General features: G+C 36.0%; 2 protein-coding genes, 1 long non-coding RNA gene and 2 pseudogenes across 3 annotated transcripts; 1 reads left to right on the top strand and 4 right to left on the bottom strand.

Annotated features, from left to right (window-relative positions):
- Positions 1-649: 649 nt before the first annotated feature.
- Positions 650-983, bottom strand: LOC144355821 (uncharacterized). Its single transcript, XR_013421313.1, has 2 exons — positions 859-983; positions 650-684 (listed from the first exon to the last, which is right to left on the bottom strand). It is a non-coding gene; the product is annotated as an uncharacterized LOC144355821 (long non-coding RNA).
- A 9,626-nt stretch (positions 984-10,609) lies between these two features.
- On the top strand, positions 10,610-36,957 carry LOC146740196 (uncharacterized; annotated as a pseudogene).
- Positions 36,958-38,330: 1,373 nt separating this feature from the next.
- On the bottom strand, positions 38,331-39,629 carry LOC146740197 (zinc finger protein 862-like). Its single transcript, XM_085501595.1, has one exon. The coding sequence runs from the start codon at positions 39,627-39,629 to the stop codon at positions 38,331-38,333; it is 1,299 nt and encodes a 432-aa protein (XP_085357721.1).
- Positions 39,630-41,106: 1,477 nt separating this feature from the next.
- Positions 41,107-43,582, bottom strand: LOC102801170 (uncharacterized; annotated as a pseudogene).
- Positions 43,583-50,582: 7,000 nt separating this feature from the next.
- LOC100375973 (acetylserotonin O-methyltransferase-like) lies at positions 50,583-51,668 on the bottom strand. Its single transcript, XM_002736565.1, has one exon. It carries the CDS (start codon positions 51,666-51,668, stop codon positions 50,583-50,585), a length of 1,086 nt encoding a protein of 361 aa, XP_002736611.1.
- Between the last annotated feature and the right edge of the window lie 20,421 nt (positions 51,669-72,089).

Consider the following 72,089-nt stretch of genomic DNA (forward strand, 5'->3'; position numbering starts at 1 on the left):
AGTCAACTTCAGAAAGGCACCCAGAATGATTTGGTCCGAATGAAATGCAGCTATTTAAATCAGCAAGCAACCTGTACATACATACTGGAATGACTTGTTAAGATAAGTTTAAATACAATATGTCCCATATCTAGTATGTTATCAATAGACATACTGTTAGCAGTACTGACATATTAGCAGTATCCATAATCATTGAATATACCAAGGTTACAAGACTCCAGAGGTGATACCTGAATATTTAAGTGAACCTTAATGAGCATAACCTGCAATCACTAATTTATCTTGACCTGTTATTTCACAGTTTGAAGTATGTTATCAATGACCAGCACTGCCTTCTATATCATCACTTAGCAACAGAATCATTCTCTTACTGTACAATAAAGTTGCATAAATTCACACAGAAAAAAAGTTGTTAGTGTTTTTATTACAAACTTCATTTGGTGTACAATGAAATTCAAAGTTTAAATACATAGTTCTATATTTATATTTTTTATAATAAAATAAACGTGTCATAAATGAAGATTTTTAATTGAAGTCAGCAAATCTTCTGTAATAGATTTGTGTATATTGCAGAACTGTTCCGGGGTCTAGGTGCTTTTATACCCGTACTTGTGATCAACCACTTCGAAAAACAACCACCCACAAGTGCTTCAGGGGATAATCATTTATTCCAAGCGGTGAATACTACAAACAGAAAATGACAGTTTGTCAACAACAAATGTAGCGTACAATGTACTACGACGGAATCACGTGTGAAACGATATTTCGAAAAATACAACAAAGATTCACAATTATCTCTCAGAATCTCTTAAAACATAGACTCTAAAAGATAAAACAGTTACAATGAAATTAACCTACTTCGTTGGGTCTATAAGGTTCTCTCACAGGCGTACTGAACGTCGAATAGTCTCCAAGATGTCAATAAAAACGAAAGTACCATAGAGGGCGTCAACACGTAGCTCTATCTACGGGGGATACGAGCGGCACAAGAACTATGTGGTATTGTTGCATGATATAAGCCATCAAAATTGTCTTTCAAAATCAGACCCTGTGAAAAAAATACAAAAAAAATTTACAAACAATATACAGTTCACATAAATCCACCAAAACCTTGCAACAATAATTCAGTTCTCTCAAATGCACATTTAAACAAATGGATTCAAACAAGTGACCTTGGACGTAGATGGCGCTGTGACAAGGTGGCCTACTGTATACTGAAAGATGGCGGCCTGCCTTGTTTGATCGCAAATTATGAAAGATCGTCACGATATTAACGTGGCTAGTTCACGTCATTTAAAAATTGCAGCTAGATAAACACTGAGTTACACAAAATTATTATTTTTGTAAACAATAACTGGTAATCAAAGAAAGCTTAGAAAGAACTCCCGTGTGCTGAGAGTATTGAAGACACATTAAAAATTAATTCAAAATTACTTGTACATGAGATATTGATGGAAAAGCTGAAAACTAATTATGTAAATCAGGTAATTAATATGAACAGAACAGAACAAAAAAATTATGAATTATTATGCCAATTAGAGAATTAATATGAACAAATTTTAACCCAAAATTAATCAGACCTGTCTATTGTTCTAAAGCATTTATGTACCAAATTTTATTCAAATGTGATGATCAGTAATTGAGATATCAGTGTTAATTAATTATGTTAATTAGGAGATTAATAAGCATAAATATTTACCAAAATATAATTGGGTTTCTGCATAGTTCTCTTTAAAAGTTTCATTAAAATCCAATTTGTGGTTCTTTATATATCAGTGGAACATTATGCAAATTAGGTAATTAATATCCAATTAAAACTAATCAGGTCTCTGCATAATCCTAGAAGATCTATGTAGCAAGTCTCATTGAAATATGATGATTACTACTTGATATATCAAAAGTTTAAAATTAATTAATTATGCAAATTAGGTAATTAATATGTACTCATATTACCCTAAAAACTATCAGGTCTGTGCAGTGTCCTATGACATCTATGTACCAAGTGTCATTGAAATGTGATGATTACTACTTGAAATATCAAAGGCTGAAAATTAATTAATTATGCAAATTAGCTAATTAATATATACTGATATTACCCTAAAAACTATCAGGTCTGTGCAGTGTCCTATGACATCTATGTACCAAATTTCATTGAAATGTAATGATTACTACTAGAAATATCAAAAGCTGAAAATTAATTAATTATGCACATTAGGTAATTAATATGTACTCATATTACCCTAAAAACTATCAGGTCTGTGCAGTGTCCTATGACATCTATGTACCAAGTGTCATTGAAATGTGATGATTACTACTTGAAATATCAAAAGTTGAAAATTAATTAATTATGCAAATTAATATATACTGATATTACCCTAAAAACTATCAGGTCTGTGCAGTGTCCTATGACATCTATGTACCAAATTTCATTGAAATGTGATGATTACTACTTGAAATATCAAAAGCTGAAAATTAATTAATTATGCTAATTAGGTAATTAATATGTACTCGTATTACTTTAAAAACTATCAGGTCTGTGCAGTGTCCTATAAAATCTATGTACCAAGTGTCATTGAAATGTGATGATTACTACTTGAAATATCAAAAGCTGAAAATTAATTAATTATGCAAATTAGCTAATTAATATATACTGATGTTACCCTAAAAACTATCAGGTCTGTGCAGTGTCCTATGACATCTATGTACCAAGTTTCACTGAAATGTGACAATTACTACAGAAATATCAAAAGCTGAAAATTAATTAATTATGCTAATTAGGTAATTAATAAGTGACAACAGGCATCCATAAACATGGACCCGAACACGAGGTGTGTTACCATTTACCTCACTTAAGGGAATCTTCTCCCAAGATGCAACACTGGAACACATTGCCTGAACAATAATACAATGTAGGGGAAAGGCAGGGTCCAGGTACGTAGTAAAAATATTGATAATCTTTATTGCAATCTTTTTCAAATCAAGATATCAAACAAAAAACAAATAAAGGTAACATTCTGACAAACCAAAATAAAAATAGAACTTTAATGACATTAATTTAACAACATAAAAACAACTTTGTATTAGATGCATGTAATCTTAATCAGAATCTGCACATTTTGGGGTCTAAAATAGCTGCTAAACGGTCAAAAATGATCTAATCACAAAACAAATTCATGTGCATATGTATACCTTCATGACATGTATGTGTACCAAATTTGAAGAAAATCCATCAAAGCATGTCTGAAATATGACCGCACATGCACGCACGCAGGCACACACACATGCACGCATGCACACAACCAAAAACACTACTTCCCGTTTCGAACGGTATAACATAATTGTGGTTTAAACACAGTGTGAAAAGTGTTAATCGCATTCGTGTTTACAAATGTAAATGCCATAAAATTTGACAAAGTATAGTTGTAAGCACATGAACAACATGATGCAATTAAGGTTATGACTTATACCACAACTGAAATGATAAAATTGAAAGATTCAGCAATTAATTACATTGTCAGTGCACATAAATACAAATCAAAGAAAGCTTAGAAAGAACTCCCATGTGCTGAGAGTATTGGAGACACATTAAATATAATTCGAAATTACTTAGCTGAAAACTAATTATGCAAATCAGAAAATTAATATGACCAGATTTGAGTGTAAAACTAATGAGGTCTGCGCAATATAACAGAAAATCTATGTCTCCAAGTTTAATTGAAATGTGATTAGAACCAAAATATTATGAATTATTATGCTTATTAGGGAATTAATATGAACAGATTTTTACCCCAAACTAATTAGGTTTGTACATTGTCCTAGAGCATCTTTGTACTAAGTTTCATTGAAATGGAATAATTAGATATCAGTGTGAAAGCTTAAAATTGGTTAATTATGCAAATTAGGTAATTAATATGTACAGATTTTAACCCACAATTATTCAGGTCTGTCTATTGTCCTACAGCATCCATGTACATTCATTGATATGTGATGTATAGTACCTGAGATATCAGTGTGAAAGTTGGTTAATTATGCAAATTAGGTGATTAATATGCACAAATATTTACCGGAAACTAATTGGGTCTGCATAATTCTAGATTCATTGAAATGTGATGATTAGTACTTTAGATATCAGTAGAAAAGCTGAAAATTAATTATGCAAATTAGGTAATTAATATGCACAATTATTTACCCTAAAACTAATCAGGTCTCTGCATAGTCCTAAAGGATCTATGTACCAAGTTTCATTGAAATGCGATGATTAGTACTTGAGATACCCGTGGAAAAGCTGAAAATTAACTAATTATGCAAATTAGGTGATTAATATGCACAAATATTTATCGAAAACAATCAATCTCTGCATAGTATGTAAGTACCAAGTTTCATTGAAATGTTACCATAAATTGATATTATTGATATTACCATACCATAAAAACTATCAGGTCTGTGCAGTGTCATATGACATCTATGTACCAAGTTTCATTGAAATGTGATAATTAGTACTTGAGATATCAGTGGAAAAAACGAAAATTGACTAATCATTATGCAAATTAGGTAATTAATATCCACGGATTATTACCAAAAACTAATCAAAACCTAGCATTAGTTCAGAGCATGTATGTACAAAGTTTCATCAAAATCCAATGAGTGGTTGTTTAGATATCAGTGGAACAATCATGGAACAGCTAAAAATCAGCTAATTAACATGCAAATTAGGTAATTAATATGCACGGATTTTTACCAAAAACTAATCAAATCTGTGCAGAGCATCTATGTACCAAGTTTCATCAAAATCCAATGAGTGGTTCTTTAGATATCAGTGGAACAGTCATAGAACAGCTAATTATCATGCAAATTAGGTAATTAACGAGCATGGATTTTTACCAAAACCTAATCAAATCTGCGCATTAGCCCAGAGCATCTATGCACAAAGTTTCATCAAAAACCGATGTATGGTTCTTGAGATAGCAGTGGAACAGTCAGACACACATACACACATACACACACACACATACACACACACACACAGACAGACACACTAACTGCAAAGACTCCCATTATGTGCTTCGCACATGGGAGTCAAAAATGTTCTTTTACTTTGTCACTACCTCATTAATATAGGCATGACCTTTCTAATAAGCATTTTTTCAGAAAACACATCCACCTGCTGTGGTTGACATTGTTGGTGTTAATACAACAGTTACTGTAGGAGTAACACTCTGCATAAGTGTTGCTTGTTTACAGTTTGCATAAGGACATAGAGACATATGTGGATTTACTAAAAAAGGCAAGACAATAGGCCACATCACAAAGAATCGTATAAATATTTTAAACAATGAGAATATGGTAATATTTACTCAGTGATCACATCTGACTGTAAAAAGTTAAACAATATTCAACATTTCACAAATTATGCTCATGAAAAGTAAAATTGTCATTAGAACAGAATAGTACCTCACTTGCCTTGAAAAACTATAGTAAATATACATGTATAGGCAATATACATTTTTGACAAGGGAATTTAAAAGTTAATGTCAACCCCTGTCAAAAGCACACAATTAGTCAGTTTCAGATTACTAACATCTAATCCCCTTACCTAGGTTATTTTCTGCTGTCAGAGCTTTGTAGATGTACATTCTAATGTCATCCAATGAGGCATCATCAATGTTATAATCCAAAAATGGCACAAGGCCTGTTTTTAGTACACACGTTGTCTCACCAACAGGTTGACTCACTTCTGGCAAAAAATAGAAATCATTATGATAACAAGCAGTCTCTCAGCTGAGGTAGCTCCGCAGTTATCAATGCACATTTCAATTAAAGAACTGAAATTATCATTAGAAAATCTGACAGCAGTCCACCTGTAGTACCTATAAATATAATATCAAAGCAAATCGAAAATACCACTTTTTACCAAAAATGACAAAACAATTCATCAAAATTGAAGATATCATTACAAAATGATCAAATCTAATAGAGGTCTGCTCAAGGTACATATGCACGAAGTACCAAAGCAATAAGAATTGTAGTTTTCAAGAAGAAGTTGAAAAAGTGAAAAGTTGAAACGGACAACAATGGATGACATCGGACAATCATTCATATGATAAGCTCTGCTCGACAAAGTCGATAGCCAAGCTAAAAATAAAAAAAATTTGAAGAAGAAAACAAATTAGCATACTGTATTTGCTTTATTAGTAGCTGATGCAATTGATGGTTTACAAGCACTACTTGAGATACACTTATACATTACAAGATTAAATAGACAACACATACCAGATCGAATGTTTATAGTCTGATACCTTAGACTATTTATCAACAACTTCTGCACATCTTCATTGTTGGCAAATTTTTCAATAAGATGACTGGAACCTGCAAAAATAGCATGAACAATTGTTAATAATGTAGTCCAGAATTGTCTTTCATGTTAGATGGACAGTTTTTCTTATTTTGTTTACCAACATATAACTTAAATTAGTATCAGACAATTTAAGACACATGAATAATAGAGAAACACAAATACTATACCTGAAGAAAAAATCTTTCCTTTGTCATAAAATAATATAACAACATTTGCATTGGTGTTTTCCACCCATTTTTTTTATCTGTAAAAAAATTAGGGTAGAAAAGTAGAAATAATGCCGTAGATTGTAATAGGTCAAATTGGGAAAGATTAAGGTCCAATAATTTGCAAGTGAAAACTCCAAGCAAGGGTGCCACAGAAAACAAGCTAATGTATTTGCTCTATTAGAAGTACACCTTCAATAGAAGTGCATATAAACATAAATTGCATTTGTTGTATACTATTATACTTTTGCTAATCAACATTTGAGTAAAGTCAATACATCAACAAAATGTTACACACAAGACCGATACTAGAATTAATACTATATTCAAAGGTATGAAAAAAATCTGACCAAAATCATAGCTGGAACTGTGGATCATGTGGATTAAGCTTGGAATCAAGGCACTCCATTATTTATGTTGTTTCAACCTGATTAAAATAAGATCATAGTTTTTTTCTCTCATTTAAAAAAAAAAAATTGTTAATTGTTATATACTTTATGCTGGCATGTGTTTGAATGTATTATTTGCTTGGCAGTTTTTTTAAAGTTTTGGTAATCGTTAAAGCTGTTGTTATAGTTAAAAAGCCTTTGATCTATGAAGTAGTACCTTGAACTACTGATTTTCGTTCATGGCTCAATTTACTACTTTAATACCCCAGACCATTCGTCCCGGTGTTATCGCTATCGCCACACGTGTGGCGATAGCGATAACACCGGGACGAATGGTCTGGGGTACTACTTCAATTAAGTTTAGGAAATAAGCAAAATTGTTTTTTCAATTTTCAATATTATTAGCAATAACCGTTTTAAGGTCTATGATATGAGTCTAATGTTGCAGTGAAAAAATTAGTGTTTCTCATCACCTATCCAGTATATTTTATTACAAATCTTACAATTAGTAGACCATTAGCTAATCATATATTTTATACAATTGAGATCCATGATACATCGTGGCCATTCAAGGATGTAAACTCTTTCTTACAATTAAATTTGTGAAATGGCCATGATGTACCACAGATCAATTGACCATGAATTTTGTTTAGAATAGTCATATTAAACCTTGAAATACATAGAGCTTGCCTAATGGGGACGTGCTCCTGAAATTGGTCTCGTTTTTTGGATCTGTCTTATCTCTGGTCAAGATAATACACAAATTGTTTTGTCACTATCCAGGTATAAAAATGGTTACACTTTGAGCGCTCAGGGGCACCCTCCTACCTAGCCCTGCGTACATGGCTGTGTAGGGGTGATATTTACATTGGGCTTCTTACGCCACCCCAACACAGCCATGTGAACGGTCACTATGATTTTCTAAAACCCCACATCCCCAGCGGACGTGGCATGGAAAATTACATTTTTTTTCAGAAACTTAACCATCCTCCATCAGTAAATGGCACCGATCGTTTCAATAACATTTAATGAACACTCGGTTTGTACCTGTACCTTGTCTTGACAATTATAAAGTGGAAAAATTCACGTTTTGTCGTCAGACTCGCATTTGTCAACAAACTGTGGCAGCCATCTTGAATCACGCGTGACTTAATTGATTGACGGTGATCACGTGATACAACTTTTTCTTGACGTCACAGCCGTTAAAAAGATATGTACTTTCATCAAATCCCGTTCAATGAACTATAAAGAAACATGAATACAACTGTTCAATAAATATTTCATGAATTTATTATTCATTTATTGTGTATTTGTTTTGAAAATTAACATAAATAAATGATGTATTATAACTAAAATTTAATTTATTTTTATTTATTTTTAATTTTAAAAACCCATCATGCTGAGCAGTCTCCACCCATCTTTGATCACAGATGTTGTGTTGTGCTGTATATAATGTCTCTGTGTGTCAATTGCAATGCCACATTTGAAAAAAGGGGAGAAAAGGTGTATAAGAGGCTTTCTTTATCCGCTAAAGTACCAAAATCAGATCAAACAACCTCAGCTATTTTGGAGGATCATTTTCATTGTTTCACATCTCCCCAAAAAAGGGTTTCTTATGCACTACATGCATATCATTTCTAACTAAAATACACCGTACCAAAAGTGTGTTAAAAGAAACTAGTGACAACTTCCAGAAAAACACCCACAGTGAAAGTTATGTCTTTGCTAAATTGCATTGTGGGGAACCTGTCTCGCCTAAAAGAAGGATTCCAAAAAGGATTGCAAATTCTCCATTGATAGCATTCAATAAGAAAAAGAGTAAGAATGACAGAAAAGAAGTAGATAAGAAAAGTAGCAAGGTGAGTCTTTCTTACTTTAATACATTTTTATTCTTCAATTATATTTTTTGCCTTAATTTTATTTTTTATAATTTAATTACATTCATTTTTTTCAGCATGTATCATTCCGTTCAAAAGCCATCTTTGAAATAAACAAAAGTACATACAGAAGAGCATTTAAAATTCTGATTGAAAATTCAGTGGCAGCCCAAAAAAGTCTATGGTTAGTGTGTTTTGCGATATTATAAAGAAAGAAGTGTTTAACTATGTAAAAGGGGATAGACTACTGTCAAAGATTGTGACATTGGATAGCCTGGAGAAGTTCAGACTCTCAGAAGCAATGAAGGAAGTTTGTGATGTGATGCCAACTGTGCATGCAGTTTTTAAATCAGTTATCACAACAAGAAAGACACAAGATGACATCTCTGTGTAAGTTTAATTTTCAACATTAAACCCTTATGGACATGTAACTCTGAGTTAAACACATGATGCATGAACATACAAATTTAATAATTAGCTCTATTTGCATTTACTAATAATATGAATAATACTGTTTACCTTATTAATGCAGTCTACCAAATGGTAATCCAGGTCAATTGGTGCCGAAATACATTTCTGTATTAGGTCAATGCATTCACATTAGAAGACCAGGGAAATTCAATTTCTTAAGTGGCTTCAATGCAGTAGAGATGTGGAAAAATGGATCAAGTGAACATGTATGTCAAAATATTATGTGATATTTGTTAGTATTTCCATATATTTTGGAATGAAAGAAATAAGTCAGTGTGTGTGTTTGATCACGTTTTCTACCATATAACTATCTCGATATTTTTTACAATACACATTGCATACTTTCTATTTCTTTAATTCTTTGCAGTCATCCTGTCTATTTGTCTGTCTGAATGTCTGTCTGTCTGTCTGTAATTGCTTTTCACCTCATGAATCACTATTTGGATATCAATGAAACTTGGCATATAGGTATGATTATTGTGCAAATAATTAGCTAATTTGCATAATAATTAACCAAAGTTTAGCTATTTTGGTGATATCTTGAGAATTGTTCAATGTATTTCAATGAATCTTGGTACATACAATGCAAAGACCTGATTAGCTTACTTGTTACATTTGTGCAAATTACACAATTACCAAAATCTTTTTTCCTGATATCTCAAGAACTTCTCTGCAGATTTCATTGACACTTGGTATAATATTAGAGTGATGTGGGACAATATGTAGACCTGATTAGTTTTTGGTTGATGTCTGTTTTTATTTATTATCTAATTTGCATGATAATATGTCATTTTTATCTGCTCCTCTGATATGTCAAGAAATTTCAAAGCGACAGACCTAACGTGTTTGTTAAATTGCTGTGAAATAGCCATTTTTCAGCTGTTAGCTGGTATACTTGGGGTATTCTAGGATTGTGCACATGTAGGATTGTATTGTCAACATAAATACTGTGCATCAAATTGCTTTAAATTCACAATTGCAATTTTCAGACCTTGGAGCTATTCATAAATTTGTACTTAATTCCCAATATTTACATTAATACAGGATTTTTCTTTTATTTGTAGCTTTTCAGTAGATTCAGTAGACTGGGAATTTCTATGACTAAGAGAGGTGCATTAGGAGTAGTAGATAGAATAAGGAAAGAATATGACAAAGATATAGTGACATGGAAACAAAACATAGAGACTGAGGTAACTATAAATGTTATTCATAATTAATTATTCAACATTAATTAATTTTAAAATACAATTTAATAATAAGAAAATGCTCAAGAAAATAAGTTATTGATGAAGAATTTTACTTGGTTTCCAAATGCTACATTGCAGTACTGCAATAATTCTGTTTTGACCAACTGAGTTTTTGAATGATTTCTCCAATTTATATAGGATCAACAATCTATTAAGGAAGGGCAAGTTGCTAGGTGCCTTTTTGTAAATGATACAGGTATAAACGAAGATCAACAACCTCAGAATAAACGTGAGCTAATCTTGTCATTGTTATTTAACAGTATTTAACATTGCTATAAACTATATAGATTATACAGTTATATTTCAATTTTTATTGTTTTGGTTATAGACCCTGGATATTCTGTTGCGTGGGATAACGTACAAATTATGACTACAGCACGTCACCAATCAACAACAACGGATAACAAGATGCTGATGTGGGCTATGTGTTATGCTGCCCAAAACAGGATATCCTTCAGGCATTTGGAAAATCCATCTACTATCAGAGCAGAAAATATTCCATTACATAAATTCCTACCATGTCAAGACACATACGCCAGACTACGTATCAGACTTGAAACCATAGTTTCTCATATAATATGTGAATATCTAACACATTTCAGCAAATATTATAAGGATTGTGTTTTAAATCATTCACCGCATGAATACACAGAGCAGTCTGCAAAGAAAAGTGAAATTGTAAGTTTATGCATTACTATACATCAGTGGACTGCCTGAGGCAAATGAAAATTTATTATCCAATAGGATTTTGAACAATACTATAGCATCCCAATGAAATCCTATAGGATACTGTCTGTTGTATAGGGTATTTCCCAGCAAATTGTATAGAATTCCAAATCCTATAGAACTGACGTGTTGAAATCCTATAGGACTTTTCTGATTGTACTGGTCCTATAGGGCTAGTAATATCCTATAGGATTGATGCTCTGCAGACCTATAGGATTTAGGTAGCACTGGTCCTATAGAACTGATGAAGTCCAATAGAACATTTATAATATTTTATTTGTCCTGTTCTGGTAGGACCTAACCATTGTTAATTAGTTTATTATAGTGTAATCTTTTAGTGTTGCAAAAATGTATTTTGGCTAAGTATATTTAATCACCATCCTAATTAAAGTTAATTTTATAGCAATATTTTTGTTTTCGTTTTTGGAAAAACAAAATCTTTAAAAAACAGTTGTTAATTACCGGTATACAGCCAACTATGGAAGTATGTGAATTTAAATTTGTAATTACTCCAAAAACATGGCGGCTAAATAAAGCCTGTGTTAATAATAACAATTAGAATCAACCACCTGCACTTTTTCCCATCATGCATCTAGAGGTCAAATTGTAAAGGTCAGCTATTGTTTATATGCTCCACTGGTGTGAACACATCCAGTCTGCATTTAACCAGAAGTATTTGCTGAAATGTCTGCAATCTGCATATAGTGTTTTGGACCAAACATCTTTTAAATTGATCAGAGAACATACGGCCAACATCCTGGATTTTCTGTTCTAAACAAGCTGTGTGGAGTCTGTACATAAATAGGTAAGTTCTGTTATCAATAGATAGTATATGGCATTTGTACAAGTGGACATTACTTCTGATTTTTTGGTTTCTAACTTTAAATTTGACCCTGTTGATTGTTGGCTGTGTTTTGTTTGCCATGACTTTTGTTTGTATGTTTTGTTTACTTACTAAATTAGCAGCAAAAATTTAGTAGCTTTTTGTTTAACTTAGAAAGTGTAAATTTGTATATATCTTTTATTAAAAACTTGTCAATTTGATACTCTGTCAAAATTAAATAAATTAATTTCTTACAGTAAGATGTTTCGTCATTTGTTAGATTGCAAATATTAATCATTATTAAAATTTAAAACATTCAACCTGATAATAATATACTAATAAAATTTTCATTTATTGTTCTAGAGTTCTAAAGATGAAAATGTTGTTCAGACGTTCTCTACGAATCATCGCAGTACCAGTATGCACAAAAAGAAATTTATATTTGCAGTACCATATATTCTAGAACATGTTTATTTCATTTACTGTATTATTTAATTCTTGAGAATGTTCTAGATAGTTTTTTCTATTGTAAATCACACATTTAAGCTAGTACTCCAATATATTTTAGAGAAAATGTAAATATGATGTCATTCAATGATATTGAATACTTTTTCTGTCAAAATGAATTTTTTTACTTCACAATAAAATTGATTTATTTTAAAGAACATGTCATAGTATTTACATGTCATGTTTATACTTAACACTTTGTCCTATAGGATACCATCACTATCCTATTAAAGATATCCTATAGGATTGGGTCCTGTAGAACTATTGGAAATCCTATAGTATTTTGACACAAAATCCTGACCAGTCAAATTATTGATATATTATTAAAAATAAGCTATAGAAAATTAGAATAAATCCTACATCATTGGGTCATATAAAACTGTTGGAAATCCTATAGTATTTTGACACAATCCACAATATTTTCAGAGTTATAGTGGTCTCATTAATGGACTTATAGTTTGCATCCAAAGTGTGTGCAGTAATTAACTTCATTAAAAAAGTTTGAAAACATTCATCATATTTTACATGCTAATAAATTAAATTAAATATATATCCAAATTTTATTTAAGCAATTTTGCTTTATGACTAGATGGAGACTTATTTTTTGAAATAATGAACATTTAGATATTTTAAATTGTCCAGGTAAACTTGGGAGTCATTCAAGAAAATCCATCGACATTGAATGGTGTGATTTCAATACTGGAGAATTTACATAAGTATGTACCTACTAGAGTAGATGGTGATTTCCTTACCCTAATGTGCCATGGTGATGGGTTATCAATAGAAAGACATGTTGATTCACATAGGGCAAGGGCTGGATGTACTACACCAGCAGGAAGACTTGAAGGGCTTACACCAATACCTCAAGAATTCCATAAGAGAGGAATTATTTTGCAGGTAATACAGTACTGTATAACTTCCATTGTCTCTTTATAAAAAAAACACCTAGAATTCAATGTCATATTTCTCATCATTACTAAACAATTTTATAAACTGTGTATAATATTGTGATAAGAGAGCTGGGGTCAGATTATGCGTTTCAGACCAATAGCCCATTTCTATAACCCCTGAAGGTCACACATCCTAGTACTTTTGCAGCACCTACATAAACTAAGCCAGTAACACATTCCTTGTATACAAATTTATCTTTTTGTTCCTTTACTTTTTATGTAGTTATTTTTCTTTTACTAATATCTGATTTGTAACCCTTTTCATCCCCTCCGGGGGATGTTGTGTGTTAATAAATAAATAGATAAGGTATGGGAAACAAGAATATATTTATTTTTCTTGATTTTTTTGGTATTTTTGAGTCACAAAATGAACTAAAAGGTATTTGTTTTAGTTAGTGGAGTAAAATATTTTGCTTGGAACAAAAACAAACATTAAAAATTTTCATTTGTGATGATTATACACCAACGAAAATACCAGGATGTGTGACCTTTAGGGGTCATGAAAAGTACCTATTTACTTTTATAGAGCCCCTTAGGCTAGTAATTTAGTAAACTTACATTGCCCCAGCAACCAAGGATCAAGTTCCAATATAAGCAGACTATACACTAGACAAGTAACCTGTAGAATACTGTGTGGGTAATATTTTTTATATTGATTTTTGTTGCATTTGCAGCAAATAGTTACCAAACAATGAGAAATCTATAGGATTGAATATACCCCACAGCTGGCTTTACATGCATTGTTCATAGTTCATATGGTGCTTACACCAGGATTTAATTACAGCACATAGGCGGTATGTGGTTACAACTTAATGTTCGAGTAATCGCAAGAAATTGACATGACAATAGAAATTCATTAAAGACTGCCACTCCCATGCAATTAACAGCGAGTGAAATTCCTGGGATTGAAACATATATTTTGAAGTCACTGATGTAGGCAACGAATAACTGCAAGTTGACATAAAGACGAGATAGTTTATTACCAAACGCTTCAGCGTGGTATTAAGATTTTGTTTTCAGGCTTGGGTGGTATCAAGGTGGAAAATGGTTGCACATATGGCGGGTAATTCCTGGAATTGCAATAGAGAGGGTTCAGGCCGAAATACATATATATAGTGTTTCCATGTTTTGTCTGATATTTCCTTGGTATTCTGCTGCTGTAAATAATGCAAGATTTGTTCCGAAATTCAGTGTGTTGTGTGCACTCCAGGGTTATTCGTTTTTTGCTAAAAAGACCCCTATTTTTTAATGGCAGAGTCGAATAGTTTCACTCCCACTGGGAAATCTGCATTGTTGCTTGAATGAGAGCTAACTAAACACATTTTCCAGACTGGCGAAAGTGTATGCAACAGCCAATTTTAACAGCCTGTCACGTGATTTTACTCTGAATGTCAACATCAAAAGAGGCTAATCCATTTACGCAGGTATAACTGGGAATAGAATATGTGAGGGATTGTATCAACAGAGATGTGTATAATGAAAAGTAACATTTATCCTTCTTTTGCATCGCTGAGCATTTCTGTTTTAGTATACTGGTTTGAAAATGTTGAATTTGCATGATTAGCAATGTGTTTTTTTTACTGAAACTCCCCTATTGATCGAATCCCGGGTTTTAAAGAGAACGGCACACCACGTGATTCGTTTGAATACAATGGTGAAGGCACGCAAGCATGACTTACGTTGTCAGCAGTAGTCGCTGAGCTTCACGCTACAACTTCACTTGTGATGTTGCTTGTTAGCCGTGGATTGAATTAATTTTGATTACCGGTTAAAATGTTGCTTATTTGGCGTTGGTGATCTTTATTTGGAACTGGGTAACGTCGCCAGCAGAAACCTCCTGGGATTTTGATGTTGATGGTTGCGCCTCCATGGCAATCGCTAATTTTACTGTGGGTGGATCTTCCAAGAGCCCTTCAGGGTTTATAAAACTCATTCAACATACATAAAGTTCTCTCAATCGTAGTAGTCCATGTGATGTACACCTAATATGCCAAACATGTTGCTGAACAATTTTGCCAATGAAAACAAGCCGGTTGGCGATCCACTCCACTTAAAAAAAACTAGCAATATGTTTTCGGCTGTTGCCATGGTAGGACATGAACCTGAAGCTAACGTCGGTTTATAACTAAAACCGGGCACCGTATACAAAGTTCGCAAAAAAACATTCAGTCCTTAGAAGTCATTTTATTTTATTGCTAGGACGTATGCTGTTGTTAGGGATTGGTCAGTTACTTCGGCCTGAGGGGTGGATCAGTAGGGGGGTTACCCTGTTTTTGATTTTGCGAATGGGGGGGTCACCCTGTTTTCCACAATTCACACACGCGCTTATGCATATATTTTTTTAAATTTTATTTCAGAACAATAGATTAAAAAGTTAATCGTACAAATGTGTTCTTAATAATAACTATTACCCATATTGCCTATAAATTTGTTGATGCAAAAAATGTTATAGGCTAAATATTTTGGGGTTGAAGTTGACAAATAACTAACAGATTATGCAATGCGGCAGAGCCCCATGCAATTATACAGTTAAGTTTTGAACACATCCCAAGTCCATGTGATATCAGATTATTTTATTTAAAGTCTGAAGTCACCATTGTATAAGATATTTACTGGATTTATCCAATTGTAGCTGGAGACGGAAAAACACAGCAATTAGTACAAAGAGCAGTGACAGTTTTTGTTCAGCAAATCAAAAAAGTTAAATGGATTCATGTATATAAATAAATAGTTTTTTTGTTTTTTTAACTTTTAAATATGCATATTTTGCTCTGTAAAATACCAAAATCCAACACAAATTTATACAAAAATCAAAGTGTCCTTTGTTTTCATAAGCACAGACTGTGCTTCAGGTGTAAAGCTTTCCTGGTCTATAAGATATGAAAGATATATTAAATCCAAATTAGTTTTCAAACCGCCTAGATTCAAATCCTCTTTTCCTATCTTATAAGGGCGTTTATCAAGTGAGTACTCCACAGCTTTGTTTTTATTTACTATCTTTGTAAAATACCAAAATCCAACACAAATTTATACAAAAATCAAAGTTTCCTTTGTTTTCATAAGCACAGACTGTGCTTCAGGTGTAAAGCTTTCCTGGTCTATAAGATATGAAAGATATATTAAATCCAAATTAGTTTTCAAACCGCCTAGATTCAAATCCTCTTTTCCTATCTTATAAGGGCGTTTATCAAGTGAGTACTCCACAGCTTTGTTTTTATTTACTATCTTTAGCAGCATAGATTTCCCTACTTCCTGCAGCCTTTTCTGTAGTCGTTTTTTGGCTTTATGCTTCCCCTCCCCTCCTAAGGTGACTTGTCTATTAAATGAAAACACTAAAAATTACGGCAAACCATGATATTTTAAATGCACATCATACATCAAAAACATCCTTTCACCAGTGTATTCTATTTGAATTCAGGAGAAATTTAAATAAACAAATTATATGACAACGAACTTAATTATAATTTCAACCTCTAGTTCAGCACTGATTAAATAAACTACCTCGTCTTTATGCCAACTTGAAGTTATTCAATGCCTACACCAGTGACTTCAAAATCTATGTTTCAATTCCAGGAATTTCACTTGCTATTAATTGTATGGGAGTGCCAGTCTTTTATTTTCTGTTGTAATGTCAATTTCTTGTGATTACTCGGAAAATGAAGCTGTAACCACAGACCACAGTGCTGCAACTAAATCCTGGTATAAGCACTGGTTAGGCAGTCTTGAACTATGCATGTGAAGCCAGCTGGGAGGTATATCCAATCCTATAGATTTCTCATTGTTTGGTAACTATTTGCTGCAAATGCAACAAAAATCAATATAAAAATATTACCCACACAGCATTCTACAGGTTACTTGTTTAATCAGTGGTCAACTAGAGGCTGAAATTATAATTAATTTGTTTATTTCAATTTCTCCTGACGTCAAACAGAATACACTGGTGAAACACGGTAGTAACTGTGGGTGAAAGGATGTTTTGGGGTGTAGTTTACATTGTATATGGAGTGGTAGGGTCGGGTGTAATGTGTACTAGACATTTCCAACTATTATGAAGTCACGTAGAATTTCACTTAATTTATTTTTTCTGACATGTTTTCAAGCATTACATGTGAATCCAATTTTCACTGCGCTGTGTCTCAATAGAGTATGAGGGAAATGGCATATTCACTGAAATTTATTTCAGGGGAAAAATGTTTTCAGTGATAATGAAGTATTATGACAGATACCCTCCCCGTGGCATTCATTGCGTATGGAAGTTATTTTCACGAGTGATGCGGTGTATCCTGCTGCCGTACTTTCACGAGCGAAGCCACGGGGAGGGTGTGGGGTTCTTTTATTATACACATGTCCCATATTTGATTATTTCATATTAAAAAAAGAACGTGCAACAAACCGGGATAGAAATTTAGATCGGGGAACCCAATTGCCCATTAATATGCTCCAAGACAGTGCTGCGACCTAGCAACGCTTGTCAGTGTAGAACGTGTGTCGCTGTACGTGTGAAAATAAAATAATCAGACGTCTAATTTAAGTCATTGTCCGAATAAATAACTCGTGGATGTTTAAGCGCGGTGGTCGTAGCGCAGCGCGTGTTCGAATTTCATGTAAATAAACAATGTATTTTACACGTGTTGTATACGTCGCTATGAGTCCCTTATCGAACAGGACGCGACACGACGACTGTCGCCCTTTAGTTGGGACCACGACAGAACCAGAACTTAAACTGGGCGACTACGATACACGGTTGATGTTGAAGTTAAAAGTTCCTCCACAGATCTGTGCATTGGCAAACATGCCGTGCAACTGCGGTACTCCACTGACGGAATGACTTTTGTTGAAATCGGTCGTCGCTGACTCGTGAGCTGCACACTACAACCTCGTTTGTGATGTTGCTTGCTTGTCGTGGATAGACTGAGTCTTGGTTACCGGTTAAATTTTGCTAATTTGGCGTTGGTAATCTTTATTTGGAACTGAGTAACGCCGCAACGTCGCCAGCAGAAACCTCATGGTAATAATAACAACCTTTATTGATATTGTATCCCTTCTGGGATCTAGATTAGAATACAATAAGGATATAAGGAACAATAAAATACATAAGTAATAATAATAATAAAAAAGAAATAAATAGTAATACTGTGAAAATATTATTATATAAATATTTTTTGGTGTTATTTTGAGGCAGCTGGTAAATTGCTTTTCATGAAATTCTCTCTTTTATTGAAACAGTCGCTGATAAACTTGGCAATTGCTTGGACGGTTTCAGAATTTTTGTTATTGAGAAGTGCTTTCAGATTACCGGATAAGTTTACGTTTTCAAACAAAGCATCTCTTTCAAATTTGTACTGGTTACAATTGAAGAGGAAGTGTTCTTCATCTTCAATTTCATTGGAGTCACAGACAGGGCATGTTCTATTTAAGACATCTATGTTGTGATATCGCCCAACTTCAATCTGAAGTATGTGGGCACTTATCCTCAGTTTAGTCATAGATGATCTGTAGGATGGGGTTTTTAATAATTTCAAGGTATTTTTCAAGTGCAAAATCAGTTTTCAGCTGTCTGTAGGTACGAAGTTTATTTTTGTGATTAGTGCCTTTATTGTCATTATGCATTGTTTCTGTGCAGTGTTTCTCAAACATATTTTTTAGTTTTTTTGTAGCTAATGGGATAATACTGGTTTTTTCGCAAACATCACTAATTTCTAAAAGGTTCAGTAATTTTTTTATGCCTGTGGTCCAATTACTGACGTTTTCTTTGTCCAAATTGGTGCCAAGTTTGTAGGCCTCAGAGATCAGAGTGGTTTCATCCATATGTTTTATTTTCAGCCAGTAGTTAATCATACGTTTGATGCTTGAGATGATAAGTGGATATCTTCCCAGTTCAAGTAAACATGCCAAGTTTGTGGCTTTACAGTTTACTTGTAGTAGGTACTTGCACATTTTGTGATGTAATTTTTCCATAGGCAAGGATTGTTTAAACAAGTCTGTTGAGTGCATATTAATAATATCGCTTGCCCAGATTTCGCTACAGTAGAGTAAAATTGGTTTAACCATAGCATCAAACAATTTCAGATGTGTTTTGATTGGAATATTTGGGTCTGCATAGAGTAATTGTTTTAGTTTAAAAAGTGCCTTCATTGCTCTGTGACTAAGGTCTTCTTGAGCTCTGTTCAGTTTACCAGTAGCATTGATTTTAACACCAAGGTAGGAGTATGATGAGACGTTTTCCAATTTTTGGCTATTGATTTGAAATCTGAACTTACTTAATATTTTACCTTGCTTGTTGAAAATGATGGTTTTTGATTTTGGCACATTGATATCTAGTTTCCATTGTTTGCAGTATGTTTCCACTGTGCGTATTGCATTTTGCAGACCATTTTTAGATTGTGATAGGAGGAGGAGGTCATCCGCATACATCAAACATGACAAATGATTGTTTACAAATAAAGGGGGTTCATTATTGGATGATTCTATCTGGCATTTGATATCATAAACAACAATCAGGCAGGATTCAGAAAAGGGTACCGGACAACTGATCACAGTTTTGTCTTAAAAACAATAGTTCATAAATATCTGAAACAAAACAAAAAAATTTATACTTGCTTCATCGATTATAAAAAAGCGTTTGACAAAGTGTGGAGAGAAGGATTATTCTATAAACTGCTAAATAATGGTATTACTGGAAATATCTACAAATTAATTCAAAATATGTACCAGAATACAAAGGCATGCATTCGTTTCGGTGATAAGATATCTCCGATATTTGAAACTATCACAGGTGTAAGACAGGGATGTGTTATGAGTCCAATGCTTTTCAATCTATACGTCAATGACTTAAATAGTCCAATACAAAATCAAAGAAAGCTTAGAAAGAACTCCCATATGCTGAGAGTATTGGAAACACATTAAATATAATTCGAAATTACTTAGCTGAAAACTAATTATGCAAATCAGAAAATTAATATGACCAGATTTGAGTGTAAAACTAATGAGGTCTGCGCAATGTAACAGAAAATCTATGTCTCCAAGTTTAATTGAAATGTGATTAGAACCAAAAAATTATGAATTATTATGCTTATTAGGGAATTAATATGAACAGATTTTTACCCCAAACTAATTAGGTTTGTACATTGTCCTAGAGCATCTTTGTACTAAGTTTCATTGAAATGGAATAATTAGTACCGTGAAAACTCCAAAATTTCAACCCCTCTAAAAATTCGACCGTCTATTTATTTGCCGGGTTTCGGTGTTTTATTTACCTCCAAATTTTCGACTCCACTAAAAATTGCCGACTCATTCTTATTCGAAAATTGCGACCAGTTTTAGTTTTCCCCCAAACGAAAAAAAAACCGATGTGAGCGTTCAAACGGGACCTTCCTCAAAGGCATGAATCCGGGTTTCTGATTGACTGAGAGATTTTTATTTTATTGGTAACGAAAATATATTCTAAATAAACGAAGTTTCAAATAAAAACGAACACAAAAATCTCGGCATGCTGCGTTTCTGAATTGTTGATTATTACTGTACTCAGTAGTGATTATAATAATGTACACAAAATAAATTTGTTGAATGGTTATGAAATACAAATAAAAGTCAACTTAGTTTCATCGTAAGCGAATGATTCCGGTCTCGTATAAACGTTTGATGCTGTAGGATATCCGCCATGTTCTCTTAGGTCAAATAGGTCAAATCGCTAATTAACCAATCAAAAAGCTGGATGATGCCAACGTGTTCAAATTACCATAGCTTATTTAAATATGTTAATGTTATTGAACGCAATGCGGAAGAGATTGATGTTGTAGTACGATATTTTGGCTTGGATTTTGATGCGAAAACGGCATGATTTTTTTTAAAGAAAAAAAATTAGTTGTTTTTAAAAAATAAACTGGTCATCTGAAGAATAATTTAACATTGTTCACAGTGATAACAGCTCATTCTCGAAAGGAAGCTTACCCGCTCACGCTAGTCACGATAAAAATCATACACGTGTACTCTTGAATAGACAGACGTCAATGACTACGGTAAAACTTAGACTCTATTTTAGCCGGCAGGATTGATTGAAATGTCCGAAAAATGACGCCAAAATACACCTTAAAAGTCCCATTTTATTTTCTTAAATCCCATTTTATTTTTTAATCCAAGGGCGAATTTACGGCAGAATTTGGTCCCTCAAATAAGGGACACGTGAGCTTTGATTCTAACCGGATACATTGCACTGGGTCGGGGAGATCGTTTGCTAAACTTCCATGTATCTTTTGTCCAATGGGTACCTGTACTTCGAACATTCGCAAGTTTTCCTAGGTAGTGCGAGACAGCTTTGTCTTTTGACCTATTAGTTTTGTGCTGACCTCTTCTCCGCGTCTTGATGTTCTGTTTTGCTTGTCATAATACTCACTGATTGATGACTTTGTTTAGATTTTGAGTTACAACTCGGCCACGACCTTTGCTTTTACCGTGAAACATGAGGAAGTTTACGTCAATTGACGGACATTGCATTTTTTAAAAACTAATGAAGCACACTGTCTATCATCCCCATTTTTTTTTGCTGATTTCTATTCTGAAAAATTCGACCGTCCGAAAATGCACCTTAATTTTGACTCTAAAAACACGTCACATTTCTAACACAAATTATTTAAAACCGGTCGAAATTTTGGAGTTTTTACGGTACTTTAGATATCAGTGTGAAAGCTTAAAATTGGTTAATTATGCAAATTAGGTAATTAATATGTACAGATTTTAACCCACAATTATTCAGGTCTGTCTATTGTCCTACAGCATCCATGTACATTCATTGATATGTTATGTATAGTACCTGAGATATCAGTGTGAAAGTTGGTTAATTATGCAAATTAGGTGATTAATATGCACAAATATTTACCGGAAACTAATTGGGTCTGCATAATTCTAGATTCATTGAAATGTGATGATTAGTACTTTAGATATCAGTAGAAAAGCTGAAATTAATTATGCAAATTAGGTAATTAATATGCACAATTATTTACCCTAAAACTAATCAGGTCTCTGCATAGTCCTAAAGGATCTATGTACCAAGTTTCATTGAAATGCGATGATTAGTACTTGAGATACCCGTGGAAAAGCTGAAAATTAACTAATTATGCAAATTAGGTGATTAATATGCACAAATATTTATCGAAAACAATCAATCTCTGCATAGTCCTTGAGTATGCAAGTACCAAGTTTCATTGAAATGTAATGCTAACTACTTATATCAAATGCTGAAAATTAATTAATTATGCAAATTAGGTAATTAATATGTACTGATATTACCATAAAAACTATCAGGTCTGTGCAGTGTCGTATGACATCTATGTACCAAGTTTCATTGAAATGTGATGATTAGTACTTGAGATATCAGTGGAAAAACCGAAAATTGACTAATCATTATGCAAATAAGGTAATTAGTATCCACGGATTATTACCAAAAACTAATCAAAACCTAGCATTAGTTCAGAGCATCTATGTACCAAGTTTCATCAAAAACCGATGTATGGTTCTTGAGATAGCAGTGGAACAGTCGGACACACATACACACACACACACATACACACATACACACATACACACATACACACACACATACAGACACACTAACTGCAAAGACTCCCATTTTGTGCTTCGCACATGGGAGTCAACAATGACATAGATCAAGTTCAACTTAATAACATCAAAATTAGCTCACTGTTTTATGCAGATGATCTAGTTTTAATATCAGAAACAAATAAAGGTCTACAGAGATCAATCAATAATTTGGAGAAATATTGCCAAAATTGGAAACTCCAAGTGAATATGTCAAAAAGTAAAATTGTAATATTTAAAAGAGGATACTTGAGAAATACTGAAAAATTTACATATCAAGGTCAAAATATTAGTTGTGTATTTTCATACAACTACCTTGGGGTATCATTACAGTCGAATGGTAAATTCAGCGACACAAGAAATAATTTGGCAGACAAAGCCACAAGAGCTTTATATGCAATGATGACTTCTGTGCCAAAAGAAACTGACTGCAAAACAATGTTACACCTATTCAAAACATGTATAAGACCAATACTATTATATGGATCAGATGTATGGGGCTTCGAAATTCAAGAAAATAATAAATGGGACATTACACCAATCGAGAAAACCCATCTGAAATTTAGTAAAAGAATGCTTGGATTGAATAAATTTTCATCAAATCTAGCTTGTAGAGCAGAAATAGGTAAACTACCATTACTAGTAGACATCAAAATAAATCTTATAAAGTATTTGGCACGGATCAAAGAACTTCCAGAATGTAATTTAACAAAACAGGCATACCATGAACAGATAAACTGCAAACTCAATTATGTCAATTTACAAAGAGTTAAATAAGGAAGATAACACATTAGATATAAAGAATATCAATGACAAATTGAATGCAACAAAACAAAATATAAAGAGAATAGGAAACAATATTAAACAAAAATATATTGAATTCTGGAAGGAGACAATTATGGATAAACCTAAGTTGAGAACATATACTCAATTCAAAACAAACTACAACTTTGAAAGTTACTTAATTATACTGAATCTAAAACATAGAATTTCTATCTCTAGATTCCGAACAAGTAATCACAGCCTAGCAATAGAAAAGGGTAGACATACCCAACCTAAAATTTCTTTGGAAAACAGGATTTGTAAACAATGTACTTTAGCAGACATAGAAGATGAAATGCATCTCCTCATCAAATGCCCAAAATATAACACACTGCGAATGGATATATTCTCAAATATACAGTTTCCTGATGAAACAAAAACTGACCAACAGAAATTTACATACTTAATGAAAAATTCTAACACAAATGTAATCAAACTTGTTGGAGAATTTATACACAGCTCGTTCTTAATGAGAAACGAGAAAGATACTTAACAAAACACTAAAATCTATCATTTATTATTTGCTATAGTTATTTTGTTATTTTGTTTTTTTTAATATCTTACTTTTGTTGCTATAAACTGATGGAAACACTGTATTTCTAAGGATGCAATAAATTATCTTTATTATTATCATTAATGAAAAGATTGAAAAGGAGTGGGCTTAAACCATCTCCCTGTCTGATACCCCTTTGAACTGGAAAGCTAGCAGTCAAACCACCTTTTAGTTTAACACAGCCAGTGGGATTCTGATAAATAGATTTAATTATGTTGTGAAATTTTCCTGAGATTTTGTTTTTGTGAAGTTTATATAAAAGACCGAGGTACCAAATGGAATCAAACGCCTTCTTAAAGTCGATGAAACATGCAAATAAATAGTTTCCTTTATTAAGATATTTTTTTATTAGCTGTTTGAGAACAAAGATATGGTCCGCTGTGCTGAATTTTGGAAGAAAACCAATTTGCTCTTTAATTATGATATTATTGCTTTTTACATGTTTGGTCAACCTTTGTTTCAATACGGCTGTGAAGAGCTTGCTAAGACTGTTTAAGAGAGTTATCCCTCTGTAGTTGCCTGGATCAGATTTTTCCCCTTTTTTAAATATTGGAGTGATAATGCCCAAATTCCAAGAGCTAGGGAAATGGCCACTCGTTAGGATGAGATTGAACATTTTTTGTAGAGGTTTGATGAGCACATTTCTCCCTGTTTTAATCATCTCATTTCTAATATTATCAATGCCTGGAGATTTTTTATTTTTCAAGTTGCTAATTGCAGTTTGTATTTCTAACTGTGAAATATTTGGTCTAGCTCAGTAATAGGTTTAATTTCCTTTTCAAGCTTAGCAATCTCTTCGTTTAAAGTGCTTTCATCAGTATTATATATTGCATTTAATTGTCTGAAATGTTCATACCATTTTTGGTCTTCAATGTTTTCACTGTCATTATTAATTTGACCATTTCTAAGCTCCTTGATCAAATTCCAATATTCCTTTGGAGAAGAATTACCCATCTCTTCAAGTTTATTTAGTATATTTTTTTTATAGTTTCTTTTCGTTTTCTTAACCATTTGTTTGTATTTCTTTTTCAGACTATAGCAGTTGTTTCTCAGATCATTATTGTATGGGTCCGAACTTAATTTCCTGGATATTTTCTGGACATCTTTTTTAAGATTGCCAAGATCATTGGAGTACCATTTTGGTTTAATTTTTTGATGTTTTTTGTTTCTTCTAATAAAGTTTTTTTTAAGACTTTTACCAGCTGCCTCATGGTAAATATTTGAGAGTTCTGCTTCATCAACTGCCTGTTGTGTGTCATCAAAGTTTGCATTGGAGAAATTATTGATTAGCTTACAAATCTCTTTGCTGTGTAAAGCTTGGAGATATCATGCCAAGAATAAAAATATTTAGGGCCATGAATTGTAGTATAATTATTTTGATTAGTTTTAGCAGTTTCACAATTCGTTACAGCATTTGTTTGAAGAAGAAAAGACATTTGACAGTGATCCGAAAGTGTCAAATTAAGTGGATGTATTTGAAAAAAGTAAATGTGTTTAAATAAGTTGCTACTAACAATACTATAATCTACAATACTACGTCCTTTGCTTTGATAGCAGGTAAATTTGCCAGTGAGGTCCCCTATGCACCTTCCATTTAGTATAATTAGGTCTGCACCAATACACAGTTCTATCAGTTGGTTACCATACTGGTTTTTAACTGTTAGATCTTGTGTTGTTCTTTCTCTGTATGGGTTTTTAGTATTTCCAGACTGCTGGTAAATAGGGTTGTCGAAAGATGCCACATCTTTTTCATTTTTTATACGTGCATTAAAGTCTCCCGTAAGCATTACTGAGCCAAATTGAGAATATCTTGTGATATCATTTTCCAGTAGTTCAAATAGGTTAGAATTTTTCCAACGAAAAATGCTGGATGACTGAGGACTCAAGTATAATGCACACAGAAATATATCTTCATCTAGTTGAAAGAATTCTTTATCTAGGCGAGCCCAGATAAAGTCATCACTGCTACTTGCCATTTGTTTTACACCCTGTTTATACAAGTTTTTAAAATACATAACAATCCCACCAGAGTTGGTACGAGCATTTTTATGTTTTTCCCTCCTAAAGGAATGAAAGTGGCAATAGTTGGGGATTTTAATCTTTGAACCAAAATTAGTTTTGGTTTCAACTAAACTAACAAAATCACTAATACTATTTAAAAAATCTACGTCATTAATTTTCTGGACTAGACTGCCATAAATATTCCAAGTCGAAAATTTTAAACTGGACTTCTGTCACACGCAACGTAATATTACCGTAATTGGTATAGTACAGGTGTGATGGTTCAAATACCAAAATGGCAACAGTAACATAAAGACTTCCCCGGCGGCGATGATAACATATGAACACGGAGTCAACAGATGAGGTTTCAACTGGTACTGGTATTATTATACTCTGCAAACATCAAGTACAATAACTCGGTAAAACTCCACTACTCCAATAACTAGATACTTAAACTCCAACACAATTCAACGAGATCTCCGATCTGATCTCAGTGCTGAACAACTCCCCTATATATACCCACACTGCCTATAAATAGACCATTACATCAGCATACATAATGAGACTGGAACTTACTACAATTTTCTAGAATGTTCCATTACCTTCTATTGCTTCCTACAGTGTCCTATTACCTATTCAACCAACTTCTAAAAATTCCACCCAGACACAATACGGTTCTAGAACATTCTCAGTCACACGGAAGTGGTAAACAAGTCGTATGCGACATGCCTCCATTCTCAAGAATATTACAACATATAATATTACATGACTAGCAACGACGTCAATGATACGAATACGATAACAATTTCAAACAAAACAACAATACAATATATCAAATCGAACTGAATAAAGCTCTGAGTACAAAATTCGAAAATCACATACAGTAGAATATAATAAAATATAAAATACAGTCATAAACGAATAACATTCTACTATACTGTTCAAAAGTTCCTCAGTCCAGGAATATCCTCAACACGATGATTATATCCTTGCAGAGTCATCACCCATCTCATCACTCGGCCATTTGCAAACTTGGCTTTATCCATGGTCGACATCAGTAACGCGGGATGGACATTGTGCTGCTCGATGACCAACACCCTGACATACAAAACACCGGACACTACTGCCCTGTCCCACATCAGTATTACCAATGGCAGTGTCATTATCATTACGCCTCACCTTATTCTTCGTGGATAACTGTCGATCATGTGCCACTAGGTACTGCTTTGCTATTACCGCCAACTCATCTAAATCTTTGGGTGCTCTTTCTTTAAGATGAACTGCAAGATCTTTTGTACAGGCACCAATAAACTGCTCCTTCACCATCAAGTCGGTAACACCATCATATGTTGCTGCAGTGCCTGACAACTCAACCCATTTAGCAAAATAATTCTTAAGCCGCACAATTAACTGGTCAGGACTCTCGGAACTTTCAGGTTTAATTTCACGGAATCGCTTCCTGTACCCATCCTCTGTGAAATCGTATCTTGTCAACAGCGCCACCTTCACACGATTGAAACGACCAAGGGTGTTAGGCAGGGTTGTGTCATTAGCCCAATGCTTTTTAATTTGTTTGTTAATGACTTAAATAATTCACTAGAAGATGAAGCATTAGATCCAGTTACATTGAATAACTGTAAAATTAGTTCCCTCCTCTATGCAGATGATCTAGTGTTAATATCTGAAACAAAAAACGGTCTACAAAATGCACTAAATAGTTTAGAGGTTTATTGTCATAAATGGAAACTTCAGGTAAATCTGACAAAAACAAAAGTTGTTATTTTCAGACGAGGAACACTAAAAAATACAGAAAAATTCTATTATAATGAACAAAATATTACCTGTGTAGACATGTACAACTACCTGGGTATAAACATAAAGTCAAATGGCTGCTACACTGAAGCCAAACAAAATTTAGCAGATAAAGCAGCCCGAGCAATGTATGCATTGAAACAGTTCCTACCACCAGAAACAAATTGTAGAACTTTCGTCCATCTTTTTAAAAGGTGTATTCAACCAATATTATTGTACGGGTCTGAAATCTGGGGTCATGAAATTCAAGATTACAACAAATGGGACAAAACAATAACAGAAAAGACACAATTGAATTTTTACAAACAACTACTAGGATTGAACAAATTTGTGACAAACATTGCATGCAGAGCTGAAGTAGGAGAATTCCCACTCTTAGTAGACATTAGGATCAATTTAATAAAATACTGGACTCGTATCAGTAAATTACCAGGCAATAATATTACAAAACAAGCATACCTTGAACAAAAGAAATCCAATTTACAATGGTATTCTTCAATGCAAAAAATTATGAACAACATGAATTTTTCACGAGAACAACAGAATGATTTGTTAACAAAACATATACAGCAAATTGGCAAAGTTGTCAAACAAAAATACATAAATTTCTGGAGAAAAAATATAACCGAAAAAACAAAACTGAGAACTTATGAAAAATTCAAAGACTCTTATAATTTTGAAAAATACTTGGATGTGTTGAATTTGAAGCAAAGAATTTCAATGACAAAATTTCGAACTAGTAATCACAATCTAGCAATAGAAAAAAGGAGGCATATGCAACCAAAAATACCTACTGAAAATAGAATTTGCAAACAATGTACACAGAATAAAATAGAAGATGAACTGCACTTTGTCAAGATATGTCCACAATATAAAGTAATACGCCAACAAATCATTGAAGACATTACATTTCCAGAAGAAACACAGGATGATCTCCAGAAATTTAAGTTCTTGATGAATTCAAAAGATGATGTAATAATAAAAATGATTGGCAATTATATTCATAACGCATTTCAATCAAGGAATGAAAATGCCATTTGATATGTAACACTTGCTTTATCCTATTAACAACTAACTTTCTTTTTGTAGTAGTAGTTATCACAACTAATCTTTATTGCTATTAACTGATAGAAACATTGTATTTCTAAGGATGCAATAAAGTTATTATTATTATTATTATTATTATTAGTCAACTGCATCAGTGTCGGACATCCTGGAATATACTTCCAGTGCTCTACCAGTCAACAGCGTACTCAATTTTATGGCCCATCCATCTCTATGCCAACTTGCATTCGTTGCAAACCTCTCAAACCGCAATAAATAACTATCAAGTTCGTCCTTACCATCAACAAATGCAGACAACTTTGGTGGCTGTGCATCACTGACCACATTTCGTTGACCGCCAAGATCAGCCTGTTGGAACCCCGGCATTGCTGCTTGCAGCTCTAATTTCCTCAACTCAAATTCTCTTTTCTTTTCTTCCGCTTCCAATCATAACTTTTCCCTTCTTTCCTCCATCTCCATTTTCCTCACCTCTGCTTCTATTTCCATTTTTGCCTTTCTCTCTTCCCTCGCCGCTTGTCTCTCAGCTCGCTGAGAACTCAGTTGCTCCAAAATAAATTTCCTTTTGTCTTCTCCAGTCATTCCCAGTTCATCCGCCCACTCCATCAACTCTTGTTTCGACATATCTATTATCCCGCTGGCCATGTTGTCTTCTATGTCTCCACTGTTCCCGGACGAGCCCCCAGATGTCACACGCAACGTAATATTACCGTAATTGGTATAGTACAGGTGTGATGGTTCAAATACCAAAATGGCAACAGTAACATAAAAACTTCCCCGGCGGCGATGATAACATACGAACACGGAGTCAACAGATGAGGTTTCAACTGGTACTGGTATTATTATACTCTGCAAACATCAAGTACAATAACTCGGTAAAACTCCACTACTCCAATAACTAGATACTTAAACTCCAACACAATTCAACGAGATCTCCGATCTGATCTCAGTGCTGAACAACTCCCCTATATATACCCACACTGCCTATAAATAGACCATTACATCAGCATACATAATGAGACTGGAACTTACTACCAATTTCTAGAATGTTCCATTACCTTCTATTGCTTCCTACAGTGTCTATTACCTATTCAACCAACTTCTAAAAATTCCACCCAGACACAATACGGTTCTAGAACATTCTCAGTGACACGGAAGTGGTAAACAAGTTGTATGCGACAACTTCATTGTGGAATGGCAGATAAAAAACAAAAACAAAAAAAACAGTAAGTAAGAGCTGATAAAGAGTGTTAAATACACTATTCTAGGTCAAATGCAATTATGTAAAAGTTACCTATTTCAGTGTAACATGCAGACAACTGGATTCAATTGTGGATAATGTTCATAATGCTGGTGAGTAAGTTCTCTATATGTTTATTTCTAGAGTTTCTTTGGTTACTTTTATAGTGTTTGTTGTCTTGTCTATATACCTGGCGTTGAGTGTTTTTTACTCTGAGATCTGGATTTTGCATTGAGTGAGTGTTGGATGGCTTGCCTCCAGGTTGCGAAGTTATGGTTCTGTATACATATCGTTTTATATTGCTTGCAATGAATCTGGTATATCGATGTTGATAGTTGCGGCTCCACATTAATCGGAGATTTTACTGCAGGTCCAGGCAGCGGGTGGATCTTCCGAGAGCCCTTCAAGATTTATAAAACTCAGATTCCAGGTGGTCAACAAATATTAAGTTCTCCCAATCCTAGTATTCTATGTGATGTACATCTAACATGCCAAAAATGCTGGTGAACGATTTGAACCTGACAAAAATACTTGAAATAGATACCAGGAAGGGGAGGGTGGTAAAAGAAAAGTTATATAACATTTTATTATTCAATAATTTATTAAAATACATAAGTTTGTCCAACTCCCTGTGATACAACACCTCAGACATAGCTCATTGTACTCGGCTTGAGTGTGGGCAAAAAGTTACTATTTGAATTTTTGATATCTTTTTTCATTAATGAGAAAGTTGACCCCGAAGTTAGAGTAACTGTTCAGCAGGAATGGTTTTTTAACTCTTCTGTGATTTGTTTTGGCTTGGCTGATTTTGTCACGGTTCATACTTGACAGGCAGGTCGTACATCACTAATTGGAAAAACAATCCTGACCCACCGCTACCATGGCAACAGCCAAAGTCTTGTAATAGCAGTGCCCAAATGATCATGCCTTTTATTTTGGCTACATTGCGCACTGGTAAGAGATCACCGGCGCCGACATTGTTACCACTGTCAACGGAATCCCAACGCAGCTTTGAACTTTGAATAAAATGTAAATGCTGCCTCCAATCTAGAAAATACTATCGCAAAACGGTTGGAAATAATACATTTAACGGCTGAATACGTCCTAACAATAAAATAAAGTGACTTCTAATGACTGCCATGTTATTTTGCGAACCTCGTATAAGGTGCCCGGTTTTAGTTATAAACAGACGTTAGCTTCACGTTCATGTCCTTCCATGATAACAGCCGAAAACATATTGCTTGTTTTTTACCGGTTTTCATTGGCAACCGAAGTATTTACAAATGTATATTTTGTAAACAAATTTTCGTCTGCTATTTTTATTCAGTTAAAATCGTTCAGCAACATTTTTGGCATATTAGGTGTACATCACATGGAATACTACGATTGAGAGAACTTGATGTATGTTGACTGATTTTTATCATAGTACGAAGTACCAGGAAGTTACTCAGTTCCAAATAAAGATTACCAACGTCAAATGAGCAACAATTGACTGGTAATCAAGATTCATGTAATCCATGGCTAACAAGCAACATCACAAGCGAAGTTGTAGCATGCAGTACTAGTAAGTCATCCCGTCAGTGGAGTACCGCAGTAACACGGCATGTTTGCCATCAGCATTGTATTCAAACGAATCACGTGGTGTGCCGTTCTCGTTCAAACCCGGGATTCGATCAATAGGGGAGTCCCAGTAAAAAAACACATTGCAAATCATGCAAGTTCAACATTTTCAAACCAATATACTAAAACAGAAATGCTCAGATATGCAAATGAAGGATAGATATTACTTTTCACTATACACATCTCTGTTGATACTATCCCTCACATATTCTACTCCCAATTACTCCTGCGTAAAATGGACTAGCCTCTTTTCATGTTGACATTCAGACTAAAATCACGTGACAGGCTGTTAAAATTGGCTGTTGCATACTCGTTCGCCGGTCTGGAAAATGTGTTTAATTAACTCACATTCAATGCAGATTTCCCAGTGGGAGTGAGACTATTCTATTCGACTCTGCCACTAAAAAATAGGGGTGTTTTCAGCAAAAAACGAATAACCCTGGAATACACACAATATACTGAATTTCGGAACAAATCGTACATTACTTACAGCAGCAGAATACCACAGAAATATCAGACGAAACATGAAAACACTATATATTGTATTTCAGCCTGAACCCTCTATATTGCAATTCAAGGAATTAACCCCATATGTGCATCCATTTCCCACCTTGGTATCACCCACCCCTGAAAACAAACTCTTAATACCACGCTGAAGCGTTTGGTAAAAAGTTTAGACTTTTGTTATCTTCTCTTTTGTCATGCTTGTTTTAAGAATAATGGGGCCATTACATGGGTGAATTTACACAAGTCTCAATGCAAACAGTGATGGGGCAGGAAATTGTGCAAAAATCAAATCAGTTATGCCACAGTATTTCTAATGCAAACTTGTTGGTACTTTCTGTTTCAGTAAATCTATTGAGTAATTGTCTACCCAGAACATTTTAGTCCAAATCATTTAATTTAGTAAATATAGTTTTCTCTGCATTTTTTTTTAGGATATAATGAATGAATTTTACTCTGAAAAGAGTGCAGCTGACAGAGGAACCATTGCACACATCAAGAATGCCTTTCAGATATATGCCATAAACCAAGAAATTCTATCTACCAAGAATCACTGGAAAATAGGCAGCAGTATTTGCAGGGTGTATGTGAAGATATTGTCAGTGAGATTTGGCATCAGATCAATATTGCGCAGCTACAACATGTAATTGTTGAGAGTATAGATAGTGATAATGAGGAAGACGAAGCTGAAGAAAACTACCCTTACTGTTTTTGTGGTGAATGTATGTACATGTAATCTTGAAGCTATGAAAGTTGAACAATTGTGTTTTTCTCTCTGATAATATATCACTCGTCTTATAATCAATAGGATATATTATCTGTCACTTTTCTGTGCTGGTTGTTAAGAATTTAAGGTCAATAATTTGTTCACATCATAATAATGGATACTGGAACCAATAAAACACCCATGACATAATTTTAGGATTATTCCATTGTGCGTATGACAGATAACATATTGATGACCAACCAAGATAGTTTGTATATTTACCTGGTTGCTATTGGGACAATCTACACGAATAATGGTCTTATAATCATACTGTAGTGTTGACATCCAGCATCTGTTTTGGTTTTTAATATTTATGGGGTAAAAAACAAAACTGACTGTTTTTCTGACAATTTTTAAGGTAGAAAGTTGAGTTTGAGCTGGACACGTGCATTTATAGGCTACTCAACTGATAAATTACTGCTGGTGCAATGTATTTATATACCTCTAACTGGCAAAACTGTTAGGTAATTAGCTAGAAACTTTGCGCAAAGTTCCTAGCTAATTACCTAACAGTTTTGCCAGTTAGAGGTATATAAATATATTGCGCCAGCTGTAACATTCAGTTGGTTGATGAAAGACATACATGCGGGCACGAAACCTGAGGTGTATATTAATTTCTATTTATTATTTTGCTTATTTTTTGGTTGTGCTAAGATTTGTTAAATACATTTGTTAATGTTCTTTTGTCAGCACTTGTAATTACTATGTATAATTTATAATTTATGTGTGCTGCAAATTGTCAATTTCAAAGCAGATATATCTGTGTAAAAGTAATTACTTCATCAAAAATAAAATAAAGTGTTTTATCTCAGAATTATGTCCTACTTAAATATTTTGCTTAGATATTGGTGGCACCATGGTGCAATGCAGCAATGAAGCATGCCAAAATGGTGATTGGTTTCATATTGTGTGCACTGATATGCAGAAGAGGATGAACCCTGGTTTTGCTCTAATGAATGCACAGGTATGAGCAACTCTTGTGTGATCCACCAAATTCAGATATAGTTTTATGTTTACATGACTTGACACTGTTTTGGTTTCCCCATATGTTTTATTAAAAAAATGATATTTTTATAATATTCCACTATTATTTTTGTTTACTCCAATGTACAAAGCACACAATGAGTCTTTTTAGCTACCCAATCTGTCCGTCTGTATTCAGTGCTTTGCTTTTTTACCCATGTACAACTAACATCTTGATCATAATGAGACAAACTAGACAGATCAAATTCAAACTTAACACATATACATCTTGGAATACATATGCATTTATGTGTTTTGATCTGCTAAAGATGGCCATTTTTGTATCAAAAAATCATCAAAATTAAGCATTTAGATTATTTCTGTGGAATATCAGATCTCTGTCATGTGTATGGACGAATTGCGTTAACTTAAGATAATGAGACCTTAATGCACGTAAATTTGTTTGCTCTTTGGATTCTATTGGCTGACTGCATGGTTGCCATTTTGTTTTTAAAATGCTGTTGGGACATATGTATAGATGCACATGTAACTGCTTTAACCACACATACACCACCAAAATTACCTTAACAATAAAAAGTCCATTGCCTCCAAGTTTTCAACACACAACAGTTCTGGCTGACCTTTCTTGGATTAAAATCATGACTTATATTAGAATAAAGTAAATTTTTGATTGAAAACACTGTGATATTTTCCCATTGAATAGAAAGCGATTTAATTATAAGTATTTTAATCATGTTTGTCCATCCATTGAGACTTAATCTAATAACAGTTAATATTTATTTTCCTTTAGGCGAGCATGTACCATGGAAATCAAAAGAATCTGCACATTGTCAAAATGAGGCACATGACCATATTTACAATTATTCCTGTGCTCTGGTATGGAAATGTTTAAATGACCTGGCCAGAAGAGACTCTGTTAGGGAGAATAATAGTCCCGCCATGATAGACCATTGGAAGTTAGATATGCTTCATTTTTGGAATAACAACCATTACAAGTATCTTAATTTGCGACATAGATTGATTGCATGTAATTGCATGTACAAATACATGATGACATTTGTTTAAAGATCTTCCTTTATTGCACCTATCTTAATATAGCTATAAGAAGAAAGTTGTCAATCTGATAGCCTTGGTTATTATACTATTGGTCTAATATATAGTTACTCGTAGCGTAAATAGTTTAGTAGATATCACTTTGCTTCACTTTATTAAACCAGTGTGGGTGTTTAAGAATGTATATCTCTAAACTACTTGTACAGGGTGGGGGGATTTCCAGTTAACAAATAAAATAATTTACAAGTACACAATCAAATGTGTTAATTTCCGCTAGGTTATTCAGTGTTAACCCTGAGGGCGATATTTGCTGTTAGTGCCAGTGGACAAAGGCCAAAAAAAAAGAATGATTTGTTTCTGTCAGGCATTTTGATCTTAAAAACTGTTTATGAATCCTGTGTACAAAATGAAATTCAAAAGAAAAAAAGAAAACCGTATTGCCAATTGACCAGAAACAAATCTTTGTGTTTTTTTTAGGGGGGGGGGGCAACACTGGAAACAAATTTTTAATTAATGCTAGTCCTGGTACATAATATTGGTTGTGCCTTTGTGCCTGTTAGATGGCATGCTTGTCCCATTATATCTAGAACAAATTTCTATTAATCCCATCCAATTACAGGTGTTAATGGATTTCTTCCAGAGCGGTTAGCAAATGAAACCACATGGAATAGAACAGTTAATATAAAGGGTGGCGCTGGACGAAATATAGGAATGGATTTAGCAACTGAATTTCTGAATAATGAATTCAAAGGTGTGATTTATTAACAATCCTGTTTATTACTGATATTGAATGAATGCCTTGCCATATACTCAACAACGGTATAAGTAAGAAGAAACTTTGCCTCTCCTTATGGTGAATATATGTATAGCTTGTAAATCAAATATCCTATTTTATTCTATAAAACAGTATCTGAAATGTTCATGCTTAATTTACTCCGTTGTATTGTAATTTGATATTATGTTATTATATTTGGCCTATAATACAAATGTAATTTAATTGTTACAGATAATTTGAAGAACTCTAGAGGTAGATATACTGTTGCTCAAGTGGCTAGGATGAGCCAGATGGTTGGCAGTATGGGGAAATTATTGGATGGATTATACGAACAAAACATTGTGTCCATATTTATAACATCATCTGCGGGAGGCAAGGCAAACTATGAAAATGATGTTAAAAAGTTTGTCAGCGACTTAAAAGATGAGAAATTGTTCGATCACAAGCCGGGCAGGCAACACACTGGATTTCCAGGATATCATGAAATAGCTATCCGTGAGCCTGAACTACTAGTGAAAAGGCTTATTAAATACAGTAAAGCTCTTGACACTGCACGTGATCTGCTTCCCGAAATTGGTATGAAAAATTTTTGTTATGGACACGTTTCCCCTATTCATTGATAGGTGTAATCGAGTATTCACATAAGAAATGGGTCATAGAATTTCTATTTAAAACTTCATAAAATGTTTATAGAAATTCTTTAGAACAAGAGGCCGAAACTCCTCTCTAGAATTTTCTATTTAAAATCTACAGGCAGTGTCCTGGAGTCACAGAGAGGTCATGGGCTGGTTATGGAGCTCCTCTCAGTCAGAGTGTGTCCACCAGCCACCTCTGTATAATTACCTCAACAGTACTTGGTTAATAGTTTCCAAGTACTTGGGGTGTTCAAGTTGGATCCAGGTTACTTGTGGTGACTATCTTTCAGGAAGTTACAGGATTGGGTGAATGGTACAGGTGTTGTCAGCAAATGGATGATTTATCACAATTCACTGAAAGTTCTCTCTTCCAGAACTACGAATCAAAGTTGGTCGGAGGATCAATTCTGACCGCCTTCTTCATTCCCCATGATTGGATTACATGTTACTGCAGGCCTCCACAAACCATTAACTGTCATAATGTGCCTATATTCCATTTTTTCTGGGCCAGCACCGATATGGGTCCCACAGATCTATATCATAATAGGCATATTCATGACCCCCTAAAGGTCAAACATCCTGGTACTTTTGTTGGTAGATAATCATCACAAATCAAATTTTTAATGTTTGTTTTAGTTAATTTTGTGATAAGAAAATGCAAAAAACAGGACAAAATTAAATATATTCTTGTTTTTCATACCAACAAAAGTAACTGGATGTGTGACCTTCAGGGGTCACGAAAATGGCCTATTAAAACTGTCACCCATACACACGGTATTCCCTGCTCCATTCTTCCCTCGCCTATATCAGAGCACTTTAACGTTTACAAACAATATTTTACAACTTTGCATACACAACAAATAATACCCACACTACTTGTAATTTGTTGTGCAACTCTTTACCTGAAGAAGCTTCTTCTAATTTTTTGTTTATTCTGATCATTTACTGAAAGCATTTCAATAGAATAAATACAGTAGATTCAGTAACATTTACCATAAAAGTAACTACTAGAAGGAAAATTTTTCAAATAGCATGTCACACCTCCAATAGAATTACATTTGTTCATCAATATTTTGCTTCTCATAGGATCAGTAGTGTATATTTAGATGCATTTGCATTTTTGTCTGCAATTACTACAACAGTAGTAAAATGCACAAGTGCAATCACAGCCTAGGAAGTTAACTTTTTGGCAAAAAGCAAAATGCTCCTAAGCACTAAGAAATTAGGAGCAAAATGCTCCTAAACCTAAAATTTTAGGAGCAAAATTGTTTCATGCGTAAAACAAATAAAATGTGTTATGTTAAACTTTGCGTATATAACTACAATAATGACATACTGTAATGAGAGATACTGTTCTGTTACAAAAAGTCTTGATTTGTATCCTGGTCGGAGACTGCATGTACGATGTTATCAGGCCACATCAGTTTCACATTTGGTCGTCTGGCCCGCACTGATTCATGCATCCATATGTGAACAGAATTTGAAGGATCAAATTCAGCCATGCTAGGCCCTTCCAGGCTGATACGTATTAGATCACCGACACTTTCTGGATGCAGTCTATTACGCTGTTCATTCTTGATACGCCTTTGTGCAGAAAAGCCACGTTCACACTGGGCTGTGGTTACTGGCAGTGCGATCATTATCTGACACAGGTGGAGTACATTCTTATAATTATCACAATACGGCGTTTTTGTTAAGCACAGGGCCCATAGAGATGACTGCGTTTTATCACGAAACTGATTAAACACCAGAAGCTTTAGTTGCCTCCACTCAGCAGGTACATTTGATGCAACACACCTGTTTTTCTCTAAGATTGGACCAAACCATTGCAAAAGGAAAGCTAATTCTTCTTGCCCATATACCATAAGCCTGGTAACATCATCTGGCCATGCATCATGATTGAACAGCACAGACAAACAGTAGACAGCTTTAGCTGGCCCCTCTGCATTTGCTGTACCCAACAAGTTGTCAAATCGTGTTTTCAGAGCATGTACGGTTTCATCACATGTGTTATTTATGTCAGCTTGTAACTGTGTCATTATTTGAGTTGGGCGTCCTTTTAGTTTGATTTCTTGGAAAGTAACTTGCTCCAATTCGTCATCTGTACTGGCATCATCCTCATTTATTTGTTCAGTGTTCATTATTTCCTTGAACTTCTCCAGGGAACCATTTTCAACAGGCTGCATTTTCATTAACTCAACTGTCGCGATACACGATTTAACAGCTTGTATTGCCTGAGTGAGAATCACGTCATTTGTTTGTAGAGTGCGACTCAACGTTGCAATCTCCGAAAATAAATCTAACAAAAAATGGCAAAATGCAGCGAATTTCAGGGTGGTCATTGTACGTACAACTTTTGTAGCCCGACCTTTGATGTCCGCGTTCCGTGTTGTTGAAGCAAGATGTTCACTGTGGGCTAATACAGCGGCGTACTGACCTGCCGAAGTTGGATTGTTTTTATCGACTTGTTTAGTTGATAGAAAAATACGTAACGCTCGTTCCACGTGTGGCGCCCATCTTGTACCAGTAACTGACTTTGCAGTATAAACATTCACCCCTAATTCCATAGCTAGCGATCCAAGTTCCCTGTAACTCTTGGGTGAATAATGGTATGTTTTCCATATCATATTCAAGACATCGTGTACATTCCTCACCATAGCAACGTTTTTTTGAACGGCTAACATCGCAAGTTCCAGGCGGTGCGGCATGCAATGGATTGACACCAAATAGTTAGCTACGCCGTCATGAAGCAAAGTAGAGACACTTCTGTTTCTTCCCAGGTTTACTGCTGCCCCATCTGCGCAAAAACCAATTAATTTTGTGCACCAACTTTCGTCAAATTATTCACACAAAGCTTTGGTGGCACTCAGTACGCCATCTGCATGTGCGTGTTCAACCTCTTTTTGCCCGATTAGATTCACTGTCGCCTTCCCATTTTTGTCGACACGTCGTACGTACACGATTTCGCATTCCTTTGCAGCGTTATCGGTGTCACCATCGATAAGAATGGAAATGTAGTTGGCATTTTTAATACTGCTCGATAACTCCCTTCTCATTCCATCTGCGATATTCGCTATAATTTCAGCGCACTTGTGTGTATTATCGTATGTTGGGTTTATGTCAACTCCATTTTTACGGTGAAGTAGCAGTAACTTTGGAAACATCGAATACGGCATTTCATGTTTAGCAATCATATATGCTATGTTGAACTTAATTTTCAATTCAGCTACAGTTTTATCAACACTGTGGTCAGCTGATTTCCGGAATGCTTTGGCGAGTGAACTTGTTTCAACAGGTCCGGCAAAGAATTTATCACGTGCGTGAATGTGTCTTGATGAGGCGCTATGTTCGGTCAGACTTTCTTTTTTTTCGACCAGTTTACCACGTTCTGAGGCATAATCTGTCTTCTCTCGTGTCGATCGACACCATTTACACCATACTCGATATATGTTGCCAGCCTCGAGTTGTCGGCCGCCTTCACTTGTGTCAACGTCTAACCACTCGAATTGCTCGATCCATCGCACAATTTTTCCATCTTGTTTTGGCTTCCGAGATTTTGATCGCGTACTCGTGCCCAAAATTGAATCCCATGCAATCTTCCGTTTTGTGGCTAGATGCGAGGATGTAGGATCTGATGTCCCGGTGTTAGTTGTTGGAATTTCGTTCTGCTCAACCGGCCGAAAGAAATTAGTAATCTGCTTATTCGCCATGTCTTGTTCGAGCAGAGAAGGCGACAGTGTGACTTAGATTATCGATGTTTCCAACGCGACTTGAGACTGAAAAACGCAGTCACATTAGCCAATGAAAATTATTTTGTTGACAATCAAAGAGCCGCCGACAGTGTAAACCGCCGTTCATTTAAAAAAAACTGTATGCCCGTATTTTGACTAGAAACAAAAACTGCCAATCACATATTTACAATGTTACTATTTTTTTATTTTGGAGTGTACGCTCTCAATTGCAATATGACACTTGTCATGCGCCTGAAACTAGACTTTCCGAGTACATCGTAAATTATTCAAAGATGCTCGGTATCTCGTCTAGTCTGACGCGTGCACGGCATGTTTCAGCTGCTTCAATTTTCACTCGCAAAATGCGAGTAGTTTCTGAAAACTGCAAGCTAAATGCGGATATTTAAAAGTTTTTACTCGCATAGACGTATTTTTTAGGCGCATTTGCGAGTAGGTACTCGCAACTTCCTAGGTTGTAATCATCATCCTCTTTCACACCTTTACATTCATCTCTAAATTCAAGTGCATCTAATGAGCTGGTATCCATTCCCTCAACTAATAAGCACTTCAATATGCTCCATCTAATACATGCTTCATTAAGTGAAGCACACAACTTGATTACTTCATCAGTTGTGTGACGCTTATCTAAGCTACGCATTGTAGCATATAAGTACGCTTCACTTCGTCTACCACTCCGACCACATCTCCCTACTTCCTGCCAGTAGGACAATACCGTCTTACTAACCCCCCAATGGATTACAATTTCAATATCATCCACTTGAATGCCCATACCAAATGCTATAGTTGAAATTAAAAACCTTATGTTGGAGTTATATCTTGTAAAATTCTCAACAATAAACATTTCTGTTTTTTCATCAACAGATGAGTGATACTGGTGAAGAAGACGTTTTTTTGCTCTACGTTCCCCACAAAGCCAAGCCTTTTCTTTCAAATATGACATAGCATATTCATATATGTCAGCTACTGCTTTGATAGTTCTGTAGAGAAATGAAAGAGTAAAGTTGTTAAAAGCCTCATTCCAATGAGAATAAAATGGATTCTATCAGCCTACATAACAATAATAAACGTCCGGAACTTCTGAAATAATAAATTTGAAGTAATATTATATTTCATATTCACATTTGTTAGCTATTGTACTTTGCTAGTTCTAGAGAGTAAAGAAATAGTAAAGTTGTGTTGTATTAACACTGCAGTAATCCATGAAAGATACTAAAATAAAAGTTGTGTATGTGTTTTCCACACAGTACATTGATAACTGATTTTATGAAATGTTTTATTATTCACCTGCAGTAAATAATGGTTTTCTTTGAGTGCTTTCTATTTTCAGCAAGATAGTCAAAATATCATTTCAACTCATTCTTGTACTTCATCCCAGGGATGCTTTTATAATTTAAATAAATGTTAGGTCTGTTCAAAACATAACACACTTAGATTAGATCACTTTTTTATTTGTTTTAAGTACATTTGATTGTATAGCTTTCACCACTGTAATTAGAGTAGGTATAATGCTTCCAAGTTTACAAAGAACTGGATAAATGTAGCACCTCTTTTGTGGTATTCAGTCCTGAGTATATCTATTGATTTCTATCTAGCGGTCAAATTCAAAAAACACCTTTTCTATTCTGATGAATCCATATTGTATGCAGAATTTGTATTAATCTTGTACATCTGAATTTCAACATTCATTTCTTCAATTTTACATCTGAGTTTATATTCACAGGTGAGGCCTATAGAGCATTTTTCTGACAACACAGCTCTTTATTCATGTGACAAGCATAATGTACTTTACATACAATAAAAGAAATGTAATAAAGTCTGTTGGTGCTTACCTGTCTGGGATTACAGCAATAGTCTTGACATCAACCAATAGTAAATCTGACAAAATTGTTTGTTTCATTTTTTCTGTAATTGTTGCTGTCATAACAATCATGGGGCAAGTTGTCAAGCTTCTCAGAATGGCTGCTTGCTTATATGCTGGTCTAAAACTATCACCCCTGTAAGCAAATATAAACACAAATGATTCATTTCATACTTGTATGAACACAATTTTTTAAATATTTTTCTAAAAAGAACCATTATTTGACATCACCATATTTTAATAATCTATTATGCCTATTTAATAAAGGATCGGGAGAAGCTCCTCTATGGAGACAATTGGTAATTTATAGTATATGCATACATTAATTATATACATGCATGTTTCATGGGGGATTTAAAGTCATTAATTTTTATTATGTTGAATGAATATTCAAACTTCAACTGAGATGAAAAGTAAAAAGGTTCTCAGAAAAAAATCCAAGCTTCAGGGATGATTTGCATCTACAATCTGCATATTATCTAACTGAGGTACATAACTATCTCCTTTCTGTGGTAAGTTTTCTAAGGCGTATGCCATGAAATAATGGTCTGCAGTGATCACTTAGTGTTTTTTATTTATTTATATGTGTTATTAATGATTGACCTACCACTCTGCTAAGCAATGAACCTCATCCAATGCCACAAGACATAGCCTTTTTCTGTACTCCTTGTTATTGAACATTGATCGCCATGGTTCTAAATTAATTGCTTCAGGTGAAAAAAATACAGCTGTGAACTCTCCGTCAAGAATTTCTGGAATTTTTGAATACATTCAACATGGTTAAAACAAAACGGTTGTTCGAATTTATACAATACAATACAAATTATACAATGCAGAATTATATTTTATGTGTAAACATTGCTTCAACAGTATATTTTGCTGCAGATATACAGATTGTCTTGGAAATTATCAACTGAACATTTTATTTAATTTGATCAGGATGTAATAATATTTGATTAAAAATGAAAAAGCCCTTACTTTTTTTATTTTCAGAACTCATTTCTGAGTTGCGTAGTATACATGCTGCAGAAATGCCGGCCTCCTGCCATCGACTTACTTGATTTATCATTAAACTTCGTAGGGGCGAGATTATCACCCCTATATGTTTTATTGGTGAACACTTCTAAAAAGGATATATACAAATCAGTGTTGAGTCACTAATAGCTAAAGTGCAATGTGTAACTGAAACTACTACAACAATATTCGATATATGCTGCATTCACAGTGATATGTTTAACATTCATTGCACAACTATATTGAGTGTGTTTTTTGTGTTCAAATTCAGGCAATTATCCATTGACTATAGGAGCAAATAAAATTAACATACCTCATCCAGAATTAGCTGAGGTAAAATAAAACAAACACTTTTACCATATCCTGTAGGAAGGATAGCACAAGTATGTCTTCCTTCTAAAACAGAATGAATTATTCCCACTTGCTCTCTCTTCAAAGAGTAAGGAAAATTATATTCAGTTTTAATGTGAGCCTCATATATTTGAGACACATTGAGACACATTTAGTATACTTTTCTGCCAAGCATGATGGATAACAAAATAATATATTACTTTTTAAAATTAAAGTATTTTTCTTGAAAATAACTGAAAATTTAAACATTTTAGTCAAAAACCACAACAATTATTTGTAAAACAAGTTTTATATTGATTTTCCTCATAGAAAACACGTTTTCGTCATTCAGCTCTGACGTCATAGTAAAAAGTTTTATCACGTGACCAATCTCGCGTGACCAAAATGGCGTCTCTGTTTATATACTTAAGTACCACGTATACGCATTTTGGGCAATAAATAGTCTGTTTTAACATCCAAAACTCCCCTACAGTACATCAATTCAACAACCGAGTGTTCATTACAGTATGTTAAGGTGATCGACGCTGCTTTTGGTGCAAAGAGGTACGAATTCGTCCCGAAATGAGACATTTTGTATGACATGTGTAGTGTTTTTGAAAATGCCTATGGTCGTTCACAGGGCTGGGTATTGGGGCGCAGATAAAGTCCCGATGAATAGGAGCGCCTCCACAATCACAGACCTGTACACAGAGCTACCTCCTATCTAGCTGTGGGTCCATAGCTCTGCTTGTGTCGATCTGATGTTATAATAAACGTACTTGAAATTTGTATGGTATTGTCGACACAGTATACCATACAAATTTCAAGTACGTGTATTATAACATCAGATCGACACAAGCAGAGCTATGGACCCACAGCTACCTCCTATCCAGCTCTGTCTGTATCAACTGCCCCCCCTCACCGGGTTTCAATTTACTTCCAGAACAGATTACACTTTTTCAACCACCATCCAAGCCCTTTAAGATCAATAATTAAAGAACATAACGTGTGACAGTCAACACTTTGACAATAACGAAGAATTGACATGCCACGATCATGACATGACAAAAGCCAGATGGCAGATTACAGCCTTGACTCAACGATGGCACTGACACACCGGGACTATATGATTGTAATAAAAAAAAAACATGAATTAAAAATGTGTATCACTCAAAAAAGACACATACTTACAGTCGTACTAACTCTCTTGTATCGTTTAAAATCACGTTTCTTGCTCTTTTTGGTCATGTTTTATATGTTTTGAGATTGGTCGGACACGTGTAAAAAAAAAAACTATCAGAAAAAAGATAGCGCCATCTGCGGACAATCTCAGTAGGAAACCCCTGAAGTTAGACTGGATTAGCCAGTTCCCGGCGTTCATTGGAACTGCCCCCTAAGTCAATGAATTTTATTCAACCGCGGTGGAAAGCCTTTTTTTGTGACCCACAAATATATGTGTCACACGGCACATTGCGTTGTGCAAGAGCCGGTGTGACAACGGCGTTTAGGATCTGGTCCATCTCTTTTACGACGGTGTCAGAAACGCCGACGCCAAAACGGCATATTCTGTTTACATACACATTTTAACAACGTTCTCAAATAAAAGGCGTTGTGACAACGGCGTATTACGTCCAATGAGAACATCACTATGGTGTGATGTGGTGTGGTGTGGTGTCATAATATTTGATACGATAATATAACAGACGATAACGTTAGCGTGAAATCACGTTGTGATAATCCTATAATAACAATAATAACTTTATTGCATCCCCAGAAGTACAAATTTGTACTATGTCACCCTATATATGTTTTTGTTTTTTTTCAAACTGACCTTTGCTTTCAACCACGCCATAATTGACATTGAAATTTATAGCTGTGTTTGTAGACATGTGCTCAACTCGTGTGACCTCAAGCCAATCACAATATATTTACAGCCAGAATGAGAAATACAGGCTTTTGTGTTTAAAGTACACTATGGGTTCGTTGGAGGTTTAGTGTACTCTTGTATTAGGCCAGACTTTTATTATCCCATGTTTAGCGAACCCGCCGAATTTTATTTCAGCGTAATTTCTCGCGCCCGCCGTCTTGTAAGTGCAAAAAATTGATAACAAAATTATCTTTATCTTCATTTTTTTACCGCCCGCCGCATAACAAACCCAACTTGAAGTTGAAATTTTGTGGGAGTATCATGATCAAAGTACCGAAGTCTCGCGCAGGTTATACATGGAATACAATTTTATTTCATTTCTTCTCTCCGATCAATAATCTCAATTACAATTCTTTGAGAATCACACAAATCTAATGGAAAAAAAAAGAATTAATTTTATTTTTGTTCCGCCCTCCTCCAAAAAAATTGTTTTATAAAAACCCGAGAAACAAGGAATAAAAAAGTCTGGCCTTACTGTCGGCATGAACTATGGAACTGTGCTATTGTGATTACAATGCCAGTATAGTTTTACCCAAATTCGGAATGCGACAGGAACAGTTTGGGAGCTACATCGTAAACAGTACTGGAATCATCATTGATATCAGTGAAAGCATCGATCGATCTGTTATTGAATGAACGCCGCACCACAGTCACTCTATTGACTGTGGCCGCACAGACCTGTTCCCTAACCATCGGTGCTGTGATTTCTGGCGAAAATGTGCTGCTTCACCTTACCATCACGTGCATACACAGGAGTGAACTTTCACATGTAGTAAGTTTCTAGAATCATTCTCGTATTAAATTATTTTAATTTGATGTGAAATATCTAGTAGTTCATTGCTCTAATTAAAAGGTAGATTTTTTTCTTTTTATCAGACTCACTGAGTTACTTCAGAATAACAGTATTATAGTGACGTTAAGTAATGACAATTTTAAAAGATGGCTGCCGGGGCAGTCAAAATAATGTCACCGCTACGAAATACATTCTCGTTTAGATTAATTTGATTTTGTTAATCAGCATCGATCGCGTGACTATTTCATGCAAATTCGACGTATATCAAACGCATGTAACACTGGGATGTAACACCAGTGTATATAGATTGAAATATGAGATCCATCGATATACCGAATAAACCCACAACGAAATTTAACAAATTTATGCAAAAACAAACATATTGTTTCCAAATTTATATCTTTTTGGCACCATGTGAACTTTCGCCGCCGTTTTCAGAACGGTATGCTTGGACGTGTGCTCATGAGACTCGTGCGAACTCGTACGCCGGGCATGGCAACGGGCCGGGCGACGGGTTGGATTCTCAACTTGACGGCGTCGTTACAACGTGGGGAAATCAAATTCGTATTCTCGGAAGCTGGAATACGTATTTAAAATCGATGTGTGTATACTCAATACGATGATTATAACGAACATCAGATCACCGTATACAAAAGTGGTGAAAAAATACAATATGGCGGATTTCGATTCGTTATTCGGGTCACGACAGTCTCCATTCACTCTTTTTATTACAGTAGTGCCATTTGCCAAAATACACAGAAAACCAGACGAGTACATACTACTGCGTATGCGCAGTATAACACAACATATAGACAATTAAATACAACTTCAGGCCGGCAGCGATCAATTTCAGTGATTCCTAATAAAAATTTCAATTCTTTTTTTAAATGAAAAAACAAGTAATGGAATGTAACTTTTTCATGATGATAAAACTAATGTTGAACATGCCAAACACTCGAGACGAGGCGAGTAATTTGAAATTTTAAATACGATACGCTGGGTCCACCCCAGTATGAGATTTGTTTTTTTTACATAATTGAAAAATAGGAAATCGTTGATATTTGTCCACTTAGTCACTTTGGAGTTATTCTTCAAAGGTTTACCTGTAACGTAATCTGGGCGATGTAGAATTTTTAAAGAAAACACCGAATAGTGTTACAACCCGAATCAGATTATTTTAAAAATGAAACTGTAAGCGTTTCCAGACCCTGGGGTTTGAATTGTAGTTACAGTGACAGTATTTGGTGTTCAAGTGATATGGGGCCGGCTACGAGAAAGTGTAAATTTGCATACAGTCTCTAGTTTATTTTTTGGTGTCTTTTCAATAATATAAAATATCATGAAAGTGTGTAAATGGCGAAAACCGGTTACCGCGAAATAAACCCGACTTTCGTCATTTATACACTCCCATATTTTATTTTATTAAAAAACACACAAAAAAATAACTTTATGCAAGTCTGGAGAACGTGCTGAAACTTTGAATTATCTCACCAGTAGAAGAAGAAGGGTTTCGAGAGTACTAGTACTAGTACTGTAAAATAAACACCATTCGTTTGGATAAAGTGATGAAAGTTGTACTTTGAACTTAGTTGTCAAATTCCGCGTTGCTATGATGATATAAGTCATTAAGAATCAGATGTTATTAACAGAATTTTCAACGGTTTTAGTCTCGGGTGTCATTTTATCCGATGGCAGTCAAATCTGCCGCTACCCTCGTTGAACTGATTATATCGACGTTGAAACGTAATATGAAATTCATGAATGAGCATGGGGTTTAACTATTTTTAAAGTAAAAGCAAATAGTTTTTGTTGATTGAAAAAATGATACGTGGCGATATTCTACATCTAGTATCGTAAATAGCACACATCAATCACGGGACTTTCCGACAAGTATTAGGAAATTCAATATCGTAAATGTTCAGCGTATCTCATGCATCACGGCACAACAACTGCGTGTGACTAGTATATGGTTTTTGTTGAACTGTCGAATAGAAAACCAAAATAAGAACAATCTTAATCATTTACCAATTAATTGTCAACATTGCTGCTCAAAACAACTTGTTGCCTTCCCCTGACAATACACGTCATCAGAGGGCAAGAGAATTTGGATGAGGTCGATGGAAGTTGGAATCATCTGTTGTGTTTGATATATAATGATTCAGTTAGATTTAGAGGGGGACTTTGGGGCACCCACTTAAAACCACCATTTGTCTTACACACATATATATATTCACAGTCGGATAGACGGACTGTGATATATGTAATGCTGCAAGACGTCATTTCATAGATATCTCTCCTCCACCGAACATCCTGCATCCGTCCCTGATGATCATCTATCGCTTGGTTGTATCTCCGGAGTTGCCGTATCATTTTATTACCAACAACCCCGTTCTACTGTACATTTGAAAACTAGCTAAAGAGAGAATGCCATAGTCGCATCTCTACACTTCATCTACCCAGAACCATTTGCGTATACGCAATGATCAGAGATAACTTGTATACAAATCTCGGTTTGTCTGTCATAACCCCTCTGTCAGCTCGTAAACACGTGGGCTGTCGTTCATTGTTCTGCTTCCCATGTTGTCCACTGCATGGATAAGCGCCTCAGTATATGGTTAGTAAGAATGTTGCAACGCCAGTGTTAATCGGTTGGGTCACTGGGCCCCAAACCCAGCCATCCCAGGACACTCTCCGTCATTTCAGCACAAATGCAAAATAATGTACTCAGACTCTTTATACTTTGTCCACTACTGCGCATGCTCAGAATCGAATATATGAATGAAGTACGTGACAGATGCCGCTTGTTAAGATGTCAGGGACTTGGTGGCACGAGGAGCGGGTTAGCATTGCTTTCACCTTTTGGAATACAACACATTCATAATAAATATTTATGCGTGGCATAAAAAGAGGGTACAATAGATTTTTCACATCAATCATGCAGTTTGGAGGCATTCCGGTGACCATTTATGAGGCTTCGTAACCGACTACTGTATAACTTTTTAAGTTAAATTATTCGACAAGTTCCAGTCGTTTTGAAAGCAAAATTAGAATTTGTTTTGCGAATAATAGACAGGACTGACTACATTTTCCATAAGCACAACAGTCCTCGCCGTCGTAGTTTACCAGAAGATTTTTGAAGCACACAGAAAACGTATATCATCGAGTAAGAATCTGGGCTTGAATGTCTAAATGACAGTACGCATGCGCATTCATTGCCACACAGATTTACATAACAATGAGAATTGTAGTTTGCATAAACAATTTATTACAGATTGACCAATAATATGAACTGACAAAATTATAACTCATTAGCATATTTACATTATCTGTAACATTGAAGTCCATAAAACTATTGCTGTCATTGCCACATTCTAGACTAAACTATTTTCTAAAATCTTTCGACAATTCGAATATTTTGATGAAAAAAGCTAAAACGATACTGATCAGCTAGCGAGTTAACAATGTACAGTTTTTAAACATACTAATATATATATATATATGTAACTCGTCTAATAAATTTGTGTAAATATCTATATTCAATATATTTCTTAAAATTTGATAGATTTTTTTTCACCTGCTATTGTAGTGCAATGACAATTCAACATTCAATACTGGCTGAAATTAACAAGTAAACTTATATTTTCATGTTAACAGTAAATGTGTATACTAATAGAGATATTGAAAAAAATACGTTATGTGGTAAGACCTTGTCTCAGTCATCATCTCTCCAACAATGTTTTCTGTTAATACGCCAACACTTTCATTTTCAAGTACTCAGATATAGATGTCTTGGAAAATGTCAAAAATTCAATAAAATCGATGAAAAGTTAAATCTACAATGACAATGTATTTGCGAATAATTCTAATAGTGGCATTTTCGTCATATTGAATAATATTCAGATTTGTTTCAGTTCTGAAATGTCTGTCGTTCGTGCTTTATGATTCAATAACAATGTTGTTTCCACGACTGGCCCTGACGGAGAACATGGAATCAGCCAAACCCCCGGTTTTCTTAATTTCAACGTCAACGAATCCGTGTTTCTCTAGGATTTCTCTCATTTCCTTACCCGATCGTTGGCAACCGCCTTCAAATGCAAGCATCATCATAAAGTTGTTGATATGGGTGTTGAGTGGCCCTTTTTTGTCGTCGTCATAGAGTGATTCAACGATCATGATAGCGCCGCCAGGCATCAGACGTTCGTGTACTCGGGTGAGGATTTCGCTGATGCGTTCTTCCGACCAGTTGTGAATGATGTTGGAAAGAAGAAAAAGATCGCACTCTGGAAGCGTGTCCTTAAAGAAGTTACCCGCTTGGAAAACGACGTTGGTGGATTTAGGATCGACGGTTGGAGGAAAGTTGTCGGCGCAAGCCACTACGGCCGGTAAGTCGAAGACTGTGATTTCCATGTTAGGATAGCGAGCTGCTAGCGCGTACGCCACTGCACCGGTGCCTCCGCCCAGATCGCAAACGGTTCGGTAGTTGCTGAGGTCGAACGAGTTGAGAGCCCCTCCACGTTGCGAAATATTTGCAAGACCATGTATTCCGGCCATAAAAGGTATAGTGAGTTTGGGATCACCGCAAGCTATCATATCGTATAGCGGCGCAGGGAACCCAAAAGTGCGCTTCACTTGTGGTGTGCCTTCCTTGACGAGAAATGACATGTTGCCAGTCAACTTATAGTTGAATTCTTTGATGGACATCACGCAAGCTCTAACGGACAGTGGAGCCGAAGCTATGAGATAGTCGCTGGCCTGAGACGTATTGCCGAACTCAGCTTCGTTGTCGTTGTCATCGCCTTTGTATTTCTTGTAAAGCAAGCTGAGACCGACCAGTGCATTGAGTAGGCTTTCGGTAGTAGCAGGGTGAAGTTCTAATTCTCTTGCTACCTGAGTCGCAGTCAACGGCCCGTCGGATTCAAGTTTGTCGAAAATCTGCAAATCGCAGCCTGTTACAATAAACTGCGTTGAGAGGTAGCCGTTGATCTGAGCCCATAGACTTCGGTCGACAGTTTGCGTCTCCATAATTTGTCAGTGTTATACTTCTTAACTTCGGAGCTGTTCTTGGAGTTGTTGAGTTCTGATTCGCTGCTGTCTAGTGCTAGACGAGATGTAACTCTCTCATCCTCATTTATGCGGTTTTTGTACACTTCGTTCCTTACACTCCAGTGACCCGGGTGCGTATACGTAAAACGACGCCGCTAATTTGATTGGCTGACGAGACATGCACGCACGAAATCGGAAATAGGACCGAATTATTCTTTGATTAGTCTACCTATTATTCAATTGGTGTAAATTTCGTCGATGCCGTCACAACCCACGAGGTGCTGTCGTCATATACAGCCGCAACGAAAAGGTCATATGTATAATTCTACAATAAATTAACGAGTTTCGGAAGCCCGTATTGCACCTATGATATTAACTGAATCACGATTTGTATAATCTCCTAACCAAGTGAGGTTTCCTTTCATTTCCCCTACGCAGTCCACATAAACATACAATCTGTGATATTTCGCTACCTTCCGCCTGCACAGATTGGCTCCCAGGTGCCTCAAACTTGTAAATACCACGACGAAAAGACTGAGGATGCTTTTAAAAAGTATTCCTCAGAATGCAATGTAAAGTTTTGGAAAAATAATTTGCATTGAGTTCAGTTTGAGTTCTTAAAAGATACATTTTTACTGAATTAAGCTTCCTGAAATGTGATGTATTGTGGTGCTTCGTCATCGTCTTAAAGAACCAAGCCGCAACTAAAAGTAGTAGTTTAGGCAAAGTTGGATGCCTTATTTTTTTCATTCACGTACGTTGCTGATTGTACAACTGGTCACCACGTATCCACTTAATGCAGGTGATTCTATTTTTAGACTGTAAGTTGTCAGGCTGACACCGTAGATGACTTATGATGGATCGAAAATCACAGCTATAAATATCCTTCTTACGATAGAGACATACCTTCGATATATCGCCGACATTTATGGTGTATGTGCGCGTGGTGTGTTTTTTCTAATAAAATGCACTTGTTCTTTATCGCGGAGTTAGTTTGGTTTTCGACGTGCACACAAACCAGGAATACTGGTTGATTGATATGGGTAAATTGGTTCTAATATTGCGTGAAACTTGCACAAAAAATTCTTATTTTTAGAATAGGGTAAATATTATACAGGGTATTCAATTCTCAAATTTGTCGCGATTTTCGTTTGAGTTCAAATGAAAAGTCAGATCCCTCGACCTAAACAAAAACAAACTGAAAACAAAGAGTATTTCATAAATTGAGCAGAGTATACGTCTCTGCGATGGAGACTAGTAAATAAGTTGTGATGCAGCAACAAGGACAGGAATATATTGGAACATGTGAGAATTTCTTGTCATTTCTATATTAATGGCCGAGGAAAAACAACCTGAATTAACAGTGTTACTATTTGTTACCACAATCCAAATTTATCGACAAATGCGGCGTTGTGAGATTTCAAAGGGATCCTTCAACAATAAGAAATGGACTCAACAGACCACAGACCTCACTTGAAGTTTTTTTTTATGAATAGCGCCGTGTCTTATCATTTTTTAATTATTCTTTTACTAATTAATTTCCAAATTGTGTTATTGTCTTATTTCCAACATTAATGGGATGTACTACAATCACCAATTAAGAAGGCCCTGCACACCAAATAATAACACGGCACGTATAATTGGACAGTCTTCTATGCAAACCAGTATGGTCGTGTAATTAAGCCAAATGTCATTGACATTATTATTCTTGTAAGACGGCTGACTAATCTCCAATTGATCGTGATCGCAAGTGCGTGAACACTGAGTAGGTCGCGATGTCAGTAAATCTGTGGATAGAATGGATACTTTTAGAAGAAACCACGCGCTGATAAAAATTTATGCTAAGCCTTCTTTTTAATGCAGAGTTCTGTCTTTATAAATCCAAAACATTGTGCGGTACCGCGGATGTTGACGTTAGAACGATTGCGCAGAGAATTTTGTTATTCATATACTTTCCGTTTTCAATGTCAAATCGCAAATATAGGTTCAACTGACTACCACCATAACACTTTTAGAAGCTCACGACACGCATCACAAAATATCCTTCGGGAATCAACCGTACAACTTTAAAAAAAAATAATGTTCCATATGTGGCGAAACGAGCATGATTTGTCTGTTTTAGAGCATTTTAACATTGTTTCCTATGGCAAGAAAATAATATTTCAAAGTAATTGTGCTCGGTATCCAGGGATATTTGAATGGTATTTTAAATTTACGACGCACAGAGGGGTGATATTGCAAAATCCGCTTAATGTGGCGGTGTTACAGTCGTCCACCACCCACACATCGTGCCAAGAGATTTGATAATTTATAGGAACCGGTAATCCAGCAATTAATATTTTTATTACTAGAAGTAATATTCATCTCACGCATTTTAACCAACAAAATTGCTCCTTGTGCGTGAATCGTAAGTTTCGGAATACGGAGGTGTACACTCCTCACAATATTCGTGTTCAGCGATTGGTCAATGATTTACTAGTATACAGATTCGGGAACAGTATATACAATTTTCCCACAGTATCCGGATTCTTTTACGAGTTTGGTCAAGTTGTATTCAATTTACCCCGACGGACGTGGAATAGTTCTACCATGTTACACACTTAACGCCAGTCACATCTTCGCCAGCCAAGGAACGTTTGTTTGGGGGTCACCCCTCCAAGCTAACCCTTGGCACACATGTGTATTTACTAGGCGCCCTTAACAACAAGGAGGGGAGATTCGACAAAAATAAACAGCCAATCAGCTATCTTGTATCAAAATAGAGCGGGTTTTTTTTAATGGCGACCCAAGTAGAACAGATTTTTTGGGGTTTGGCAAACAACCTAAACACACTCTACACGCACGGTTACTAGAAGAATTTTGAAGTAACCGTGCTACACGTCGCCATTGAAGACATTTTGTTCTGATTAGCCGCCTATCCAACAGGCACAAACAATCAAACTTGGTCATTTGTTTAACATATTTTTGGTGGAGTCGGTAATGAGTCGGCACTAACAAACCGTGCGATTCGGACGATGCGTCAGTCAAGACAAAAGTGTGAATTCAACAATTAGGGAATGTGTGTTGGGGAACTGGAATGTTAAAACGAACCAAACTTTGTTTCCAAAAACAATGTTTCCCTCTTGTGAATAACTGCAAATATTAAAAAATCAAGCTAACTTTAGCGACACCAATCAAACAGACCAAGCGCAAACAAGATTTTCATACAAATTAATACTCGATGTCCCTGGCCCAACTCTGTAAAGCGTGTTATAGCTTGGCTAGCTCTATGATATACATAGTGTGCTTTTACTGACCCAGTTGAGTGAACGTACGTGCTTTGTTGATTAAGTAACTCGGTTCTAACGGTCGGCATTATTTTTATACCGCGTCAGAATGAAATATGTAATTTACGATGCCACTGCAGATCTAATATAGTTTTATATTTTCACAAAACATTTAACGGGAATCGCCCTTAAAGCAAATATTTATATTTCATACATAGAGTCATAATACTATTATTTTAGCGTACATATGTATTCTTACTAATGTCCGGTCTGGGGCTTAGGCTCTGACGTAAACGGAATTCGTTCGAGTTAATCTTCGCTACGTCACAGTGTTGGGTTATTTCACATTCAGAACTGACCCGACTGCTAAACGTCTCGCATAAATTAGTAATAGGTGTTGAAAGAAATCATACGTGGCGTGACATCCGAGCATACAACGCACAACTTTACTGGGTAATATTTCAAACCCGTCATGTTTTTGTTTTTTTTGTGGTTTTTTTGTGTTTTTGTTTTCAGAAAACATTCTTAATTTTCTACATCCGAATGATGTGTCTATCTTTATTTTGTTATTTAAAGATATTTTTCATTGCCTGAGTAAAATCTCTTAAAACATACATTTCAGTTTTACTTAACAATCATATGACACACCTTTACCCAGCCTGAGTCAATATTAATTAGGAATTTGCCTCATTTCTTAATACGTGCACTTAATTTCCCATTTTTGTTGGCAACAACAACTTTTGAACAAAGGGTTTAAGATGTTGGAAACATGGAAAGTTTCCAATACATTTGCAGATATAAATAAAACGCTTAGCTATTAATAATAAAATAAATAAACAACTATGCCTCATGTGGATCTCTCAACAAAATTGTTTCACCCATCGCTCAGAAAACTTTCCCCGAAACAACTGAACAAGAGAACAGCGTATAATAAAGTGCATAATAGTCTCCGCTTCCTTTTACAGATTGTACACATTTTAGATAGGCAAATCTGGGGCAAATTTTATTTAACATTTGTCATTATTAAATTTTAGTTCATTTCCTAATGAAATTCCCTCAATTTAGTGTTTATTGTTATTTTGAATGTTAATTTATAGATAGTTTCCCAGCAGTGTACTGTCTCTTTTAGAAGTTGTCATCACCCCCCCCCCCTTGATGTTGATGAATCATGGCGGAATACTAAATTGTCCTGAAATTGACTCTCACGTTTAATTTCACACTGTGCTGTGCTATGGGTTTCTCGTAACATTATGATATCACTGCCCTATTTAGACAGCCAATTAAAAACTTGCTTACGCTTCCTGACTACTGTATGACTGTTGTGTTTATACACACTTTTGGACTCGAATATTTGAAAAACAAAATAAATAACGAAAAAGAAAGAAAGAAAGAAAAAAGAAAGAAAAATTTAAAGAGAAAAAACTCACACCCATTGCCCAGCAGACTCCCCCCCCCTCATGCCTCACAGCCTACAACCCAACAAATGTGCCAGCCCATAAGACTAAACTACTGTCTGCTATCACCAACGCACTCAACGCTACAGCCATCCCTTTGAACTGACGTAATCAAAGAGTTTACCCTCCCCGATTCTTCCCATAATTGTACAGATTTTCTCTATCAGCCAATGTTGTCTTCTATCCACTCGCCGCTATCCCACGGTTTTCCATCAATGTAGAGTCGCCCGTTCTGAAATCTTGATATTTTGCCTTCACGCCATATTTTTTTCCATAGTTGGGACCGCGCTCTCTTTCTTTCCGTAGTCTTCGTCACAGAGATCTCTGTTCAGTATCTCTCTTGCTGTGGATAACAGAACCCAACTGTCTAGACGGTAGATACATCTTGAATTATGACCCGAGTACGATTAGTTTTCGGGGCCCGGGGATTCGATGTGCGTTTTCCACGGTCTACGGGGTCTATATTCTAAATTTCTCACTCACCAATTTCCTCACAGTGCTCAGAACATTTTCTTCTCCTCTATTCCATAAAATCTCAAATTGAAACTACTGGAATGTCCTTCGTTTCTAAGACTTGCTTCTTTTGTACGTTTATTTTCAGTTTCTAGCTCGTGAGTCTTGTTTATCAGGTGGTCAACTTCATCGGCGTTTCCATTACGATATTCGCGTTGTATTCAACCGTTTTGGGTGCTACTGAAATGAAGGAGAGCAAAGATGCGACGGAACGGGATCTTAAATAGGACACTCGAGTATAAAAAGCATATATTTCCAACACGGGTATGGGCGAAGGAAAGTATTTTCAGTATAGACGAAACAGAGCATATTCAGTACAAATATGGGCGAAGGAGAATATGTAAATATTCGTGTTTATCTTAACTTAAATAATGTGTACGATCAGTGAAGTCGAGACACCCATTCATTTATAGCATATTATAGTATCATTATAGCTTTCTGGTACACTTATAATGTTATAACTTTGAAAATCGACTTTAAACTTTAAGAATACTCGCGGTTGTTCTGATCTAAAGAAAAAAATCAATCAATATCAGTTGATTTGGAGTTGTAATGTAAAGTAATGATCGTAATTGATACTTAGTATTTATATGCGGATCTTTATCAGTCGCAAGACGATGATATTTCACACCCACGTAGCCTACAGATTATTTATCCGAGGCAACAGGCGATATGCAATTTCTCTCTCAAATCACCCCTAAAATCGGCATAATTTCGAAGAATTCAACATACCCACCCCACCCCCATTTTTGTGTGGGCCTTTTTTTTACAACAAGAATCCCTTATTTGGCCCAGTAAGCCAAATTTGTGCTGATTTGCACACAACTTTCTCTGCATTTCCATTCTCGAAAGTTTCTTGTTTTTCCAATTTTGCATCTAGGTTAAAATATATACTATAGTTTCATCTACCAGTACTATGACGTAATATCTTAGACTATTTCGTAATATCTCAGACGTTTGATATTTCCAGTTACTGACTATTTCAAAATCCAAAGATAAAAACTGTTGGGATTACGAACTTCATTTGTACACATTATGACAAATACCTGCTAAGGTAAGAATGAACGCCATGGAAAAATAACAAGTCGGGACTCCTCCTTTATTAACTCTTTGTCATTTATTTGATGTAACCGATTTGCTTTTTAAATTTTCCCTGGGAGGGGTAAAAACAATTCCCTCTTCCTTAGCGGCTCAATTCACTTGAAACCAGTATAAATGTCCTGTGTTCCGTGATTTGTAAATATACTGGACCGAGGGCGCGTTTGGATTTTTCCAAGGGAAGTCCAAATTTGCTTGACATCATCATGAGCGGATTTAGAGGGGGGACGAGGGGGCCGCACCCCCTATTTTTAACAACCAACGGGATTTCGCGCCAACGGCGCTCGCGAACTTGGCCTTCGGCCAACTTAGCCCCCCCCCCCCCGTTCCAGAATCTTAGATCCGCCCCTGATCATTCACGATTCAGGGTAACATGTTTTTTTAGTAGATGGAATCTCAAAATCACATAATCATGGCAAAGGCAATACATTGCCTGGAAAATGCAGAACTACCATAATTATGACTTCTCACAAAATACAATCTAGCCCGAATTTAATTACAATAGCTCCCGTGTGTTTTGTATATAACAATTACGCTATTTCTGGATCAATCATCTTTTGATAAAACTTAAGAGAGTCTCAATATTTTCATTTGAAAAACTGATATCACTTTCATACGTATCTGAAGTTTTTCTAAATGGTGTCTTCTGCAGAGGTTAGATGATTGTTTAATTTTTACTTCATTTATTTTTCAAGAGAAGATCCGGACCACTCAAAACCTCACTAGATAAGCCAGTAGGACCACGTTTTACTTCTATATCGGCACCGGTTAGCTCAACCCAGCGGGACGGCAGAGCAAGATGGACATACGAAGTACGACGTCATCCAATAATAACAGTCAACGGTATCGCTTAAATAGTGTCACATACCCTGTGAATGACGACAAATGTGACATTTAAAAAATGTTCCTATGAATCCAGAGGTTTCCGGCTTGAATTCGCTGTTGATAATTTCGCCAACTTATTTTCCGCGTCAGAAAAGGACAATTTGCATTGGTAGAACGTGTCACAAATTAAGCGTGTTAACGCTAGGAAAAAGCTTGAACTGCCACTCACTGTAAAGTGGATGACGTACACCGTCATCACTATGGTTACCTTTGATTTTCTGTGTAGGACCACTAGTCACTAGTCTAGTATACGTATTGTCGGTTCTGTAGATTGGATATGGTCACCTGACGCTCGTCCAGCGATAAGTGTGGACGTTAAGTTAGTCGCTCTCCTCCCTCCTAACTTTACTGACATAAACCATATCTATAACAAACATACTTGAAAGGGAAATCCAATCTCGGTCGTCACAAAACAAAGAAGACGTTCCGAAGCACATACAAGGCAATATTTCAGATTTACGGCAGTTGAGTAATAATATATTGCCATGTAAGATGTTCAGATGGACGGCGCGGGCGGCTTGAGACTCAACGAACTTGATCGATTTTCTGCCAACATTACTCATGGTAATTCTTGACTTTCAGCAAAGTATCTGTATAACAGATAGAATAGACAGAAGGAGACCGATTACCTTACAATATCTTGTCCACTGACTATTGGGTGTCGTTTCTGTTTTTATTTATATGTATAATAATATTATATTGTTTATTATGAACATAAAGTTTGAAAATATACTCAACAATTGCACAGATTATTTATGCACAAATACTCATAATACAGTGTGTTAAATGTAAATAAATTGTCACCGTTTCTATCATATACATACTGTATTACTATCACAAGTTTCTAAATTCAAGAAAAACATCATTGATTTTTTATTATACGTAACTAGGTTCAATGTGAAAAATATTATATATAAATGACAAACAGCTTGAATAAAATATAGTTTGTTTTGGATTTAAAAGTGTACATATATTAAAAATAACATTGGATGTTGTCATAGAGTAAATTTTGTACCACACTGAATCGCTTTATATGCAAATGAATTGCGTATTTCGACATTTAGTGAACGAATGTATACTTATAATGTAAGTGACCCGGGAGTGTAATTTTCATTACATGTGCAGAATATAATCTTACAGCGGGCAGTTTTTATTATATATATAAAAAAGTACATTTTGTGGGTTAGTGTAAATATTTATTTGTCTGGAGTATTACTGAAATTTTACACTTTTTACTAAACTAAAAATAAAAATGCCCAACTTATATGATCGTTGATAAAACTGACAAATGAATTCCGGGAATAAATTGTTTAATTTTACGAATATAATAATATTCTATTGAAGCTGAGTATTGATATTGAATCGACTACGTATTATGAAAAATCGATGATTGATGTTATCGTTGAATTTAGAAACTATATGCCATTTATATATAAAGAAACACAACGTGTATGTGTAAAATACTGCCATTATAAACAGAATACACTTATTTATATATAAGTATACCTCAATTATTTACAAATAAAAAAATTACATTGTCAATCGTTTAATATATAAATATGACAAGATACAAATGTTGAAGTATAATAATTATATAATGTTAACAGTTACAATTTATTTGCATATAATACACTGTATTATAATTATTCATAAATAAATTGCTTATAATAAATATGTCGAATGTATACATTACACCATTATGTATGAGGGATTTAATTTCGTCCCGGTGGCATATTGGTATTTGGTATTTGATGTGAAAGCTGATTATTTATAAATACATTATACGGATGAAATATGACATATAGTAGCCAAGACGATAATACAGAACTATCTGTACAATTATTTGGCTTAAATTTTCGTATAATATGTATTTATTAAAATGAATGATGCGTTTTCTTGGTGCTACATTTCTGACGGATGTGACGTTATAATTCTGTCACCGAAACACAACATATCAGCATGATGGCTTGTAATTATTCAATGTTTGGTCGAATTTATGTAACTTTCATGCACGGTGCTGAAATACAGCCATGAAAATAACTCTATCTTATTCTACTCTATCTCTATCTTCAGGCTATTCCAAATTCTTGATTGAACGAGTTATTCCCAATGTTTCCTACAATATATTCATCAAATATGTCACAAAATAAACTAATTAATACAACAAAAAGAATGACTTCAACCTGTGTGTTTGGTTCTTTTTGCTACCTTTTCGGACTAGAAAGTTGTGTCATTAACAACTCCTATAAAAAGCCTATGTAACTAAGAGTTATATTGTACATTGATATTTTGTTCTGAACATTAACAAATCCACCATATCGACAATTTTGGGATGAATTGATGCCTTAATGGGGTCCCCAAACTCCCTCTCAGTTCACCCCTCCCCTTTTTCACGACGATTACTTCAAATCAATACATCGGGAAACATGGCTCTCATTTCCCTATTTTTGTCTAGGTCCGAGATTTTGTGGATTTTATTTTTTTAAATCAACTACACGACGTTGTTCAAATACTGTGTATTTCATGAAAGTATGAATTTGTGATATGGAAATTTATAAGATATTTATAATACATCTCCGAAGATCATCGCGCTTAATTCAAATTCAAATTCAGCGTATCCACTGGTAACGGCCATTACCCATGAGCACTTATGGGTTTCTTCAAGCCATTGGACGATTTACAGCCATGAATCCTAAACGCGTTGAGATTGGTCTTGTTTTTAACCATATTTAAATTATAAAACATTCATAAAAATGTATTTTCAAAAATTCGCAAAGTAGTCTTGTGTCCTTGTCATATGTATCGGCCACGTCTGGAAATCGACGAATCCGTGGTTGCAGTTCAGAGTGAATATTGTTTAAAATATTTGTTACAATTGTGTTTCTCTGTTGATTTGTTGTGCGAGGTTCAAAGTGGTTAATTTGAAGCATTTTTGAGCATGTTAAAGTAAATGTATTTGCTATGTTATGCTGGTAGTATTCGTCAGAATTCTTTGATGAAACAATGTGAAACACGCATGCGAACTAGATTCACTTATACGTACAAGAAATTCGAAGCGCACGCGCACGAGTGTTACAATTATTGCATTCAATGCTTACGCATATGTTTACTGCCAAAATAACATTTTCATTTGAACGATAAATCGTGCTCACTCATCAAAATGGATTTTGTATAAAATGTAGTTTCACTCTGCGGATATTTGTGGTTCGTTGGAAGTAATGAATATTATTATACATCTGTCACCGTAACGCCATAAGTTACAGTGTGCCGTAATTTTGTGGTATTTCAAGGCGTATTTTAATCTCACCATATAAGAAAATTCGAATTCCAAATATGGAATGATTACGGGCGTAAGCGTCGTCTAATAATAAAAACAAACATGGCTGCCACCAGGGTTTGACCGGACTCCACACAAAGAAGTTCGCTGATTCTGTTCTAAACGTTTTGGATTTCGGCGTTCCCATGATGTATCCTTGGAAGGAAAAGATGTATAATAACATGGTTATTACGACAGGCAGTTCGCCGTCGCATTGACCTTCGCTGCGCGTCGGTCGATACGTCCGCTGTACTGTCTTCGTACATACTTTGATGTATCCTCATAATAACCACATAATCATGACAAATTTCGTTTCATTGTATGGTGTTAAAGGACATGGTCGACCATTGATCTTGCATTTGTTGTTTCATCAGTATACCGTGTTCTTTCAACCAGTCATTAGTCACGTCGTCGTCATTGTGCACACAAAAGGTGTACTGTAAACGCAACACTTTACACAAAGGGGTAATGCAAACGCCATACTTTACACAAAGGGGTATTGCAAACGCCACACTTTGAACAAAATGGGATTGCAAACGCCAAACTTTACACAAGTGAGTATTGTAAACGCCCCACTGAACACAAAGGTGTGTGGTAAACACCACACTTTACACAAATGGGTATTTCAAACGCCACAATTTACACAAAAGAGTATTGCATACGCCACAATTTGCACAGAAGGGTATTGCATACGCCACACTTTGCACAAAAGAGTATTGCATACGCCACACTTTGCACAAAAGGGTATTGCATACGCCACACTTTGCACAAAGGGGTATTGCATACGCCACACTTTGCACAAAAGAGAATTGCATACGCCACACTTTGCACAAAAGAGTATTGCATACGCCACACTTTGCACAAAAGAGTATTGCATACGCCACACTTTGCACAAACGAGTATTGCATACGCCACACTTTGCACAAAAGGGTATTGCCTTTGCCACACTTTGCACAAAAGGGTATTGCCTTTGCCACACTTTGCACAAAAGGGTATTGCATACGCCACACTTTGCACAAAAGGGTATTGCCTTTGCCACACTTTGCACAAAAGGGTATTGCCTTTGCCACACTTTACACAAAGGTGTGTGGTAAACACCACACTTTACACAAATGGGTATTTCAAACGCCACAATTTACACAAAAGAGTATTGCATACGCCACAATTTGCACAGAAGGGTATTGCATACGCCACACTTTGCACAAAAGAGTATTGCATACGCCACACTTTGCACAAAAGGGTATTGCATACGCCACACTTTGCACAAAGGGGTATTGCATACGCCACACTTTGCACAAAAGAGTATTGCATACGCCACACTTTGCACAAAAGAGTATTGCATACGCCACACTTTGCACAAAAGAGTATTGCATACGCCACACTTTGCACAAACGAGTATTGCATACGCCACACTTTGCACAAAAGGGTATTGCCTTTGCTACACTTTGCACAAAAGGGTATTGCCTTTGCCACACTTTCCACAAAAGGGTATTGCATACGCCACACTTTGCACAAAAGGGTATTGCCTTTGCCACACTTTGCACAAAAAGGTATTGCCTTTGCCACACTTTACACAAAAGGGTATTGCATACGCCACACTTTGCACAAAGGGGTATTGCATACGCCACACTTTGCACAAAAGGGCATTGCATACGCCACACTTTACACAAAAGGGTATTGCATACGCCACACTTTGCACAAAAGAGTATTGCATACGCCACACTTTGCACAAACGAGTATTGCATACGCCACACTTTGCACAAAAGGGTATTGCCTTTGCCACACTTTGCACAAAAGGGTATTGCCTTTGCCACACTTTACACAAAAGGGTATTGCAAACGCCACACTTTGCACAAAAGGGTATTGCCTTTGCCACACTTTGCACAAAAGGGTATTGCCTTTGCCACACTTTACGCAAAAGGGTATTGCATACGCCACACTTTGCACAAAAGGGTATTGCCTTTGCCACACTTTGCACAAAAGGGTATTGCCTTTGCCACACTTTACACAAAAGGGTATTGCATACGCCACACTTTGCAGAAAGGGGTATTGCATACGCCACACTTTGCACAAAAGAGCATTGCATACGCCACACTTTGCACAAAAGAGTATTGCATACGCCACACTTTGCACAAAAGGGTATTGCATACGCCACACTTTACACAAAGGGGTATTGCCTATGTCACACTTTGCACAAAAGGGTATTGCCTATGCCACACTTTGCACAAAGGGGTATTGCAAACGCCACACTTTGCACAAAGGGGTATTGCATACGCCACACTTTGCACAAAAGGGCATTGCATACGCCACACTTTACACAAAAGGGTATTGCATACGCCACACTTTGCACAAAAGAGTATTGCATACGCCACACTTTGCACAAAAGAGTATTGCATACGCCACACTTTGCACAAAGGGGCATTGCATACGCCACACTTTACACAAAAGGGTATTGCATACGCCACACTTTGCACAAACGAGTATTGCATACGCCACACTTTGCACAAAAGGGTATTGCATACGCCACACTTTGCACAAAAGGGCATTGCATACGCCACACTTTGCACAAACGAGTATTGCATACGCCACACTTTGCACAAACGAGTATTGCATACGCCACACTTTGCACAAAAGAGTATTGCATACGCCACACTTTGCACAAAAGGGCATTGCATACGCCACACTTTGCACAAACGAGTATTGCATACGCCACACTTTGCACAAACGAGTATTGCATACGCCACACTTTGCACAAAAGAGTATTGCATACGCCACACTTTGCACAAAAGGGCATTGCATACGCCACACTTTACACAAAAGGGTATTGCATACGCCACACTTTGCACAAAAGGGCATTGCATACGCCACACTTTACACAAAAGGGTATTGCATACGTCACACTTTGCACAAAAGAGTATTGCATACACTACACTTTGCACATAAAGGCATTGCATACGCCACACTTTGCACAAACGAGTATTGCATACGCCACACTTTGCACAAAAGGGTATTGCATACGCCACACTTTGCACAAAAGGGCATTGCATACGCCACACTTTGCACAAACGAGTATTGCATACGCCACACTTTGCACAAACGAGTATTGCATACGCCACACTTTGCACAAAAGAGTATTGCATACGCCACACTTTGCACAAAAGGGCATTGCATACGCCACACTTTGCACAAACGAGTATTGCATACGCCACACTTTGCACAAACGAGTATTGCATACGCCACACTTTGCACAAAAGAGTATTGCATACGCCACACTTTGCACAAAAGGGCATTGCATACGCCACACTTTACACAAAAGGATATTGCATACGCCACACTTTGCACAAAAGGGTATTGCATACGCCACACTTTGCACAAAAGGGCATTGCATACGCCACACTTTACACAAAAGGGTATTGCATACGCCACACTTTGCACAAAAGAGTATTGCATACACTACACTTTGCACAAAAAGGCATTGCATACGCCACACTTTGCACAAACGAGTATTGCATACGCCACACTTTGCACAAAAGAGTATTGCATACGCCACACTTTGCACAAAAGGGTATTGCATACGCCACACTTTGCACAAAAGGGTATTGCCTATGCCACACTTTGCACAAAAGGGTATTGCCTATGCCACTCTTTGCACAAAGTGGTATTGCAAATGCCACACTTTGCACAAAAGGGCTTTGCATACGCCACATTTTGCACAAAAGGGCATTGCATACGCCACACTTTACACAAAAGGGTATTGCATACGCCACACTTTACACAAAAGAGTATTGCATACGCCACACTTTGCACAAGAGTATTGCATACGCCACACTTTGCACAAAAGAGTATTGCCTATGCCACACTTTGCACAAAATGGTATTGCCTATGCCACACTTTGCACAAAAGGGTATTGCCTATGCCATACTTTGCAAAAATGGTATTGCCTATGCCACACTTTGCACAAAAGGGTATTGCATATGCCACACTTTGCACAAAGGGGTATTGCAAACGCCACACTTTGCACAAAAGGGTATTGCATACGCCACACTTTGCACAAAAGAGTATTGCATACGCCACACTTTGCACAAAAGGGTATTGCATACGCCACACTTTGCACAAAAGAGTATTGCATACGCCACACTTTGCACAAACGAGTATTGCATACGCCACACTTTGCACAAAAGGGTATTGCATACGCCACACTTTGCACAAAAGGGCATTGCATACGCCACACTTTGCACAAACGAGTATTGCATACGCCACACTTTGCACAAACGAGTATTGCATACGCCACACTTTGCACAAAAGAGTATTGCATACGCCACACTTTGCACAAAAGGGCATTGCATACGCCACACTTTGCACAAACGAGTATTGCATACGCCACACTTTGCACAAACGAGTATTGCATACGCCACACTTTGCACAAAAGAGTATTGCATACGCCACACTTTGCACAAAAGGGCATTGCATACGCCACACTTTACACAAAAGGGTATTGCATACGCCACACTTTGCACAAAAGGGCATTGCATACGCCACACTTTACACAAAAGGGTATTGCATACGTCACACTTTGCACAAAAGAGTATTGCATACACTACACTTTGCACATAAAGGCATTGCATACGCCACACTTTGCACAAACGAGTATTGCATACGCCACACTTTGCACAAAAGGGTATTGCATACGCCACACTTTGCACAAAAGGGCATTGCATACGCCACACTTTGCACAAACGAGTATTGCATACGCCACACTTTGCACAAACGAGTATTGCATACGCCACACTTTGCACAAAAGAGTATTGCATACGCCACACTTTGCACAAAAGGGCATTGCATACGCCACACTTTGCACAAACGAGTATTGCATACGCCACACTTTGCACAAACGAGTATTGCATACGCCACACTTTGCACAAAAGGGCATTGCATACGCCACACTTTACACAAAAGGATATTGCATACGCCACACTTTGCACAAAAGGGTATTGCATACGCCACACTTTGCACAAAAGGGCATTGCATACGCCACACTTTACACAAAAGGGTATTGCATACGCCACACTTTGCACAAAAGAGTATTGCATACACTACACTTTGCACAAAAAGGCATTGCATACGCCACACTTTGCACAAACGAGTATTGCATACGCCACACTTTGCACAAAAGAGTATTGCATACGCCACACTTTGCACAAAAGGGTATTGCATACGCCACACTTTGCACAAAAGGGTATTGCCTATGCCACACTTTGCACAAAAGGGTATTGCCTATGCCACTCTTTGCACAAAGGGGTATTGCAAATGCCACACTTTGCACAAAAGGGCTTTGCATACGCCACATTTTGCACAAAAGGGCATTGCATACGCCACACTTTACACAAAAGGGTATTGCATACGCCACACTTTACACAAAAGAGTATTGCATACGCCACACTTTGCACAAGAGTATTGCATACGCCACACTTTGCACAAAAGAGTATTGCCTATGCCACACTTTGCACAAAATGGTATTGCCTATGCCACACTTTGCACAAAAGGGTATTGCCTATGCCATACTTTGCAAAAATGGTATTGCCTATGCCACACTTTGCACAAAAGGGTATTGCATATGCCACACTTTGCACAAAGGGGTATTGCAAACGCCACACTTTGCACAAAAGGGTATTGCATACGCCACACTTTGCACAAAAGAGTATTGCATACGCCACACTTTGCACAAAAGGGTATTGCATACGCCACACTTTGCACAAAAGAGTATTGCATACGCCACACTTTGCACAAAAGAGTATTGCATACGCCACACTTTGCACAAAAGGGTATTGTCTATGAAAAACGTTGCACAAAAGGGTATTGCATATGCCATACTTTGCACAAAGGGGTATTGCAAACGCCACACTTTACACAAAAGGGTATTGCATACGCCACATTTTACACAAAATGGTATTGCCTATGCCACACTTTGCACAAAAGGGTTTTGCCTATGCCACACTTTGCACAAAGGGGTATTGCAAACGCTACACTTTGCACAAAAGGGTATTGCATACGCCACACTTTACACAAAGGTATATTGTAAACACCACACTGAACACAAGGTGTATTGTAAACGCCACACTTCACACAAAGGGGTATTGCAAACGCCATACTTTACACAAAGGGGTATTGCATACGCCACACTTTACACAAAATGGTATCGCCTATGCCACACTTTGCACAAAAGGGTATTGTCTATGAAAAACTTTGCACAAAAGGGTATTGCATATGCCATACTTTGCACAAAGGGGTATTGCAAACGCCACACTTTACACAAAAGGGTATTGCATACGCCACATTTTACACAAAATGGTATTGCCTATGCCACACTTTGCACAAAAGGGTTTTGCCTATGCCACACTTTGCACAAAGGGGTATTGCAAACGCTACACTTTGCACAAAAGGGTATTGCATACGCCACACTTTACACAAAGGTATATTGTAAACACCACACTGAACACAAGGTGTATTGTAAACGCCACACTTCACACAAAGGGGTATTGCAAACGCCATACTTTACACAAAGGGGTATTGCATACGCCACACTTTACACAAAATGGTATCGCCTATGCCACACTTTGCACAAACGAGTATTGCCTATGCCACACTTTACACAAATGGGTATTGCAAACGCCACACTTTACACAAGGGGGTATTGCAAACGCCACACAATATTCTAACTACTTCTGAGAGTACAGAACGGTGGTCGGTGACCCTATTCTAACTTCTGAGACCACGATACGGTGGTGGTCGATAATATTATAGCATATACTTGGCAACGGTCTTAATTCAATTAAGCCAGCCATTGGCACCGGAAAACAAATTTGATCTTGTCTTGATCTTGAACAAATATTATCATTATGAAATATAACTCTCGTTATGGGAGACGTTGGAGTAAACTTAAAGCGCAGTGGTCGTCGCGCAGCGCGTGTTCTGATTTCATGTAAATAAACAATGTATTTTACACGCGTTGTATACGTCGCTATGAGTCCCATTTCGAACAGGACGCGGCACGACGACTGCCGTTCTTTAATTTGACGGAGATTTTAAAACGTAGTATCCTCCCAACAATATATTGTTATTTACTTTTGGCGGAAGATATCCATTCAACTTTTTCCTGGACCCGACCACTGACTTAAAATAATCGGTGAGAGGGTGCAACTTATACGACCACGTGACAGAAGTCTGACGAGTATACACGACACTTTTTGCAGATCGATCATTTATATACGATCTACGATGACATCACACGGTGAAAGCAAACACATTCTTGCATTTATTTAACACACACACATGTAACTGCATCTAATCACAAACGCAATGACGTCATAACGTCGATTTTCCTTCTTCCTCTTCAGCTGAATTAACACAGTGAGATAAAAGAGACACCATATGCAAATATACACACGCGCCCTCCCACGCAACCTAGACAGCTCTGACATATACGAAATGCATCTCTCATCAGACTTAATAACAGTAAAGACCACGGGAAATCCGATTGAACCGAAATCTAACGCAGAATAATTAGAGGTTTAGCGTTATTAGAATATAGATAAGTGTATCAGTATACGCCAACGCTTTCGGCATATACTGAAGAAATAGCTATTGTTTATTAAAAAAAATCTTCAATGAGCGTCACGGGCACAATCAAAGTGAAATGTACAATCACGTATGTGTACTCATTCATACCTACCTAAAGTTTTTCAAAGAGGCAAAATGAAAACCTTTGAGTATTTTAAAGCATGTTGAAATAAATATGTTTGATATTTTATCTATACCTGTGATACGATGTATCTTAACAAGCAGTAAACATAGCAGTATCCGTTGAATGGAATAATAGAAACGCAAATAAACATGCGCCTGGATTTCCCATACGTACACAAAGCGCATGCGCACTATGTTTTTCATTTATGCAAACAAATAGTGCTATATTTTGACTACGTTTTTTTATATTCAAACCATACTTCAACATGTATTCAAACTATACCTCAACATGTATTCAAACTATACCTCAACATGTATTCAAACTATACCTCTTCAAGTATTCGAACCATACCTCGACATGTATTCAAACCACACCTCAACATGTATTCAAACTATACCTCAACAAGTATTCAAACTATACCTCTGCAGGTATTCAAACTATACCTCAACATGTATTCAAACTATACCTCAACATGTATTCAAACTATACCTCAACATGTATTCAAACTATACCTCAACATGTATTCAAACTATACCTCTTCAAGTATTCGAACCATACCTCGACACGTATTCAAACCATACCTCAACATGTATTCAAACTATACCTCAACAAGTATTCAAACTATACCTCTGCAGGTATTCAAACTATACCTCAACATGTATTCAAACTATACCTTTTCAAGTATTCGAACCATACCTCGACATGTATTCAAATCATACCTCAACATATATTCAAACCATACCTCAACATGTATTCAAACCATACCTCAACATATATTCAAACCATACCTCAACATGTATTCAAACTATACCTCTTCAAGTATTCGAACCATATTCGACATGTATTCAAACCATACCTCAACATATATTCAAACCATACCTCAACATGTATTCAAATCATACCTCTGTGGGTATTCAAACTATACCTCAACATTTATTCAAACTATACCTCAACATGTATTCAAAACCGACTGTCCATAATCCCCATCTAATTAGTTGTTGTTTAGGCGATATTCGTGCAATTGGAAAATGTGACATTTAGTGGTACCACTTTGTTTTCGCAGAGCATTCCCTGCCGCATTTCTTTCACTACACTGGGTATGTGTCTTGATAATGCCAATGCTTGTCCGCTACACTGTAAATATTCAAGCGCCCCCAACGACTACTACGGATTGATATTTGTAGGGACACGTTAGTTTTGTAACCAGGGGTGGGCCCAAAATCCGGGATAACGGAGATCGTCCTAATTGCTCATTCCGTAAGGGAGGTCGTATTTTTTTCATGGCCTGATTATTGTTTGGCTTGTATATCTGTGCCTTCTGTGAAAATTGACAGCAAACTTGAGCTCCTTGCGAGTAGCTATTGTATTGACTTTACATTTACCACGTTTGAATGAATGACCTGAGGTCATGATTTTATGCACAGTCCCATGACGATTTTGCCTGTCCACCCTCGTCATAAAACTGAGTGTGAAAATAGGGCCGCCATAATCGGTATCACAATACAGTACTGCGTCATGAATAGCGTCACGAAGCACAAGAAATTGAGACCACAATGCCTAGCTCGCTAGTTTAAACTGTTAAATTCGCCGTGAACTCGTTACATGCGATTGATGTTATTAAATCCCGGCACTAATTACATGGACCAGTTACCGTTGACATATCAATATACTCTAACGCTAAGTCCCTCTATCAACGTGCTTACTAAAGCATAAACAGTTATGGTATGATAGCGTTTTTCAATAATTTGTACGTCATTAGTCACGTGGGTGGGTGAGGACTACGTCACATGCCGACCTAGCGGAAAACAACGAAGATGTATGTACGATGACGTATTTACATAGTTAATGTAACAGCTCATTTGTTACGACCATGAAATGGGATAATTATAGCAATTGACGTCTACCCACGTCGTCGATTACAAGGGTAGAAGGGGGAAACATGGTAGTCTGGCCACGTGCCGTGTATGTGCGGGATGGCCCCGGGGGCAGTTGATACATAGCTGGGTAGGGAGGTGCCCCCGAGTGCTCAAAAGTGTGACCATTTTTATACCTGGATAGTGGCAAAATCTATACCCATATTTATACCAAAGTACTATTTCTGTCATCACTGTTTATTCCAAATAAAAC

This window comes from Saccoglossus kowalevskii, chromosome 7, assembly GCF_978046115.1.
Source record: "Saccoglossus kowalevskii chromosome 7, keSacKowa6.1, whole genome shotgun sequence".
NCBI classification, from domain to species: Eukaryota; Metazoa; Hemichordata; class Enteropneusta; family Harrimaniidae; genus Saccoglossus; species Saccoglossus kowalevskii.

Coding starts and splice junctions, on each gene's coding strand:
- LOC100375973 (XM_002736565.1), bottom strand. CDS start 51,668: ATGGAGACGCAAACTGTCGACCGAAGTCTATGGGCTCAGATCAACGGC.
- LOC146740197 (XM_085501595.1), bottom strand. CDS start 39,629: ATGGTGAGGAATGTACACGATGTCTTGAATATGATATGGAAAACATAC.